The sequence below is a fragment of the Pleurodeles waltl genome, chromosome 11, assembly GCF_031143425.1.
Source record: "Pleurodeles waltl isolate 20211129_DDA chromosome 11, aPleWal1.hap1.20221129, whole genome shotgun sequence".
NCBI classification, from domain to species: domain Eukaryota; kingdom Metazoa; phylum Chordata; class Amphibia; order Caudata; family Salamandridae; genus Pleurodeles; species Pleurodeles waltl.
Genome location: NC_090450.1, coordinates 678,899,873 through 678,971,961, shown reverse-complemented (window position 1 = coordinate 678,971,961; position 72,089 = coordinate 678,899,873). Strand labels below are relative to the sequence as shown.

General features: G+C 44.7%; 1 protein-coding gene across 1 annotated transcript; it reads right to left on the bottom strand.

The window, feature by feature from the left end:
* Positions 1-27,412: 27,412 nt before the first annotated feature.
* On the bottom strand, positions 27,413-36,969 carry LOC138266658 (gastrokine-1-like). Its single transcript, XM_069215466.1, has 5 exons — positions 36,838-36,969; positions 34,090-34,227; positions 31,843-31,953; positions 28,778-28,916; positions 27,413-27,690 (listed from the first exon to the last, which is right to left on the bottom strand). The coding sequence occupies exons 1-5, from the start codon at positions 36,856-36,858 to the stop codon at positions 27,611-27,613; spliced, it is 489 nt and encodes a 162-aa protein (XP_069071567.1). The 5' UTR covers positions 36,859-36,969; the 3' UTR covers positions 27,413-27,610.
* Between the last annotated feature and the right edge of the window lie 35,120 nt (positions 36,970-72,089).

Sequence of the window (72,089 nt, the reverse complement as noted above, 5' to 3'; positions counted from 1 at the left end):
GGTCGATTGTTCTGACTGAGGGCGCCAAAGAGAGATTCACATTTTTAACACCAGAGGTCCACTTACAGTTTCGGTGTTGCAGTTTGGATTGAAAAATGCCCCTCCTACCTTCCAGAGGTTGGTTAACAGGGTCCCAGATGGTAAGGAGGCCTTTTGTGCTGCCTACCTAGATAGCATTGCTGTCTATAGCTCCAGCTGGAAGGGACACCTGCATCTTTTTCAGGAGGTGCTCCCGGCCCGGCAACAGGCAGGCCTCACCGTCACGGCCAGTAAGTGCCATATCGGACAGAGTTCCATGGTGTACCTGGAACACTTGGCAGGTGGGGACAAGGTGCAGTCCCTCCAGGTGAAGATTGAAACTATCATGGCCTGGCAAACTCCCAAAACCCCCAGACAGAAGTGGGAGCCTTTCTAGGCCTCACTGTCTAATACAGACGAATTGTTAATGGCTATGGCACCATTGTTGCCCCTTAAAGGAACTGATTTCTAAGAAGCAGCCCAGATTGGTGAGCTGGACAGAGGCTTGTCAGAAAGCATTTAACACCCTCAAAGAAGCCACGTACTCAAGGCACCTGACAACTTTAAGCAGTTCATTGTACAAACAGATGCTTCAGAGCATGGTGTGGGGGCAGGCTTAGCACATCTAAATGAAGAGGGCCTAGAACAACCAGTAACTTTCATTAGCAGGAGGCTGCTTCCACAGGAACATAGGTGGAGTGACATTGAATGACAAGCTTCTGATGTGGTCTGGGCACTGAAGAAGTTGAGACCCTGCCTGTTAAGGATTTACTTCCTGGTTGAGACCAACCACAAGCTCCTAAGATGGCTCATGTAGATGAGGGGTGAGAATAGAATCCCAAACTGTTGAGGTGGTCCATCTCCTTACAGAGAATGGACGGCACAGTGGAACACTGTTCGGGGTCCGGTCATCACCAATTCTGATGGTCTCTCCAAGTTATTCCTCCTTAGTGAAGTTACCACTGCTAACCAGTGCTAAAATGCTTGCGCTTTCACCCCTAAACATGGTAACATTGGTGTATCAACAATTAGCATATTTAAATCACTTATAGGTCCCTAGTAAAAGGCACTACATGTGCCCAGGGCTTATAAATTAAATGCTACTAGTGGGCCTGAAGCACTCTTTGTTCCACCCACTTAAGTAGCCATTTAACCATAGCTCAGGCCTGCCATGGGAAGGCCTGTGTGTGCAGTTTACACTGCCATTTCGACCTGGCAAGGCAAACCTTTTGCCAAGCCTAAATCATCTGCTTTTATACAGATAAGTCACCCCCAAGGTAGGCCCTACACACCCCAGAGGGCATGGTGCAATGTACTTAAAAGGTAGGAGATGTACTTTTAAGCTTAACATGTCTTGGTAGTGAAAACTCTCTGGTTCATTTTTCACTACTGCAAGACCTATTCCTCCGACAGGTTAGCATTGGAATTACCTTATTACAGTTTATAAGTGTAATTTCCAATTGGGAGTAAATAGATATTTCGAGTTTGGTGTCCCTTGTCTCGCAATTTAAAATCACAACTTATGGTGAGGATTTTAATTTGCATGTCTAATAATGACACTTTTAGAAAGTGTGTATTTTCCTTACCTAAACTATTCTGTGGCGTCTCCCTATCTACAATACACATCTGGGGTGGGTGACAGCTGTGCTTTGTGCATTCCCTCCAGACAGCCACACACAAAGGGAGCTTAGATGTGCCTGATGGGCCATTCACTTCCTTATGGCCCATCATCAGGCCGATGGGTCTTCCTAGGCTAGATGGGAGGGAGGAATTGACACTTGCCCCTGAAGTGCTGGGCCTCTCTCCACACAAAGAGCTTCATACCCTCCTGTAGTGAGTCTGGAACCAGGGCAGGAAGGGCAGGGACCTTGTGCACTTCAAGGCTTTCCTTTGACGTCTCCCCTACTTCAAAGGCACAACTGAGTGTAATTACTGGACCCCTGACAGCACCAATTCAGTACATTTCTGGACCTGTGACTAACCTGGCAGAAATAAGAACTGCTGTAGTGAAAGGACTGCTACTCTGCTGGACTACTGCTTTGCTGAACTCTGCCTTGCTGTGCTCTTGCCATGCTAAGCTGCAATGCTACCTGCTGCATCTCTGCTTGGGTGAGGACTGGACCTGCATCGCTTGACCCCCAGAGTGTCTCCAAGGGCTTGCTGGCTTGCCTCCTGTTGCGTAAGTCTCAGGGACACATAAGATGTAGGCCCATTTGTATGGGCTTTGTGGCACAGGGCAGCACAGCAAGTCACCTCACTGCTGTGCCTGGTATCACAGGAAAAAGGCAGGAATGCACCGTATTTATCCAATATGGCACATTCTTGTTCTTTCCACCTGTGCTGGTGCCCTTCTGGCAGCGTAGTACCAATGCAGGCATCCTTCCACCATGATGCAAGGGTGTCTGCATTGTAGACAGTATTATTTTTGAGCAGGAAGGGGCACCCTCCTGCACAAAAACAATCCCAAGAGGTATTTTCCTCTTTCTATGTGTGCTGCAGAATGCCTCTTAAGTTAAGCCTGAGAGGTCGGTGCAAAGCTATCAGAGGGTGAGCACAAGATAATTTAGGGTGTTGTGACTTACCCTGACTAGGATTGCGGTCTCTGCTTGGACAGCATGCATACCTCTGCCAACTATATACCCAGTTATTAACAATGTGGTAAAATAATTCCATTATGTATGTTTTCTCATTACATTCTTTTATATGTGAAGCTTTATGCATTCCATTTCAATATGACCACAAAGTTTTCACAACCTTCTCCAAGGCGAACATTGAGACAGTAAAAACAAAAATCACAGAAAGTAGGGCAATGAAGAACAAATACTCAGAAAAAGTTTTCGTATTGAAGTAGAGATAAAGGTATACTCAATACATAAGAAGAACTAGAGACCCTCATCTTAGAGTTTGGACGAGAGTGAGCCCGATGGAGGAGTTTTAGCCCTTCCCAAACCTGCAAATCATCGGCCTCAGTTGAGACCAGAAAACAGCACTGTCTCAAATGGCAGAGCATCAGCTGGCATCATAATTGGAAGCCTGTTACTTGGTTCCTGTTCTCCATTTGAGCCACTAGGTCAAAGTGATGTGGGACAACCAGTAATGATTTCCCGCAATATTTACAGTACCAGTTTTCCCTGCCAGGCTCTGCCATACAAGGCATTATGGTCCTGAGGTGTGGTACCAGAATATCAACAGAGTATTTTTTTTTACAAAATGTATTGTTTCATAGGAGTTAATAGAAAATATCACATTTCAACAGATCTGATGAAGGTAAAAAGTTAAAGCAGGGGTCCAAAATGCGTAGTACAGATTGGTTTTAAGGCCTGGCGTGTAGTCTGGCCGGCTACCTAATTTGTGGATCGATTTCCTGATTTCTGTTTATTTTACTGTGTGAAGGTCCCATAATCCCTAAACATATGAGAATGGACACCTCCAAGGTCCTACCCACCATTTGTTAAATTGAGTAGCCCCCTTGAGCCCTCTTAATCTAGCTATTTCTGGTGGCAGTCTGCTTCTGCCTACCCTGGCTTAAATGAAGTTCAGAGACTTGGGCACTGGGGACCCAATAGTGCAATATAAACTATTTTAATAAATATGCTGCTCACAAACACTAGAGTGCTGTTAGCACTGGTTTCACCCTTTGCTTACAATACTTTATTTAAGTTATGGAAAAGGATTGAAAACATTGGTGACCTGATTTTATACAGAGAGTTCTCTACCCTAACTGCAGAACCTCCTCAGTCATAAAATTATTATTAAATCAGAGTTTGAGTATTTCAAAACAAATGTAATCTTACACAAAAGTCCAGGTTTACCTTTGTGAATCAAGCCCTACGAGTGTGCATTGATTATCGCTACCCTAGGATGTTTCTGAGCAAGAATGGAGTTTTCATGTTGAATAAGTACTGCTCACACAGGTCAACCAAATACCCTACTTCTACTTGCTCTGTAAACATTCGGGAAGGAATCCACATAGCTTCCGTGAACTGGTGCCTTGATGGGCTGAACCTGAGTCCCTATATGTAGCCAAGATTAGAAACATTACTTTTAGCCGATGGGCAGGCACCGCTGAAATGAAAATTGAATTGGGGATTTATTGAAAGTTGCTCCTTTCCAATTGTCAACTTTTATGAATATAACATGCAGGTCACCCACTGCTCACTATACCTTTACTCGGATGGGACCTTCTTGTTGAGAGCTCTATACGGGGTGAAGAGCTTGGGTGCTGCCAGTTTCATTGCGTCTGGGACTAAGATCAGTCCCTGCTGAAGCTTTGCTTGCCTGCCCTGCTGTATTTTCCCAGCTTGGCAGCCCCGAAGATTCCCGTTTTACTGTTGGTGGGTTTCGGTTTTGTTCCTGCTGGCTCGGCCAGCTGTGTTTCCTGCCTCAGCACTTCGGCACTTTAAAAGTACAATGCAAACAAATGCTTTTAAAGCATTCCCAGTCAGATCACCCTTGCTTCAAAACCTTTTAATTTGCATTTGGTTTGTTCCTGTTTCGTACAGGGCACCACAAATAGCACTGACCTTCAGGGATTTAAGAAGGGAGGGGAGGTGCCTGCTGTCTTTGGCTCAAGAGTTCAGTACAAATCTGATAAAGACTTTAAAATTCAAAACAGTTTATTTATTTATATGCGACAGCTGCAACTCATGTCCGTTTACCTTATTGAATTGTACCTTGCATTGAGTGGCAATAGTTTGAAGTGATAGAATCTAATCATGAACTTAGAAGCACTCATGCCTCTACCGCCACTGCCTATGCTCCTAGTGAACCAAGAGAAAAGTCAGTTGACTGTTGCCTAGGGTTGCCTGCTATACGTTATCTAGTGTGTTACTGTGAATGGAGTAACATTAAAGTTTTTTGCTTTAGTCTACAGCAGTGGTTCCTAACTTGAGGTCCGGGGACCCTGGGGGTCCGCAAGGCCTCCTCAGGGGGTCCGCAACTGCTTAAAAAATGTAATAATTTTAACAGATTAGGTTCTCAGCTTTGAGTAATGACTCAGTGGGGGGTCCCAACATTTTAATAATGATTCAGTGGGGGTCCCCAGGTGCCATTATTGATAAAATGAGGGTCCACAAAAGTCAAAAGGTTGGGAACCAATGGTCTAGAGCACACCCTGAACTGATGGCTTTCTAGACGATCTTATGTGACAAGGAAGGAAAATGAGGCACTGACAAAAAATTTCATTGCACAAGATCACACAAAATGGTCAAGCTGTAATTGATGCAAAGTTTCCTGGTTTCAAAGTGTTCAATTCAACTACTACTATATGTTCATCTCTTCCTTTGTCCATTTTAGATGTAAGCTTAATGCTCTTTGTTTAATTCTTTAAGGAACTAAATCAGTGTACCGTGTTAAATAAACCCAGGCAGTGCATGTTTCACAAGGACTGGGGTTGTGTTTGGAGAAGGGGATGTTTTAATAGAGAAGCTAAAAATAAAACCAGACCAACCACACTTGGTCAGTGCATTGAGACCATTTGCTCCACATAACTGAAAGTCTTTACGCATTGTCATAAATTCAATTCATGAATTAATTTATCCAAACACTATCACCCATCCAACTATTGATTTAGCCTTGCAGCCCTCTCTTCTGTCTCTATCCATCCGTTCAATGTTTGTGTAAGGTTCAGTAACGAAAAATGTGTTGTAAAATGCATCTTATTTGTAATTTATTGCAAACATTTTCTTGAAGAGCCAAAGCCCCAAATCAACCTTGCAGTTGACTTTCCTACTTACTGCACTCACTCGCTATATGCAGTATGAGAGCAGGTCTAACAAGATTTCCAAGAACTGCTTTTGGTTCCCTGTCCGGCCTGATAAACAGGTGGTCTGTCAAGCACGTGATTTCATTGGGCCCCAATGTTTGTGAACGTTTTTTGAGCCCCTCAACCACTCCACCAACTAAGGAGATAGGTTCCCAGACAGATCAACCCTGCATGTGCCGGTCATATGGTGGTGACTGGAGAGCAGCCCCTACTATGCACCAACTGTAATTGTTTTTCAGGTTTATCATTATTCCCTTGACCTTGTCAAGCATGGTGATCCAGCATCTGGATAGCTAGACTCATGTGCTCCTAAACAGTTGCCCCCAATGTCTATGTCATTAAAAGGGAACACATCATTGGTTACAATGGGCCCCTATGTACTGTTCAGCGCTAGCGCTAAAATGTTGGTGCTAACCCTGAACAGTACATCAATAGCATAAAAAATGTTGATGTTATTGCCCATACCCTGTGCCATGGTGCACCGTATTTTAAATACGCGCACACACAGTGGTGGTAGGGGGGAGAAAGAAAATTGGCTCTGCACTGTGTGCAGCTGCACTTTTCTTAAATCTGCCCCTATGTCTTAGGTGAACAGTCTGCTCGGCATTGCTTTGCAAGGCTTTGCGTCATCTGGCATCGGTTCCAAGGAGCTGCGAGGACTGCAATGCGAGGTCCTGTGGCAAGTTACATTGTGCAGCATCAGTTCCATTGAAGCTCTGTGGCAACGTGTTGAGAGGTTTCACAGCGACTTTCGTCAGTTTGGGTGGGTCCCACAAAGGCAACCAGCTGTTTCTTGGTTCATTTGGGGAGATAAGTGTCCTCTAGCACTGACAAAGGGTTCAGAGGTTCTGGGTTGCCACTTGGGGGCTAGGGCTCAATTTCCTACAGTGCACAGTCCAGGACAAGACTAGGCCTGGGCAGAGTGGGTGGAGCCGCACTATGCGGAGTTCTGCTAGCAGATGGAGTTTGTTTCGCCCGTTTGCATTGCTTTTGATGACAACTGCAATGCGATGTACGTAGTTTGCATGGGCATGGCCATCTTGTTTTTCACTCTGCTTATGGTGCTGGGAGTTCTACTTCTATCTGCTCTTAATCTTTGAAATCCTCCACCCCGTACTTGATTTACCCCTATTTTTTTATTTATTGTATTAGTGTTTCTTTTTGTGTCTCATTTGTTCTACAATGTTTTCATTTTTGTTGTGTTTTTTGTGACTTTTTGTTTTTTTTTGTTTATTTTTCCCTTATTTCCTTCCTTTTCCTCCTGTCCCTTGTTCTACCTTACCCACCCACCACCATGACAGAACAGCGGGGCAGCAGTGGCCACCTGCCCTGTGGGCAGTGTCGTAGTCAAGGGGTGCAGCCTCGTCCGATCTTCGGCAAGGAGGAGGTGGCAGCACTGTTTTTTTATGTGCAGCACCACCTCCCCTTGATGCTGGCAGCAGGATTGGAAGCGGTTATTCCCTATGGCTAGCGTGTGGCAATCGGTCATGGCTGCAACCAGGTCAAGAAACAAAAGATCATTGATTGCAATGCATTAGTTCTAAATGTAGATTTTCGTAAGAAAATTTGAAATGGGGATTTTAGGTGTATAGCCAACTCAACAATAGTTGATCATACTAGAATGGTACTATAGGCGATCTGATTTAAGTACTAGTTATTGCATTTGTCTGTTATATAATAATTTTCTGGAGATTAACGGTACCCCTAATGTATTTTTAAAATCTTCTTTCTAATCTTACATCAGCACCCAAGGGCAAGAAGTAAGGCACTTCACCGGCGGGTTCGTCAGGAGCTGGGAAGGCACTGGCCACCAGCGCCGATGCTGATGGCTCCGCTCATTCCAGTAAGTCCTATTATTTATTATTATTATTCTTTCCCTAACTTTTACCTCTCATCACTTTTATACTACTTTTAATTTTGCCTTGTTTTCTTTTTTTATACTGTCGCCCTTTTTTTCCCACTCGCCTATCCAAGTTTTGTTTAATTCCTGTTATCCCTGCATTATCTTTTTCTGTTTTTCAGTTTTCTGTTTTTCTGTTTGGACCATTTTGTATTCCACCCCTTTGTTGCTCTTCAATGATTCTGAGTAATTGTCAATCATAGTCTATAGCTCTGCCCCTCTAGTATGAAATGTTTTTGCTTGGCCTGTCTACCTGGCTTTAGTGTTCTAACATTCCAACAAAATGCCCAAAGTGATATTTTTGGCAGAAGATTCTGCAGTGCTACCCAAACAGCTAACTGTTACGATTGCTGTTTTTTTGTTTAAAAAAATTAAGAATGGAGTCTGGCGTCTTAAAACTGTATACTATTTTCTATAGCCACACCAACCACCAGTGGAGGAGCCTGCTCAAGCTCGACTGCTGCAGGAGCAGATGGAGCAGGGGGAGAAGCGGCGGCAGGGACAGGCGCTGGTGAGTCACATTGCTCGCTTATTGAAAATTATTCTTACTCACTAGCTACGAGGGTGTTTTTGTGATCAGATTCATGAACCCACTGCATTACAGCTACAGCAGTGGTTGGGTTACTTATGCTCTCTTCTATCTGCAACTCAGCAAAAGCACACATAATGTATGCTTAAAATGATGACTAGATGAAATGGGAACGAACTGAAGGTTAAAAGAAAGGATAGATGAAAGAGTGAAAGGAAAGGATGCATGGGTGGATGAAAAAGGATGCAATGGTGAGTATTGGTATTGGATAAAGCTCTACCTACGAAAGCTCTACCTACAAAAGCTCTACCTAATCCATCTGCCTTACTCTGCAGTACAGTAAGTCAATTTTCTTTACTTTCCTTATTGGCCAGCGAATCAATTTGTTGGAAAGAATTTGTGATGGTGGGTGAGACCAGTGTGTAAAGTGGGACGAGGATGTGCCCAATTTGATTTAATGTTAGGCATAGGGGATACTCTATGACAAAGGTGCCAAATACAATCAATATAGTCCATTCCTTTCCCTGTAGTGCAATGCACCATTCCCCCCTATCTGCTTATGGAAAGATAGAAGGTTACACTCAGCCCGGGCTGGTGCTCATTATTCATTCTACTCTAACAAGGTTCGACACAGCCCACATCTGCCACCACCGCACCCTTCAATCCCTGTCATTCCCAGCCTGCGTGTAATCAGTACTGTTGTGAAGGAGTCTGGACACCAGCTTAGATGTTAAAAGACAGGTACAAAGTGGTCCCCCCTCACCCCTCTATCCTTTTCTTGGGTTCACTCCTTGAACACACTCCCTTCGGCAGATGTCTTTCAATCAAGGATCTTATACCAGGCCAGAGTAAGAACCTGCATTTGCAAAAATCTCCTGCCCGATGACCACCAACAGCTAGGCAGGAGCTAATGGCCTGTCAGTGGCAGCAGAGGCTGAGTAACATTCCAGTGGAATACCAGCACCTGGTGATCCTGGAGCTGGAAGAGGCCTCAGACCCAGAACCCAGCAGAACAGCATGCTAGCCCCGAGCCTCCTGGCCGCACATAGACAGTGCCGCTGCAAGCAGTCAGGCTCCCTGACTGCACCTGCTGCTGCACTCTATCACTCCACCAGGACATTGCTCCAACGCATCCTACAGCGGATGGACTGGATGGAGAGATGGATCCCCACCATAGAGAAGAGCATCCACCAGCTCCAGACCCATATAGACAGTACCCTTGTTTACGCCCTATTTAAAAATAAAACAATTTAGTAGGAGGGACTTGTTGTTGGCAGAGAGGGTGGGGGGAATTTGGGCTGGACTTTACTTTTGACTTTTCATTTGACTTTTTGGGAACTGAGTTATATTTGTTCAGGGAGAGGGGTGGGACTGTTGTGGGTGGAGAGGGTTGTTATTTATGTTTGTAAATAAAAAAAGGGATTTTTTTAGCTTCATTTGTGTCTTAAATCTTTATTTTGGTGTTTTAGACTTTTAGTTTGCATTGCTGTCTTTTAGTGTAGCCTGTTATTTTTAATCTGCAGCTATTATTGCCCACTGGGGATTATTGCCCTTGCCTATTGTGCCTACAAAAGTACTACACACAGACAACATTTTCTTCAGTAGGAGAACTAAACAAGTTCACTTCAATTCATAGTTCTTCTCCTACCTGAATAGATGAAACGACGGAGTCCTCTTCTTACTGCAGGGTTTTCCCAAGATGGCATTAAGGTGGTGGTAGGTAGGTAACAGTAGTAGTAGGCTAGCATGGAAGACAGGGAACACAGGGAAGACAGAACAGGGAAGACAGAACTTGAGGGAAGGTGCTACTCATGCCTATGTAAACTCCAACATCAGGATTAATCAAAGGGTTATTCATCACTGTCAACTCAATTGAAAGAAAACAGAGACTTAGGGGGTTATTCTAACTTTGGAGGAGTGTTAATCCATCCCAAAAGTGACGGATATACCACCAGCCGTATTACGAGTTCCATAGGATATAATGGACTCGTAATACGGCTGGTGGTAAATCCGTCACTTTTCCGTCACTTTTGGGACGGATTAACACCTCCTCCAAAGTTAGAATAACCCCCTTAGTGTGTCATGATCATATTTCATAACTTTAGGAAGACTGAGACCAGACTACCACAATGACATTATTGGCACACGGCAAAGAAGGCCTGATATGATAGTAAAATATAGCACTATCAATTGTTTCTGAGCAATGGTGGGGAGCTATAGTATAAAACAAAACTTAAGAAATTAGATCATGGAGCCAGACGTGGTCTCAGACTCAAGAGTGCTTGGGCCTGGTTAAGCATTTATGGAACACACACACAAGGCATGAATGAAGATGTTGATGGGGACGGTGTGGAATATTGCTCAGGTAATAGAAGGTAGAAAGTCATGCAGTGAGTTTGTGTTGCTTTCACCACATTCACCCTAGCAAGTGAGTGATTCATTTATGGTGCAAAATTAGGTCAGACCTCAATAAATCACACAGCACAGGGGAAGAGGGTTAGGGTCTCAATGAATAGATCGGAAAGGGAATTTGGGGGAACGTATGACAAAGACAAACACAAAAGAAACCACAACAATATTTGTTGGAGTGCTGAACAGCACACCATCATCAATCTATGGATATGTAAGAAAGTATGACACAATTCAGTAAATTCATTGTAAACAGTCCTTCTGCCCCAGAGATTCCCCAGATAGTATATCCTATGTGTTATGTCATCTAGTTTTGAAATATGGACTATTGAATATAACCCATCCAATTCTACAAATTATGATTGTTAAAATGAAACTGCTACTGTATTGCCAAATTGGGTGATGCATTTCCATTCTTCTTGGAATGTCCATCACTCTGATGCCTGTCTGAACCTGTCCGGTAGGTAAGCTGGAGTCTTGAGCTTTCAAGGTTTTGCTTGTGCAGGAGAGGACTAGGAAAATGCCTGTGTATTGAACAAAACAGTAGCTATATCACAGAGTAAAGGAAAAGGACAAAAGAAAGCAAGGTAAGCTTCATGAGGAGTCAGGAGTGAACCAAAAAGAATATGCGGCAGAGCAAGAACATAAGAAGAGTTTCACGTTTGAGCTAGCAATGCAGCAATCACATACTCAGCAGCATTTCCAAATCAACACACCTCTCTCCAGTTCACAGAGCTGAGTGAATACTAGGGATCAGAATCTTTGCCATAATCATGGGCTCTCTTTGAAGTTGAAAGTTTTCTCCTTTCTAGCTGTTGAGGTAGTCCCGCCCTGAGTCCTGAGTCCTTCCATCTTCCTCCTCGAGATTCAGAGTAACTCTATCCCAGTCCCAAATCAAGCAAGGTAGACTTGTGAAGTGCACTACTGTTGAAGAACAAGTAGAGAAACAAAATTGGAGTATATTTTTGTGTAGATATGTGTTTGGTAACTAGAGTGGTTGGTTTGTTACGGGTAACCAGAAAAAACGAGTAGACCCTGCAAGTAAATTTCACTACTTTTGAAAGGCCATTCACTTTCAGGAAACAATGATTACCCATCATCTCCAAACAATACAAATCATCGGAAACAAGTTTACAATTTTGTTGAAGTCCCTCCCTCTCTGTCAGCCACCACATACATCAGTCACCACTCCCAAATTCACAATCACTCAATGTATCACCACTCACTGGTGCAATAGTTACTTAGTTACCCCTTCCAATCCAAGCACAGTGGTTGAACAAAATACCTCCTTTTTGATGGTATCCACACATTGTAATTACATTGGCACTGGCAATCTTTTAATTAATTATCTTCTAGGGCAGCCCTGCTAGGTGATGTAAAAATAAAATAGGGTATGGCATGTGATGGAGTCAGGCAGCATCTTTAACATACTGAAGGGTATGCAGGGGCTTCTTCACTGCACACAGGTCCAACTCCAGACCGGGATTGTATGTGACTATAAAATCAATGGTGGGGCAGCATAAATTTGACACAAACATAATGTTGCACTACCATTGTTTTTGCAAAGAAAGAAAGAAAAAGAAGTTGAACGAAAAAAAATGAAAAGGTTCTGTGGTGGCACTGGCATACTCAATCCAGGAAGTAGAGTTCGTCCTCAAACTCTGGTGGTTTGCCCAGATGTTGGTCAGCTAACAGGCTTGATTCTGACCAATCATCCCCTCCTCCTCCTGTGGTGTTTCAGGAATGGTGTAATCAGGTGGTGTAAAATGCTGGTTCATTTTGATCATGATCAATCCCTCTGCGTTTTGAGGAGAGAGACTGGTCCTTCTCATTGTAACAACTGCACTAGTTGCACTGAACAGAAATTCAGCAGACCCACTGGCTACAGGACAAGCCAGAAACTTTATTGCCAGCCTCCGGAGCTCTGGCCATTGGCGTATTTTCCCATGCCAATAAACCAATAGGTTTTGATCCAAATACACCTCTTTTGGGTCATGCAGATACTCATGGAACATCCTCTGAATGGTCATTGGTGCTGCCACCTGCTTAACCACTTTTTCCTTGACCTCTCCACTGGACTTAAGACCTGCCACTTGAAACCAAGTCAGTGCAAAGGTTGGGTCTGATTCTTCTGTTGTCACCAGTTTTCTTGTTGCTGGGGTGGACGGATGTGAGACAAGACTGCCCTCTCTAGAAGTTGAAGGTGCTACCACAGAACTTCAGAGGGGGACTCTAAGTTCCAGCAGTTATTCTTCAGGTTCACCTGCTTGCTCAACAATCTACCGCTTATATTGTGAAACATTCCCTTCAGAAAAAGGAATGATACCGGGAAGAAGTTATTTGTAGCGTGGATCAAGTAGGCTGGCACAGGTGTACTCTTTAGAAGAGATTACTTCAGTTTGCAGCCTTGCATTACAAGTCAAGCGATAGCTGAGGCTAGTAACCAAGGCATGCACTTGTAACGTGGATCAAGTAGGCTGGCACAGGTGTACTCTTTGGAAGAGATGACTTCATTTTGCAGCCTTGCATTACAAGTCAAACAATAGCTTAGGCTAGTAACCAAGGCATGTACTTCTGGAGTTTCGTTCGCACCCCCGAAAGCGAACCTTTCAGACACCTTCTTAAGCTGCTCCTGTAGCAGATGCAATAACAGGATAGCCCTTTGTACTGTCCTCCTTGCTAACTTACCGCGTGGAAAACTCAAAAGGGAGCAGCATCTGTGTGAGGCATTTGTCTAGGCCCCATTTGTCCACATCTATGATCATAGCTTTCCCAATTGCATCAGCTCCTCTTTGAATGACAGTCATTGATCTATCTGTACTGTTCAGACAGACATTGCAACATATAATAGTATGAGTTCCACTGTGTTGGCACCTTCTGTATCAGGGCTTTAACTGGTATTCTGTGATCATGCTGAATAATCTACAACTGTTTCCTGCTTTAAAAGAATGGCTGAAAGGAGTTCAGATGCATCTGTAGGTGGTCAGTATGTTGCTGACTATGTCTTCTTTTTAAGATACTCTTGCACAGCCAGGTCAATACAGTGCGCCAAACCCAGGACCCTGAAATAGCCACAGTCTGCCATGGCCTTGAATATGTCACTTCCATTGTGCGTGGCAACAAATCCAAATCAAAAACCTCTGGGTCACAGCCGTTCAGACACCTTGCTATTAAATTCCTCCAAGATGTTTGCAGCTGTGAGTGACTTTTCCATGGGGAACATGGTGTTATGCTATTAATTGTGTTTGACCAATGACTTTGTGTTTCACCACTGCGCATATTAGTTGTACAATGTTCACCAGTAGCACATTACATTTGGTATTCAGTTTAGCTGCCCATTGGCTTTAACATGGCATTAGACATTACATTTGGTATTTAGGTTAGCTGCCTATTGGCTTTAACGTGGAGTTAGACATTGCAGTTGAGACATTGCAGATGAGCTGTGTTTTTCCAAGCTGTGTTTTTCCACATGATAGACCAAGCTGTGTTTTTCAAATTGAATTCACACCAAACCCTAGCTGATAAGAGAGCGTCCATTTGGTGTTTTCCTTTCTGCTCAGCCTTGGGAAGAGATGGGGTCTAGGAGATCTCGCCAGTCTCCAATGGCTTGTTTCATTTCCAGAGTCTGAGAGGAAGGGGCACGTTTTTGTAACGGTGGCCCTGGGCAGCAGGGAGGAGAGATCTTTCAGGACTTCAGACAGGAGCGGACATCAGCTGCCTGTCTCCCGTTTGGGTGGAAAGTCTCTTTCTCACAGTTGAACCGGAGTTATCAACTTGAAAATAGGAGAAGGATGACAAGCAGTGATAGGCCCTACGGTGATGCAATTTTGACTTTTATTCTTTGCTTTGAAGTTATGCTATAATATAATCACATGTATTTGCTGTGTACATTGCAACTGAGAAGTACTTTGATATATTTTGCTTTCATTGCTGCGACTACTTTTAAACGTGTTCTTCCAACCTACTAATCTCATCTTTCAGGAACCTCGTGGTGAAGCAATAATAACAATAAATATCTTCTTTAAACTAGGGAGTGCATTCCAGAGAAGTGTTCTCAGCTCGGTCATAAGATAAGAGAAGGAAAGCAAAACATTTTGGCGTTAGTCAGCAGTCTGGGAGTCAAATTAGGGCTTGGAAGTGCACTATTTAAAAGTGTAATTGTTTTTGTTGTTTAGAGAATTAAAGAAGCACGGCAGACCATGTTTAAAAATGCACGTGAAGTTAAACTGCCTTATGGTGCTGTGAGAAACATGTTTTCTTGTTTATCAGGACTTGGTGAGTCTTGGGATGAGTGCTTTCATAAAGCAAAAGTGTTTTAATATTTAGAAAATGTGCCTTTTGAAAGAAATGATGTTCCTTTTGTTCTTGACAGAAGGGTTTGGATACTTTTGTCTGCTTACAGAAAAATGCAGGAGAGATGTAGGCAGTTAGAACATGAAAGTAAGAATTTACGTGAGCAAATTAGCCAGAACACATTATTGCAAGATAATGCTGAAATCTATAAAGCTGTTTTAGAAGAATCTGGCTTTTCCCATTCCACTAATGAGAAGGTTAAAAAGGGTGGGGGCCAGTCTGAGCCTCTTGAGAAGAGTGTAGGTGTGCAGAACAGCCCACGGTTGTTGGCAGTTGAAGTACATTCCTTAACAGATTACACTGAGAACACCGTTGGGAATGTTATTTTCATACCGCTTTTGCAAAGTACGATGTTTAAAATTAATTCAGACAAGGCAGCAGTACTGTCGCAAAATGTGCAGTTTCTGGGAATTCAGTGGAATCCAGAAAATAGACAGATGTTGTCACAGGTAAAATAAAAGATTTTAGAGTTTCTTACTATTTGCACTAAGCAAGAGACACCGAGTTTCATGAGCTTGTTTGATTTTTGGAAACAGTATACCCTTCATCTGAGTGGAATCTTAACACTTTGGTACAAAGTAACTAGGAATAAACATGAGCAGCTGCGCGCTTTTGATTTGGCAAATGAAACAATTCAGACTTTAGATTTGTGCGCAGTGCAAGAGTGAAACACTGATTTACATGTAAATCAGGAACAGGGGAGGACAAGAGTGCCCCTGGAACTTTGGATTAAGCTTTTGACTTGTTATTGGGCTCAAGTGAATACTGGGCAAATGACATTAAATGATAATGTAATTCTGAAACTTGAAATATCAAGCATGCAGTGGGTGATGAGTTCACCTAAATCTCACAGTATAGGACAGGCACAGGAGGCTAGTATCATACACTGGATCTGGTACATGCAAGACAGGGCTAGAGTCACTGCAGCCCTACATGAACATGTGTCACAAGCCCTTGTACAGGATGAGGAGAGGGTGCAGGGAGTACCACAGGTAAAAGAGTCAGCAGTGAAATTGAGCGCACCATTTGAATTCGTGTCCCCTGAAGATAAAAAGCATGTTTGTTTGACTAATGATTCATTGAAATGCATGAGTACTAACAGACAATGGAAAGCAGTGTCATACAATTCAGTTATTGAAAAGTTGTTGTCTACCACAGGAGAAGGAAAAAGTAACCAATATGCAGAGTTGTACAAAGTGTGTCAGACTTTAAAGCAAGAGCTGCTTGAGACATGTCATTTTTACACTGATTCTTGGTTCACTGCCAACGGATTAGCCATTTGGTTTTCCACATGGCTTGTACATAACTGGTTCAATTCCCTTGCAGATGTTAAAGAGAAAAATTCTGAGACAGAAGTGTCCACCCAGAATTCTGACTTAGTGGGGGTGGCTAAGTGGGTGCACCAGAAATGTGGACATCTGGGAGAAAAAGCCACTTACAGGTGGGCAGAGATTAGAGAGATGCACATTCCCCTACATTTGATAAAAACTGTGATTTTGCAGTGTCCTATTTGTCAGGACGCACAACAGCGATCTGTTCCACAAACAGTCAAAGATAAGTTGGGGAGAGGAAAGTTACCAGGAAAGATATGGCAAACTGATCAGGTTTTAGGGGGAGTGATTGCTGCAGATTACCAAGTTGAAATCAAAGTGATGCTGATAACTAGAAGAGAATCTGATTCATTCATACAGATTGGAGACAGAATTGTCCAACTTGTCATAAGTGCAGTGAATGGAGGTTTGGTAAAGAAGGAGTCTGCCCCAGCCCTTCTGACAGTGCAAGGAAAGGGAAGCTGTGGTGCAGCAGATAAAAATCTCAGTGCTAAGGTGTGGGTTGAATCCCCAAATGACCCTCCAGAACCTGCAGAAATCATAACAAAGGGCCCCAATAATGTCCTGCTGATTATAAAACAAGGAAAGGAAGAAAAAGGGCACATTTCAGATGACAAATGTTATTTGCAAGAAAAGTCATACTTTTTTCTTTTGCAGATCCTACCACGACTCGCCACTGACCATGAGTGTGCTGTGTGGTTTCCCTTCGGGTGTGTGCGTGTGGGTTCGGGGGAGGGACCGCCCCCCAACCTGAACCTGATTGAGTAAAGTAAAAACCCCATGGATCCATTTTGCGCAACTGGCGCCTACAGTTCAAGTTCTACATGAGATCAATATAAAGTTTGTCAACTTGTTTGATTACATTCTTCCACTGGAACTAAGCCACCTTGCCAGTTAACTGTCTGTGTTTTTTTTGTGGAACTCTGACTTTCGCTTTCATTCCAGCAAACCTTTTTAGGTGGACCGTGTATCTTTACATGAGTACAACTCATGCTACATCCACTTGCTGTTTTAGAGACACTGTTCAATCAATTATTATCCCAATCAGAGTATATAAGCGTCAGTATTTTTATTGTAGATGTATCTGATTTGAAAAGTTATGAGATCAATATGTTAATCCACTTCCATTGCTTTACAGTGATTGCTTTTATCATTCAAATCTGATTTGCTTATAATGTTTTTTTGTTGTTGTTTTTGTTTTTTGTTTTTGTTTGAACTAAGAGGTATGTAAACAAAGTTCATTGGTCATAGGGTGGAGTGTTATGCTATTAATTGTGTTTGACCAATGACTTTGTATTTCACCACTGCGCATATTAATTGTTCAATGTTCACCAGTAGCACATTACATTTGGTATTCAGTTTAGCTGCCCATTGGCTTTAACATGGCATTAGACATTACATTTGGCATTTAGGTTAGCTGCCTATTGGCTTTAACGTGGAGTTAGACATTGCAGTTGAGACATTGCAGATGAGCTGTGTTTTTCCAATCTGTGTTTTTCCACATGATAGACCAAGCTGTGTTTTTCAAATTGAATTCACACCAAATCCTAGCTGATAAGAGAGCGTACATTTGGTGTTTTCCTTTCTGCTCAGCCTTGGGAAGAGGAGGGGTCTAGGATATCTGGCCAGTCTCCAATGGCTTGTTTCATTTCCCGAGTCTGAGAGGAAGGGGCACGTGTTTGTAACGATGGCCCTGGGCAGCAGGGAGGAGAGATCTTTGAGGACTTCAGCCTCTGAACCTCAAGACAGCCCTGGGCAACAGGTTCATCCTGGTCTTGGTGGACCATGCCACCCAGTACCCAGAATCTATTCCTCTGAGGACAGTGACAGTGCCCATTGTGGCCCGGGCACTGATGGGGATCTTTACCCGAGTGGGTTTCCCCAAGGAGGTGGTATCTGACTGGGGTACCAACTTTATGTCCATGTACATAAAGGCCATGTGGAAGGTGTGTGGTGTGAACTAAAACTTCAACACTTCTTACCAACCTCAAAGCAACAGGTTGGTTAAGAGATTCAACCGAACCCTGAAAGGCACAAATTGGGGTCTGTCAGACTCCATGAGGCGTAAGTGAGACGTCCTCTTACCATGCCTTCTGTTTGCCTATCGGGAAGTACCACAGAAGGGGGTTGACTTTAGCCCCTTTGTGCTGTTGTATGGGCACCAGGTCAGAGGACCTCTGAGTCTGGTGAAGGAAGGCTGGGAGCAAGCTTCCAGAAAGCCACCCCAGGATGTATTTAGCTAGATACTGACCTTTAGAAACAAGACCACCCACTTCAGGAAGCTCGCTCAAGAGAAACTAGATGCAAGCCAGGAGATCATGAAATGCTGGTACAACCAGAATACCACTCTGGTTGAATTTCAACCTGGCCAGAAAGTGTGGGTCATGGCCTCAGTAGAGCCTTGTGCTCTGCAGAACAGGTGAACAGGGCCATTTGAGGTGAAGGAGCGCAAGACTGACGTCAACTACTTGGTGGACTTGCAGACTCCAAGTATCCCTTAAGGGTCCTACATGTGAACCGCCTTAAACCCCACTTTGAGAGGTCTTAGTTAACCATGCTTCTGGCTACAGATCATGGGGTGGAAGAGAAGAGTGGACCTTTCCCTGACCTCCTGTCTGCCCAGGAGAAGAATGGTTCAGTAGAAGGTATGTCCTCTCCCCTTCTCTGACTCTAGAGCAGCAGAGTGTATGTCGTCAGTTACTGGGACAATTTTCAACTCTGTTCTCACTCACTCCAGGTGTCACCCATCTATGCACACATGATGTGGACACTGGGGACAGTCTGCCTGTGGAACACAAGATTTACAGGTTAGCTGACAGAGTGAAGGTCAGCATCAAGGACGAGGTGTCCAAGATGTTGGCTTTAGGGGTGATTGAGCGCTCTAGCAGCCCATGGCCAGCCCAGTGGTTTTGGTACCCAAGGCTGCTGCACCTGGTGCAGCACCAGAACTCCGGTTCTGTGTGGACTACCGGGGGCTCAATGCAGTCACCAAGACTGGCGCCCACCCCTTCCCCACAGCTGATTAGCTCGTTGAATGGTTGGGAGCTGCCAAGTTCCTCAGCATGTTTGAATTTAAATCTGGGAACTGGCAGATTGCCTTAACTGATGGGGCCAAAGAGAGGTTGGCATTTTCACCTCAGAGGGGCACTCCCAGTTCCGGGTCATGCCCTTCGGGTTGAAGAATGCCTTTGCCACCTTCTAAAAGATGGTCAATCAGGTCCTGGCTGGGCTTGAAAACTTCAGTGCCACCTACCTTGAAACATTCCTGTTTTCAGCTCCAGTTAGGAGGACCAGTTGCATCACCTCTGGGAAGTGTTGAAGGTGCTGGAAGCCGCAGGTCTCACTATCAAGGCAGTAAGTGCCAGATAGGGCAGGGGTCAGTGGTGTATTTGGAACACCAGGTAGGGAGCGGCCGGGTGGGTGCCCCTACAACCCAAGATCAATGGGGCTTGAGCACCCCCCAAGGCCCAGATAGAGGTTTCTTAGGCCTGACTGGGTACTACAGGAGATTTGTCAAAGTGTATGGCACCATTGTTGCCCCCTTGACAGAGGTTACTTCTAAGAAGCAGCATAGACAGGTGACCTGAACAATGGCGTGGCAAACTGCGTTTGACACCTTGAAGGACGCCATGTGCATGGCATCTGTGCTGCCGGACCCTGAATTCTCCAGTCAGATGCTTCAGAGCATAGTGTGGGAGTAGTACTTCCACAGCTGAATGAAGAGGACCTATACTAGCCTGTAGTCTTCCTTAGCAGGAGACTACTCCCCAGGGAACAGAGGTGGAGTGCAATTGCAAGGGAAGCTTTCGCTGTGGTCTGGGCGCCTGAAGAAGCTAAGACCCTACTTGTTGGGGTCTCACTTCCAGGTTTAGGCTGACCACAAGCCCCTCAGATGGTTAATGCAGATGAGGAGTGAGAACTTAAAACTGTTGAGGTGGTCCATTTCCCTACAGGGGATGGATGTAATGGTGGAACACCATCCTGGCACAGAACGCACCAGCATTGATGGTCTCTCCAGGTTCTTCCACCTTAGTGAGGAGAACTCCCCAGGGGTTGGGTAGCTCCCCCTACTCTCAGCTGGAAGGGACATGTGTTATGCCTGGCAGCTTTTGGCGTCCCTCCCCTGTCTTTTTGCCTTCTGACCTCCTGTTTTTTATGGTATACTGGACTCTGTTTTTGCTGGTTTACTGTCTTTGCGCACTTTACCACTGTTAATCAGTGCTAAAGTGCAAGTGCTCTCAATATAAATTGCACTGTTGGTTGGTTTATCCATGATTGGCATATTTGATTTACTGGTACATCTCTAGTAAAGTACACTAAAGGTGCCCAGGGCCTGTAAATCAAATGCTAATAGTGGGCCTGCAGCACTGATTGTGCCATCCACATGAGTAGCCCTGTAAACATCTCAGACCTGCCACTGCAGTGTCTGTGTGTGCAGTTTTAAACTGCCAATTCGACCTGGCAAATGTACCCACTTGCCAGGCCCAAACCTTCCCTTTTTATATATGTAAGACACCCCTAAGGTAGGCCCTAGGTAGCCCCATGGGCAGGGTGCGGTGTATGTTAAAGGTGGGGCATGTACCGGTGTGTTTTACATGTCCTAACAGTGAAATACTGCCAAATTCAGTTTTCAGTGTTGCAAGGTCTTTCTCTCTCATAGGTTAACATGGGTCTGCCTTTTATTATCCTTAAAGTGACGTTTCTCTTTGAGAGCAGATGAAGATTTGGAGTTTGGGGTCTCTGTACTGCAAGGGCTTGGAATAGAGCTTGTCTCTGGTTGGAAGTCTCAGGGATATCAAAGACGTCAGTTCATGTGCCTACAGCTCTGGGAACTGTGTGTTTTGTGCTGCAACAGAAGAACAACTACTGTGACACCGTCAATGATGCTGCTGGCTGCACCGTGACCTGCTGACGCCGCAAGGAGCCGCACTGCCCCACTTCGCACTGCAACCCTGGTCTCACCGACACCACCACCAAGCCGCTGCTTGCACTGTGGGCCCCGCACTCTGGAATCGTCTTGCTCACACTGCAGCCTGGGCATCCCGACAACACCGCTCCTGCTGACACCGGTGCCGCTGCCTGCACCGTGGCCTGTGGACACCACTCATGAGGTACACGAAGCACCGACCTGTCCCGCACTGCAGCCCTGGCCAACGGATGCCAGCATCATCGACTCGAGTGTCGTCAACAGACATCCCTGTCTGCACCCTGCCACTGACTTGTGCATACCGACAACAGCGCTTCAGCAATGACAATGCCGCAGCCGTTACCATGACCTGGTGACATCACTTGTCGGACCCCCCCACTTCACGCCACAGCCCTGATCTCACTGATGCCAGTGGACACTGTCACCGAGCCGCTGCCAGCACCGCAGTCCCTATGCCATCCACGCCAGCACTCCTGACTTCATAGTCCGGATTTTGATCTGCAACGCGTGTGACTTCAAGGGCCCGATGACTCCTACACCGACCTCCAGAACCAACACCGTGGAACCAGTGACGCCGCTCTCTGGACCTAACCGCAAGGATCAAGATGCCCTGCATTTCCAAGGTTCTGTTTGCAGGTCTTCCCAACACCATCGCTGGCCCGCGACGCTGCAGCCGGCCTGAACGGTAGGATTTGTTATTCATGATGCTGAGATAGTCCCAGACAGAGCTATTGAATTCAAGGAACTGTCTTTTCAAGTACTTCTTGCTAAATTTGTATCTTAATTATTGTATGTTGGATTTTTATCGTATTTGGTCTTATTTTTCTAAAACTGGTGTGGGGACCTTTTGAAGTGTTTTCACTGTATTACTGTGTGTTTTGTGCAAATGCTTTACACATTGCTTCTGAGATAAGCCTGACTGCTCGCGCCAAGCTACCAAGGGGGTGAGCAGGGGTTATCTGTGCAGGTATCTCCATTATCCTTTTTAGAGTGAGGTTTCCTACTTGGACGGGGTGCAAATGGACTGCCAGCTTGAGTTGCCATTTCTAACACCTCCACTCAGGGCTCACAGGGGGAGTTCAGCCTAACTAGTAGTGGTAAACCTACCTCCCTCTGCTATGACCACTTTCTGTGAATTGTCGCATATTTCTGGCCCAAAATCAAAACAGAGAAAATCTCTTCTTATGTATGTGCCTGTGTAATCCAACCCAAAGGAGTGGCTAGCATCTGACTACAGTCCACTTCTAGCCCCTCTCCTTATCTAATTTGAGTAGCTCCCATTAAACTAGAGATCAAGGAAGTGTGGATACTCTGGATCTTGTGACATCTGTTTTCTGCAGAGGTCCTAGTTTTGAAGTCCAGCGTATCTATCCAGCCCCCTTTCTCCCCCTAGCTTCTCCGGGAAGAAGATCTCCTCTCCCCAAATAGCTGTACTGTGCGCAGCCCCAGGCCTCTTCAGACCTACTCAGAAAACCGCTTGGCTCCGGCTGTCAAAGGCTAACCAATCAGAAGCGGCTGCTACAGGGCAGCCTTAGGTAACTTCAGGATAGTAAGTTCTAAAACTACTTTCCCGGTATAGTTATATTAAATCAGACCTTGGCAAGTTGTTGGGTTTAAGGTAACTATATGTTTCATACTTTGAATGATATGATAGCTCCAATCAAAAGTTAGACTTTATTAGGTTAATGAAGCCTCCCATGTTAGTCTATGGGGCTAGCAGCACTACAATAGGGAAAAATAACTTTTAGATTTTTTTCCATACCAGGGCATATAAAACATCTTTCATATTGTCCCAGCTTTTTATAACTATGCACCCTACCCTTGGGTCACCTAGGGCAGACCTTAGGGGTGACTTATAAGGACTACAAATGTAGGGCATGATTTTGACTGATGGGTAACTCCATCACAACGGTGATGGATATCCCATGCGTCTAAATATAAATTCCATTATTTCCTATGTGATTTATATTTCGACAGACAGAATATTCATCACCATTGTGACAGAGGAACCCATCCATCAATATCTAAATCAGGCCTATAGTTTTGGACTTTGGAAGTGCTTTTAGTTCCAAAGTCTAATTTGGACACAGTTTTATTTTAAAGCCAGCCTGCAAGGCAGGCCTTGCGTTAGATGACATCAGACAGCACAGCAGTGCACAATTGAGGGCAATAAGTTCACTGGGGTCTCTGAACCTACATGCCCTACCATTTGCTAGGTTCTTATAGCTAGGTTCTATTTGCCAGTTAAAATTATGCAAATAATGTACCTTTTTTATACTAGAGCACTGGCCCTGGGTCTGGTTTCCAGAGCCCTGGGCAACTTCAAAGTCATTAACAACCGGCATCAGTCCTAAAATGGGGGTGATCAGGGCAAAAAGGATGGCTTTACTACAAGAATGCAGAAACGGAAGCACTCAGAAAGGGAAAGCACAGAATGGGAGAGATGTCTTGTGTAGAACAGAACAAGATGGACAATGGCAAGATGGATATTTTATGGAGTTGAAGAGCACTGGATGGGAAAGTGCAAAAGTTGGTGTTCAACGAATGGAAGAACACAAAACAGAAGACAGCACAAGTTAGTGAAGACTTGAAGAGCGAGTACAGGAGGAGTGCACAAGTGGGGTAGGGAATATCGCATGTTAGACTATCTCACAGCCACTCATGTGAAGATTGGTATATGTGGTGGCCCTTGGATGTTTGCAGCCTCTGCGGAATGCAACCTTGCAGGGAGAATGTGGCTTAAAAGTGCAATGCTATCTCCCAAGGGGAGATTTTGGAGACCTCATATAAAGGAAGGGATATAAGAAATTGGGTTACTGGTTACAGAGGCTGAAACCCTACTCAAGCAGCAACTACAGCACTTGTCGGGGTATAGTCACAAGCAAACTCCAAAAGGCACAAAGCAGTCAGGCTTAAACTCAGCAATGCGGCGATCAGCAGCATTTGGTCAGAACTCTGTTATATGCATAATGCGGAATGGCCAAAACTCTGCCTACTTTGCCAGCAGAGCGGAATTTATTGCCCACTCTTAGAGGTCAGCCGACTGCCCTTGAGATCTTGGAGTACTGGGATTTACAGACAGGGTGGTTTCAGCAGAGCAGCTCACAGCAGAAGAGTCCTGGTGAAACAACAGCAGTCCTTGGGCAGCAGAGCAGTCCTTGGGCAGCAAAACAGGTCAGTAGGGCAGACTTCACAGCTGGACAGTCCTTCTTCCTTAGAGAGTCCACAGATCCAGTAGTGATCTAGAGTGTTGGTGTCTGAGTTCCATTATTTAGACCTGGTGCCCATTTTGTGGAAGAGAAAGCTTCTAGAGGTTTACACCCCCCAGGCATCAGTCATTCCCTTCCTCCCTGCCCTGACCCCAACTTGTCTGGGATCACAAAAGGCTAGTGACAAAACCCTTTCTGAGGGTGCTCAGACAGAGACTTTGTGATGTATAAGAGAGATGGATGACAGCTCCTGCCCCTCATTAACTCAGAATGGCCCATCCTGCCAACACCTATCTTCCCTTTGTCTCAATGTCTGGGAGCAATACACAAACCCCAACTGCCAGCTATGAGTCATATGACCCAAAATCATGCTACATGCGCCAAATGGTTAGGACAAGAAAATGGCACATTTCTAAAATTGGCTTATTCAGAATTGTGATTAAAAATTCAACTTTACCATTAAAGAGGTCTTTCAATTACCAATTTGTTTTTACCAGACTCGTTGTGCCTACCTGCTCCCAACTGAAAGTGAACACTTCTTAAATATAATAATGTAACCTAATGTTATCCTATGAGAGAGGTAGACCATGCAGCAGTGTAAAACTCATTTAAGAGTTTTTCACTACCAGGACATTTCAAACTTAAAAGTGCATGCCCCACTTTCTAAATTCACTGCACCCTGCCCTATGGGCTGTTTAGGGTCTATCGTAGGGGTGAATTACAGGTATTAAAAAGGAAGGAATAGGCCAAGCAAATGGTTTATTTTGCTAACTGCCCACACAGGCTGAAATGGTAGCCCTGAGATATGTTAAAAGGGCTACTTAAGGGGGCGGCAGAATCAGTGATGCAGGCCCACTAGTAGCATTCAATTTACAGGTCCTGGGCAGATGTAGTTCCATTTTACTTGGGACTTACAAGTAAAGTAAATATGCCAATCGGATGTAAGTCAATCCTACAATCATTAAAGAAGAGAGCACAAGCACTTCTGCACTGCTTAGTTGTGGTAAGGTGCATAGAGCCCTAAGGGCAACAAAAAAAGATTCAGAAAACAGGAAGGTGAAGACCCAAGATATGAGGTTGAACATGCAGAGAGGGCAAAGTCCAATCGGGGTGGAGGAGGAAAAGACAGCTCTTACCATATGTTTTAATCTGTTTTCCAATTTTACATAAAGTTGCTCAGAAATGGTCTGAAGGAGTTAAGCACTGACCTCCTGACAGAGAGATGTGCCGAAATGTCAAAGACTAAGAAAGTGAGGGCTTACCATATTCATGAAAGCAGAGCAGTGACAGTTCCACTAAGGTAGACAATAAAGGAAGTGGGAAGATTCTGGCAGCACTGCCAGTCTTGTATCCTTAACTATGATATGTGAAATCCACCCTTAACCTAGAGTGCAGAGGCAATACAATAGAAACGGCATTGCCATGAATGTGTGTGACTATAACCTGATCAGCAAAATCAACTAATAAACTTATTGCATCCACTACATCACCTACCACTAGATTGCATGATAACTATATAGTTAGGCCCAGATTTATACTTTTTGACACAGAACTGCACAAACGCAGTTTTACGTCAAAAAGTACAGTGCCGGCTTGTGCCATTCCAGGACACCAGCCAGGCACCAAATTTATGGAATGGCGCAAAGGGTGGGCTAACGTCAAGGAAAATGATGATAGCCGGGTAGGGTTGGCGGTATGGGAGATGGGTGTTTTGCACCAAAAAATGACGTTAGGCTGATTAGAGTAAAAAAAGACGACTCTAACCAGCCTAGCGGAAGGATGCACAGCTGTGGAAGCTCTCTTTTGCAGACTGGAAGAAGCAAATAAAGGATATACTGTGATCTGTGTCACACATTTTCATATAATACGTCCGATGTCCCAGTCTCTGAAACACCATCGTGAGCAGCATTAAAGAGTAACAGGGAGGTGTCAAAGTTTTACAGAGAAATGCTTATTTAGTATCAAGAGAAAGGTCAAAAGACGTGATTCAGTGAAAGACTTCAGGGCATCAAATGGGATAGAGAGAATGGCAGGGTATGCAAAAGAGAAGATCGTGCTGTGGAGCCTCAGCAAACAAAAGAAAAAATGATTTTTACTGATGCTGAACAACACCAGTAGAAAAAACAGAGAGTGATGATGTATATGTGCACATATATCTCCATGCCTGTGCATGCATGCATCATGATACTACAGCAATCAGAGCATGACATATATGTGCACCTACATCACGAGGCAGTGACCATATTGATTTTATTTTAAGTTACTGTTTGAAGATGGGCGACACCCATCTTGAAGCCGGAAATTTAAAAATATAAATGATGTGTAAAGTGCATTTAGGAAAATTAGCAACTTAGTATAACATTTTAGCTTCTATGCTTTCCTAAAAAGCTAAAAAAAAAAGTCAATGGTGCCAAAATGCAACACTGAATAGCAAGGGATGATAGAACAACAGAGGAGCTGCAAGAATACTAAAAAGCTCAGCAGGACAGGGAAGGTTGAGGGAGGCAATAGGCGAGCAGCGCTTGGGTCAGCAACATAGGCATGAGAGGTGGGTGTAGAAACAGGAAACTAGCAGATAGGGAAGAGAGCAAGAAAGTTCATGCACTTTGATGGAGTGCTGAAAGCAAACATTCCTTGAATGTCAGCAGTGAAAGGATATGGAAGGATACAGGTCATACAAATGAAAGGATAGTAAAGAGGCTATGCTCCAGAGTAGGGACAAATAAAAGAAGAGAAAGGAAAGCCATTGAATAAGAAGAAAGCAAATGAAATTGACAGAAAACCAACCAAGTATAAGCAACGAGCTGAGTGAAAGCCTGCTGTAAGTACTGATGCTGCGCAATAGTTCTTCAACAACACACAGCTAGAGCTATCTGTAGAAAAAAAAAGACACTTGGACAAAGTCTTTGCTATTTAACATGACATTGCTCTACAATTTACTTTAAGAAAAATGGAAAGTATAGTTCATGAAATCTACTTTATTAAATATATCAAGATCCACTGATACAGATTTCAATACAGAAGATGTGTCAGGTGGTAGAAGTTGAGAGGACGGGTAACTCTGGCTGGAGGCAACAACTTCATGCTTCAACAGTGATCAAGAAGGACTGACGTGGTGTGAAAGCTGGTTGAGACGTGGATTGATGCAGGCTGTATTCATTTGCTGTTGTTTACCAGCACATGGTGATGCCCAGAATAGTGATAATGCTGGAGCTTGAGCAGTCACCGTAACCTGAAAAAAGCTCAGACCCTGAAAAGACACAAGCAACGACCTTTAGGCACAGGGAGAAACAACCAATCACATGCAGGTAGCGCCTTCAAATAGCATTAGTGAATTTGACGCATTGAAGCCCATAACAGCAATACAGAAGCATGCAGGTAAAGTCGCAGGTGAGATGCTGACTGGATGAGATATCAGACTTGTATCAGTCATGCTGTTAGATCACAACGGCTGTGGGTGCATTTGATGCATACAGCAGCATGACAGATGATTGGTGATTGTGACTATAGACCACACATGAGCGCAAGATGGTCAGTTCAGAGGGCCTGACAAGGCACACTGAAGCCAGCAGACTGAATGAAGGCTGCTGTGGATCCAGGGATGGCAGCCGGTGCTTAAAGCTGCCTTCAGTGCTTTTGAAAGTTCCTGAAAGAAACCTATTGCAAGTATTTCTTCCAGGACAACTCCAAACCAGGGCCCTCAGAACTTCAACGAGAATGTTGAATGGGGGACACGTTTTCTCCTTGTGAGCGTGAAAATTTGTTTACGTCTTCGAGAAAACCATTTCAGATCGAAGTAAGAGCAATTCCCCTTACTCCTTCATTTGTAATATCAGAGGCTCTGTAGTATTACCAAAAGGAGCACAATTTGCTTACTGGGGATCCAAAGAATTAACTAATTTGGAAATCGAATAAAAGTGCAGCCTCCAAAATTAACAGTATTTATCGAAAGAAAGCTGGAAGGGCGCAAAAGACATGCAATGCAGCAAGAGTATTTTGGGGGAAATGAAAAGTTGTTAAGTTCTAAAATCAATGCACAAAAACACACTGTTGCCATTGTTGATGCATGGGGTGACCTTGTTGACCCAAATGATGTATTCTTATCAGTTGAACATCAAGCGGGTGGAATAGCCCGGATGGATAACACTAATCATTGCTACTCTTCTACTCCCCATTGGAGAACCCGGGCTTTCCTACAACCGCAGAGAGCGTCCTTCATTACAGGGATACAAAATGCAACCTTCTTTAGAAAAACTTGTTCATCATTCCAAGAAAGTTGGGAATTTGAAATATTCCTAAGTGCCTAGAGGCTTTGACAGTTGTTGACAGTACTTTACCTTGAGTCTCAGCGGCGCTGTAGGTTGGAAGTCCTCTACACAGTGACTCAATATGGCTGCCAAAGTCATTGACGTCTTTGACTGGAGTGTGGATGACAGCGTAGGTCACCTGACGTGGAGGCGGAGCATCGCCAGAGGCCTTTGGATTGAAGCGAGATGAAAAAAACATTGACTGTGGATTGTGGCAGCAGATAAACCAATATCACCTTTCACTTTCCTTTGAGACTCTACCACAGTAGACCAAGTTACATACATGCCAACATTTCAGACCAGGAAAGTGGGAGATTTTGACAAAAGGAAACTGGAGATTGCATTTTCCCCTTTGACTTCTATTGCGGCAGAGGCAATTTCAAGTTTGAGACAGCTAAAAAAGCCAGTTTTGGCACCAAAAATCGGGGCTCCAGCCTGAATTGGGTTACCTTGCACGTCTAAAGTTAGACCCCCAGCTCTGTCTTTGGTCTTCCACTGTCATAATTATTTAAGTGTATTCTGGGGTTTGCTTCTATAACTAATTCAGCTGAGCCATTAGATCTAAAACATTTCCGGCCCATCTCGCTGCTACCCTGCCCCGCCAAAGTACTGGAGAAAGCAATCAAAGTACAACTATGGAATTTCATTGAGGCCAACAACTACCTGGACAGCTCCCAGTCCGGCTTCCGCAGCAATCACAGCACTGAGGCAGCCCTCTTGGCAGCCACCGATAATATCCGATTACTCCTAGAAGGCGGCCACACCGCATCCCTCATACTCCTCGACTTCTCAGCAGCTTTCGACATGGTCTCCCACAGCACCCTGCACACCAGACTCCACGACATAGGAATCAGCAGAAGAGCCCTAGAATGCATCCATTCCTTCCTCTCTGGGAGGATGCAGAGGGTCATACTCCTTCCCTCCACATCCAGATCCACAGGAGTCAACTCCGGACTCCCACACGGATCCTCGCTGAGCCCCACACTGTTCAATGTATACATGACCCCTCTTGCAGCCATCGTCAGAAGCCACGGTATGAACATTGTGTCATATGCCGATGACACATAACTCATCATTTCCCTCATCAAAGACCTGGACACTGCCAAAAGGAACTTCCACTCAGGAATGGAAGCCGTCACCACCTGGATGAGAGAAAACTGCCCAAGCTCAATTCCAACATACTAAGATCATCATAATCGGAAATGCCACCTCAGCTTGGGACGACTCCTGGTGGCCCAGCGCCCCCCCTGCACTGACTGAGCACACCCGCAACCTAGGCATCAACCTCGACTCCTCCCTATCCATGACCCGCCGGGTAAACTCAGTCACCTCCTCCTGCTGGCACACACTCCGCAAACTTCGGAAGATCTTCAAATGGATCCCACCAGACTGTCACAGGACAGTCACCCACGCCTTAGTCACAAGCAAGTTCGACTACGGCAACGCCCTCTACTCCGACACCTCAACTAGAAACATCAAAAAACTACACTCATCCAGGACCTTCCACACCGAGAACACATCTACGAACACCTGAGGACCCTCCAATGGCTATTGGTCGAGAAGCAAATCACCTTCAAGCTACTCACCCACATATACAAAGCAATACACAATGCACTGCAGAGTAACAGGCACTTCTCAGTAGCAATCATATACCGTTTGATAATAGGTACCTGCACTTTTGTTTTTGTTTTTTCATTTAAAACATGACTATGAGCATAGGACAAGAGAGAATGACATAGCCTCATTCCAAAAATGACCTTTATCAACAGCCCTGCTTTTATATTTTAATTTTGCCACGCGAAATCGTGCGTTCATGACGAGAAAAGCAACACTAGTAATCCATTTCTTCAGATAGCATAATTAGCAATACTCAGAACTGGGTAAGGAAAAAGGGAAACACGTCATTAAATAACTAACCGCAAAGAAGAGCAGACAACACTCTTACAAGGAGCTAGGTTCAGTGTGAGCTTGGCAATCATACAATAAAATGGTGTAGAAGGGTGCCAGGGCTCTAGTGCAAGCAATGAATATGGGACCCTAACTGTTGGTTGAGCCTAAGATACAATAATAATCACGTTTCGGGGTGGGGAGCTTCAGACTTGACAGCTAAGCCTCTAATATAGTGTTAAATAGCTCGTTACAGCAGGATAGCGCGCACCCCTACATAAAATGTGTATTAATGGGCTGCGTAAAGTCATTATCCTTGTTGTGTGTGTAGTGTTGAGCTGAACAGCCCACGAGAAAAACAGTTACCAACAAACGGTACAGCAGCACCTCGAAGGAAAACGACAATGGCGTACAAAGTACATTTTGGGGCCTGGCGAAAGCAAGGAAAACGCCCTTCTTCACGCTGAATGTGGGCCTAAAAGAGAGACACAGCTGAGGTGAATGAGGGATCTCACACCACGGGGGACCCGGTGCCACTGTACTGGCTGCACTAATACACTGCACACCCTGTTCGTCAACAAAAATAAATAAACTGAGCATTCGTGCTTCCATCCTCAGTTGGCAGTGTAATACCTCTAGTGGTACGCTACACCAAAGTTGAGGTTAATTGAAGGTCACCTTCGACCGTCAAGACCCTTCTTTCTTGAACCTGCCTGGTTCACTGTGCCTTAATCTTCCTTTCCCAATGAACAAAAGAGAATATCTGTCATTAGATGTTTGTTGCTCTTGCATCAAAATCTATAATGTGCGTTTGGAGAAATGAAGACGGTGCTGGCAGTGGCGGAACTCAGAATGAATGTTGTAAAGAAAACTTGTTTAAAAAATAGGCCCAAACAAACTGGTTTTCTGCACAGTGTCCAAACGTGTCTATCATGAAATAGGCTTTAATGGCAGCTCTAATAAGAAGGGCATGACTCATAATATAGCATAAGAGACCACCGCATCACCAAGGAGCTTTATTTTCTTCAGCAGTAAATCTTTTATGTGCCATTAAGAAAACTGACTGTTGCTCACTTTCAGATACTTTAAGGGCCTGAAGGATCCCTAGGCACATCTAGGACTGTAGAGAGCCCCCATCTTTCTGCTTACTGGGATATTTCCCTGGGCCCAGTACGGCCAGTCCACTCTTGATTCATCGGTTCCCTTACCTTCTTCTCCTGCACAGCCTTGCTGAGCTGGGCGAGAGTGGGGAACACGGCCTTGTTCATCCTTGTTACAACGCAGGCTTTCTTCGAGAAGAGACGGGTGGCAAACAGTCCCTGGGTAGCAAAACAGAAGTGAGAAGTGCATTCAATTCAAGTCCATTATTAGATTTTCCTTCAAGCGTGTTTTGTTATTTTCAATTGCCTGTACAGCATCCTGTCAGATTGAGTGATTGATTGATTTGTGTATTTCTTTATTTATGTGTTTATTTATTGTTGTTTGTATTTATTTATTTGTCTAATGTACGTCAAACTTCACCCAAAACAGTTTCTGAGTGCTGTACAAACAGAGAAGAAGCAACAGACCTGCAGTATGCTTGGAAAGAACAATCAGAGGCTAATAGTGGAAGATGTTATAAAACAAAATCACAGTAAATTAAATCACCAATGAGAAGAGAGGGTAACAGAGTACTGTACAATGAGGAGCAAAACACAAATACAAGAACATACGTAGAAACAGTGGCATTATAGAATCACAGTTACTCACAAATTAGCTGAGAGTGCTGCAGATTTAGAAGACAAAGAATACTGTGTGCAAGTAATTTGAATTATTGTGATTCTGAGAAGTTGGTGAAAATGTAGCACATAAGCTGTGCGATGCATTAGACAAAAGAAACAAGAGCAAAGTAACATTGGATGTGTTCCTAAGTGTGATGGAATGAACTCCCAGAATAGACCGAATTGGCATGGTAAAGGTTTGGAGGAACAGGATAAGGCATACTAATGAATTTTGACCTGATTAAACACATTTTCCACAAACTTTCCTGCCTAATTGTGTTGATTTTATCAGAGAACGATGATAATTGATTAGCGTTTTGAGGGTCTAGGGTAGGACAGGAGTTACTGGCGCTACTGGTTTGAGAGTTGATCACTTCAAACATTTTCCTTGGCTTGTTCTTAGAGAGGAGTATTTGGGAGTTCAGACATCCTTCTTTCACTGTGAGAATGAAGGGCTTGCAGGTTTATGTTTCATTTTAGTTTGAGCAGGTGATGAGATAAAGGGGGTTATTGATTCTCCTTATCTTTTCCGCTCTTCTAATGGACCATCTCTTGAGATCTGGACTAAATGAGAACCAGTTAGAGGCTGTTTCTGGTTTTAAGATTTTCTTGTAGAGAAGACTGAGATGATTAATGGTGGTTTTGAGAGAGGGGTTGTGTTTTCAACGAGGGGATTTGTTTCATAGGAGGCAGGTCATTCGACGAATGGAAAAGAGATGAAGGAGCTTAGATTGTCTCTATCTAGGTACCTGCATGCAGTGCTAACACAGATTGCCAAGGAATGTCCTGAAGGGACAGCTCTCCCGCAGCACCAAGGGAGGTGTCCGCCACCCATTACCTGCTGCCCTCTACCACATTTGTGCTACACGCTGATGGTACCAGGCTCAGCCTCCACCTCTTGGACCTTATCTCACTTCTCTCTGCTACTCCCACATGTAATGACATTTAAGCAATCGTATGTACAAATTATGTCATGCATTAAAAATGCACTGCATAAAGACCGTCTTGTGTTCTAGACTTTGGTATATAAAACTGCAAGTGTGAGGATGCAGAGCCATGACGGATGTGTTTACAATGTGAACTGAGGGTAATACGAGTGCATGAATATAGAAGGGATTACAAGTAGGACATTGCATTGTACTGAAGAAAGGGGAAAGGGATACCGTCTAGGATGGGAGGAAGGTTGTGAAGAGGTGGGCTTTGTGGCCTTTCCCAAACTACATCAATGAAGAAGGAAGTTTCAGGAGCAAAGGGAGGTTGTTCTGGAGTGTCTTCCCATGTGTAGAGCCTCTTGGCATGTGCATGCTTTGTTCGTCTCCTGGATTTCCAATCTAGCCAGGAATGTGGCCGTAGTGGTACAGGTGCCACCAGATAGAAGATAGTCAGGTCCCCTCAAGTTTAGTGTCTTTTAGGCTTGACATCCCTGTCGTAGGCATAGACAGATCTCTCAACTAGCTGCCTAGAAATAAGTCGTATCTAATTGTAGGTGTAACTGTGGATATCCTGAATGACCGGACGTTTACTACTTTAAAGGAAGCAACAAATTGTAGTAACATACCTAAGAATTAGCAAGGAAAATCCAAGATGTTGGAAAATCCTTAACCTGAAAAGTATATATACACTTAAGGGCTGGGAGACAGTGAGAGATAGGGAGAGACATTGTATTGCACATCGTTAATAGCTCTGTCACTTTACCCTTTTGTAGTCGCAGATGGAATCCCAGGAGTCCCAGCCGTTGAAGTCATTGATGTTGGCGATGTTGTCCTGGTTGTTGATGTTCACTGTCTGGTGAACATCTCCACCAATGTTCCCCTGGTTGGAGACGTTGATATCCTTGTGGGAGACACAAAAGATGTCAACTGCTTCATATTTCTACCTCAGTTTTTTTTTTTTTTTACCTTTTTTTTTGGTGTTATGAAAGCCTCAGTGAAGTTGACAGTAAACTTTCAACCGTATTTTTTTCTCACTGTCACATTAAGTTAAACCAAAGGCGTTTCCTGAAAATATTCAATCATGTGCATGAATAAGCCCCAGTCATTGAGATGTAAAACACAGGACCAGTTAGTAGAGGCCCTTATTTCATCACATTTGAAATGATGACCTTTGAGCATGTAAGACATTTTGCATGAAGTATTAAGGGGCACATTTACAAGAAGGTGACACATCGGTCCTAATGCGCCACTTTTCTTGTGTCGCCCCTGCCCCACCTAATGACACCACGGTTGTGCCGTATTTACAATATGGCGCCCCATGGCAGTCATTAGGACAATAACGTCAACATTTTGACGCTATTGTGGCACTTTGCTGCACTAACGTCAAAAATTTGGCGCTAGGGCAGCAAAGGACAGGGAGGCCCATTGATTAAAATGGGTGCGTTATTTTAATGTCTGGTCTGAGCAGGCATTAAAAATGATTTTTAAAAAGGGCACAGCGAAATGTTATAAATTTCACTGCACCATTTTTTAGGGCCTCCCTGTGTCGGAACGCCCCCCTTGCATATATTATGCCTGGCAGAGTCACAATGTTGCACAAGGGTTTACAAAGTGGTGCAATGCAAGCATTGAGCCACTTTGTAAACAGAGCGCAGGAAAAAGGCCTCCTTCAAGGTGGCGATAGGGACTTGTAAATATGCCCCAAAATGTGTAAAAGGCGCTCATTTCTTGGTGCTCTGACCAAAACGAAACACATCTGTGACTGCTGAAAACCTGTTAACAAGTTTTTGGCTGATAAAAATCACACCAACCTTATTCTGATCTTTTGCTTGGAAATATTACAGCAGCAAAAGTCGGAACGCCCCTGGCAATAACTTGCATGCACACAATTTCTTTCTGTGCTTGATTATGGGGTAAAACCTCTAACAATAGCTTCAGCTAGCGTGTGTAAATGATCAAGGGGGGTTATGACTTTTCGACTGCAAGTTAGAGTTGTAGGTCCCGCCTAATTTATTTTTTACCATATTATTCGGGTGACTGGCTGTTGTCCTAAGAAAGCTTTAAGGATAAAATAAACCTTAAGCAGGGATCGAACCTAGAACCTTCAGAATCACTAGTTCACAATGATATAAGGGGTGGAGCACTCCACCTTATTACTGAATGCACCATTGAATATCATGACATCCGCATTTCCTGAGAGGTGCTGAAGAAGAAAAGGTGTAAATGGGCATTTCTGAAGGTATTTTAGATGGCCTCAGGTGAACTCTTTTCTGAATTTGGAGGTGGTGGAACAGAAATTCAATGTTGGCCAATGAAATGAAGACAACATTTGACTATAAAATAATAATTACCTCCGCATTTATTCCTCGTCCCATTCCTGACTACAAGCACTTTGTGAGGCAAGGCCTCACCCCTACCACGCCTACCAAGCATACTCTAGTGAAAAATACCTGTTCTGCTCCTCCCCCTTCACTATTAAAGGGAGACAAGGGCAGAGCGCACCCTGACATACCAAGCTTTCACAGCCACACTTTAAAAATAGAAGGAGGGAGGGAACGTAAGTAATGGGACGAGAAATTAGGAATCGGAGTAATGAAGATTACCGGAAAGTCATCCAAACATCACAGACGTTTTATATGGCACGTACAACACACCCAAGTCATGTAACTGAACATATCGGAATTATGAATTTTGCTACATACTGGCTACACTAAAACCACAGCCTTCGTTAAATTTCGGATGAGTAATCCTGCTGAAATTTAAGCGGAGAAGCGTACCCTATATCAACCTTGGCATGTGACGTGTATTTTGGTAAGCACCAACATGTGCATGTTATTCCTCAAAACATGTAACCGGCATTAATTGTTGCAACTAATAAATACCAAACATCGTGGTGTCGGGTTGTATTCGTTCGATAATTAGGGAATCAGATAACTGGGCCATTCGTAACGAGGTCCTTGTTATGTTACAAAGGTATCCTACAGGTAAAAGAGAACACATGGCAGTTCTAGCATCTGGCGCCATCTAGTGGCATTGGCTCACTTAGCTGCCTCTTCATTTACATACAGAAAAACCTGCTGTAAAGCTGCAATTAATTAGAAGTGTATTTTTGCAGCAGGGATGCAGGGCCTTCTTATAGTGCCCTCCCCCACCTCTCTCTCACATGCACACACACACCATTTCCTTTCACTGTGAAATGTTGGCAATATGCCCCTGCACAGGCAGCACCCACGGTGAACGTTATCAGAAGCTATTATTGCTTTTGTATAGTAGGAATAATACCAAAAGTATTCCGTTTTCAAATGAGTAATAGGGAATCAAAAGGTGACGGGACTCTCCTAACATCTCACAATGTGCCAAGGAAAAGCTCGAAGCTTCCTTTCCAAATCATAACTACAAAGCACAGCCTGGCCTAAAAAACAGATGAAACTACAACACGTGAAACCACACATTTTGAATTTGATGATTTAAAAACAAAAAGTAAGCTTGTGTAAAACTCTAAAGTACTTACGTCATTGGCGCCTGTTTGCATCAACAAGACTCCGAGCAGAGCCGCGGTGATAATCTGGAATGAGAGAGAGGATTTATACAGTGTGCGAGGACATCCACTTATCACAAGGCACCCTTCACAGGACAGCCTGTACTCCGGAGATAACCCCAACCTATAATGGACTACGCCATTGCGTAATTTGAAGATCTGCCACGTATGCAGACAGCTTTATCATTTATTGGTGGGATCGCAGCAACGTAATACTAACTACTCTGAAAGATGCCTTTCGTGGACAGAGGGTAGCTTGACCGATTGGTGCCGATATCCAATTCAAAAGACCCGCAAATCACCGTACTCCCCGAAGTTCTAAGTGCTTAATTTGAGCTGGTGGCTGCCACCAGGGCCAGCATTTATTTTTCTGCATTAGGCAACTATTGCGAATAAAAGACACATATGGGAAAGATGGAGCAAAGAAAAACGGAAAAGCACCACAAACGAGAAAGTAGAAAGCTGCGAGAGTGGCTGAAGGGGCAGGGAGTGCCTGTAAATGATTTCAAGAGGCCCAAGATGACTTTAGGATTCCGCTGCCTCAGTGTTCTGAGCTCGCACATTTAAATGCAGCAGCCGCGTGTTTCAGAGGAGAGCTTTGGGCACTGCACGTTTTATTTACAAATGAACCACTGACAATACATAAACCACGGACCCCTAATGTATTCATTTTGTACAGCACCAACTAACTAGTGTCAGATACGGAAGCAGCCTTCCTTTGCATGGACAGCAGAGAACAATGCTTCAAACTAAGAGGGGTGCTAATTATCCTACTCCGTGTGCAATACTGTCAGTTCAGCACAGGGCGAGATATCACAACCTTATTTACATTGAACACGAATAGAAAACTTTATTTGATAAATAGTACATCTGCATGTAAAGTCTTCATAATATGGAATATACCCGCCAACCTTCATATCAATCTTCTTTTGTGTCTGTCACAAAAAAAGCAGCAGTGACTGACAAAGCAATGCCTCGTACTCAATTAAAACTATAGGGATTAATGTATTGTTATATTGTGCCCGCCACATAATTAAATACACATGAAGGAATTAAAATATTGCTTTAGCAAGCTATGCACTTTTATACACTATTTATCTGATTGGAATCAGGATCCTTGAAGACCTACCACGCCAAATGCTTGTGTTTGTGATATATAAATGTGTGTGTGCCACCGACTGGGTCCTCCTGGGTTGCAGTTTGAAATATCGAGCAGGGAGTATGGTGATAAATTCATATTGTAGACAAAATATCGAGGACAAGAAATTTGAAGTATAGATGTACTATTCTTAACTCCACATCTTCGTATCTTGAATATATACGTTTCTTGAAATTCTACTAGTGTGGAGTTATGTATAGAAAATCTATAGAAACGTATCTGTCAATATTGTTGTCCTTGCTATTTTGGTGATGATTTTAAGGTATGACAATATTTCTTTCTTGATATTCCGCACACTGCCCCCATAGGAATTAGAACGTGTTTTTATAATGTTCTGTTACTGTACAAACAAATAGATTATTTATCAGCAGAGACAGACATCTGAAAAGGACATAAAAAATATGTTTACCTATTTTAAATGTAAATTTATCTTTTGAGTGAGTTAAGGGGAAGTTAAAACTTGTAAATACACCAACGAAAACTAGGAGTTAGATTGGTTTGTCAATTTTAAAATGGTTATGTGGATAAACAAAGCACGTTTTGAACCTATTTAATTAATGTGATGCTAAAGCTCTTGTAATTGAGTCCTACTCTCGTATTTTCTCCGGTTCTGCCCCGAAACTCTTGAACTTAATCCCACCTGGGCTTCGTACAAACTCCCCCAACATAGCCTTTAAAAAAGAAGTTAAAATAAGGTGAATCAACAGATTACTTCCCTAACCCCCGAGTTCAAGGATGATACCAGGCCCTCTTGACTTCCTTTCATTATAGGAGTCCGTGCCTCTCACAAAGGGCCAAAAAACGTTAAGAAAGTCACTATTTGTATATGTACTTTGTCCAGGGATTTAATTCGCTCTGTAATGAGATGGTTTGCTCTTTGTACAGGACTCTCGTACCCTTGGGTTACGCGGCGCTCCATAAAACTCTTCGAATAAAACAAAATAAATGACATCTATATATGTGTTTCTCCTTCAGTAATGTTGTCACGCCAAATCATCTAGCGCCTTCCAAGCGCTTTAATGATGGCCGGAGGAGACCAGCAATCTGAACCAGATCCCAAAGGTGAAAAGGTTTTCTTTTGTCTGTGTGAGCTGCAAGGTCCCTTGATTCTTCCTCTTTGGCTCACACTACAGATCGCGTTCCCCTTCAGCCAATGGCAGGTCGGGTTACAGCTTACATTCCTGATACAATACTTTTTGGTGGAGCGTGGGCCCCATTGGCCAGCATGACCTGGTGCCTGTGTTTAGTGAGAGATAACTGACAAAACATCAGCCCTCCCAGCCTTTTGGAATCGGCCGTGTTTTTAGGAAATGTACTGACGTCGCGACAGACCAGTCCTATTCTAGACCTATTTCCCGCAGAAACCTTGTATTGTAAATCAGTTGCTGTTTGGATTCTATTCTGACCTCGAGAGATGTCGAAGACGCAAATAGCCTTCTACGGTCTTATATCTCCTCCTCGTACCATCAATTTGTGAATGAGATGGAACGGTAACACTGTGGCTTTAATTACGGAGAAATTGAACATGCACTAACCGCAGTAAGTGTGGGGAGGTCGCCTTCATGGGCCCTATGGATTGCACAGACCTTGTATTAAACATCTCTACAGTCTCAGCGAGGCCTGACTTTAAAACATGTGAACGGTGCACACTACACGCCATACCATATTTTCATGTAAAATGATCCTACCAATCATTAGACCTACATTTTTTTCAAATAAACAAAAACAAGTATGAAGTAAAAACAATAATTTGCAGTAACAAATTAGTATTGACAGCCAGGCTTGCAAATCCCCTTCAATACAGAAAACTCTGTAATCTTGTGTGTAGGGGCGTGTGGAGGGTGCAGCGTAATGACGTCACCCACTGTATGCCACACAAGGACCTGTTCACTTGCAGGTCTAACTGAGCTGAACATGTTCCATTCTTCAGGAACACTGATTCCACACCCAGAAGGATTGAAGTCCAAAGGCAGTGTTGTGAATGGAGAAGTACTGCAGGTTCTGATTGCCTGCACTTTCAGATTACCTGCACTAACTTTCTTTGATAGGACGCATTACTATGAATGAGACAGCACCAGCACCTCTCAGTAAGACAAGTGTACTCTAAGATAGTAAACATCTACTCATCTCCCCCGTCATTTCAAGCACTAGTCAAAGCCAGGGCAGCTGGAAATATTAAATTCTGATGCAGAAGCGCTTTCTGCATAATTAACTTATTCAAAATGTACCATTTGTTGCATATTTTCACCGAAAAATAATTCTTTCAAGCTCAAAAGATTTAGAAGTGACTAAAACAGTGTCGCATAGGCTGCCTTGCAGTTCAAGACACTTTGCAGAGGTAAATTTGTCATCTTTCTTTTGCTGTATGTTTATTCACATTCCACAGTTGTATGTCCTATTATCTTGTACACAAATGTCACCCGACATAAATATTGTGTCCCAAATATCTGGTATAACACAGGTAAACTGCTACTAATGAACTACTAAGGTGTAGAAATAGCAAAATAACACAGCCACAGAATGTTTCTGCATAATGCATAATTTGCCTTTTCTGACCACTTAATTTAATCAACCCGGCCACACAATTTTGTCTCCCTCGCCTTACAATTCTAGTGGCCTCGGTCAAGGGCATTATGCCTCCAAAGATTCTGTCTTCTGTCATGCCACCGATAAAGACCATCTTTAGAGTCGCAGCGATACCTGACTTTGAAACATATGAACTGTGCACACTACACGCCATGCCATATTTCCATGTAAAATGATCTTGCCAATCACTGGAACTACTTTTTTTTTTTAATTAAAAAAATATAAAAGCAATAATTTGCAATTACATATTTTTAAATAGAAGACATGCACACACACACAAATACACACTCACACAAATACACGCAACCACACCGACCACAACATACATGTATCTCTTCCAAAAATCCCGTTCCTTCACACAATGTTGTTATATCCGGGAGAAAATTATGTTTTAAATTTCCCAAAATTAATTCAAATAATTTTGCAGTTATTATTAATATGCCCCCTCTGCCTGTAATACTGGCCAGATTACAAAATGATGTACAGACCATATTAATTAGGGGAAAGAAACTGGTTCTAAAATAATGGCAAGGTGGTCTTGAAAATTTCTTTGTAATAAGGGTCAAACCTGGATTTGTGTATTATTTCTCTATTTTATGCCTTTAGAAGGCAAGAGTAAGATGCGTCAAGCATGTCACACCCATAGTGCAGACTTACCAGAGTCTTCATCTTCGTTATGTTAGTCTGGACTGAGCACCAGGAGATGTCGATTACCCTGAGGCGCCCTTTTTATATAGACCAGATTTAAATCAGAGCAAACATCAAAAGCTAGTGTAGGTGCACTCGTGGAGCAGCTCCATATCAGAGTGACTCAAGAAGGCGTGAGCGAAGAGGCTATCTCACTTCAATTTTGAGCCAATTTGATTATTTCATGCCAGGATCTGGGTTGACTCATCCTGGCCATGGGTGGCGACAGTCCACACCTTCAGTGAGTAAGTGTGTGATATTAGATGAAAATGGCAAAACGCCATGATCGGATCAAGAAGCATCAGTTTGCAGCCCAAAGCTACAGGGGCAGTTTTGTCATTTAATCACCAGGAGAAAAACACTAATGGTCAAATTGACCAGGGTGGGAGAGCTGGCAAAATACAGAAAAGGGCCATGTCTCAATCAGGAGAACCAGAGAGGTACAGATAAAGAGAGGCTTAAACGGAAAACCATGCAGAGTTTGTCTGTATTCCTGATCATTTAAATGCCCTGTGCTCTTCAGCAGAATCACATGACAACATACCTCTGAAGATCACAAACCCAAAGTGTGAGGTAGGATTATGGTCTGTACAGTAAACCGCAACTAGCTTGACTTGTGACACCGGTGCCCAGTCCTTGCTGTGAAGGTGGAGCCACATCCTTGGCTGCATCTGGACACCAGTCCTTGGTGTGAAACTGAAGGCTGGTTCTCAGTTTGAGACCAGAAGCCGGTGCATAGAGAGGGATGAAGTTGAGTATTTGGTTTGCTGATGGATTCCAGTCATTGGTGTGAGGCTGCAGATTGAGCCGTAGTATGAGACTTGTGCTCAGTTTTTGGTCTGAGATCCAACCCACAGTGTGAGTATGGATCCCAGCACTAAATATGTGAATGAAACCCAGTCAGCCCATTCCATCTGAGATTGGGAGTCAGGACTCCTGGTCACATCCATGTCCTTGCATCGCTGTTGCAAAAAGCAAGGTGACATAGGCAACAGAAGGACTTAAGAGAAATTTTCTAAGCCATGCAAAACCACCTTGCATTGCTCTGCATGACTTAGTATGTCCAGAGTGAAGGAAGGTATTTCAAATTGCTGCCATACGTTACTCTGCACTGGAAAGATGTTCATTGGGTGGAGTATGGGCATTCCCATAAATCGCCCCATTGGATTCTGATGCAATCCCAGATTTACTAAGGGTGGTAAAACTGAGAGTGCGTCAAAATGGTATGCCTTTCCAAAAGAGGCATAGTGAGGAGAAATATCCTAATTTCTCCATGTTTGTTATTCTTTCTGTGTGCTGAATTCTGCAGCACTCGTAGAAAGAGGGAAATGCATCTAAGGATTGATTCTGTGCAGAAAGGCACCCCTTTCTCCACAAAAACAATCCGGTCTGTAATGCAGGCAGCCTTGCACCATGGTGCAAAGGTGCCTCCATTGCCGCTAGGTGACACTCACTGCACCAGTGTAGGGAGAGAGCAAGAATATGTCATGATATGGCACAATCCTGCTATCTCTCTGTCATGCAGTGCAGTACAGCTCATCAAGTTGACTTGCTGCATTGCATGACATTTTGGTAAATCTGGCCCTCAGTTGGGAGGTTGCAGTCCAGTATACAGTTTGAGCTCAAGCCTAAGAATCAAGCCCTACACTTGTGAAACTTGTGCTTGCTACCCCACACATAAATGTGACCCATTCCTCAGTGAGAAATTGAAGCCCTGACCACAAGGGTAAGTTGGAGCTCAGTCCTAAGTGTGAGAGTAGAACCAGTCACTGTTGGGCCTGTTGTGAAATGGAGTCACAGTGTTCACTGTTAGACTGAAGTCCAGACACAGGGGTGAGACTAGCGTCTACCTCGCTACTCAGACTGGACTTTAGTGCTCAGGAAGAGATGCATAAATGTTAGAGGTGGAGGTGAGGGGTGCTGCAGCACCATCAACATAAACATGCTGGAGTTCAGAAGGGGAATGACCAATAAAGCTGCCTTTAGTTTTGTGTTTATTTTGTCACATTTTCTATACATTCAAGGACAGAGGTCAAATGTCAGGCTACGTTTTCTGACAAAATGCTGCTTATTCTCTTAGCATGGAGATTGGTCTTTTACTTTTTTTCTCTCACCACAAAGTTAAAGGATTATGTAATGTGAAGTATGTAGCAATCTTTCTAGAAGACACACAGGTGTTCATTACGAGTCTGGCGGTCTCTTTACAGCCAGACTTGTGGTGGAGATCAGACCGCCACCAATGCAGTGGTCCGAACGCCACATTATGACCACAGCATTTATTCCACGGTCAGAATGCCAACACCCCCAGGATTAGTTGTCCCGGCAGTCTGGCAGTCTGGCAGTCGTGGCGGTCCTAATCCACCAGTGCAGCGCTGCAAGCAGCACTGTCGTGGGGATCACAAATGTATTCTCTGCCAGCAATTTCATGGCGGTAACACCGCCATGAGAAGGCTTGCAGAGATCGGGTGCAGGGGGCTGTAGGATGGGGCCTTGCACTGCTGATGCACTTGGCATGGACAGTGCAGGGCCTCCACTGGCCAGCACAGTTGCAGAACATTGCGAGGGTGCCTGTGCACCCTGCATCCTGCAGTATTTCTGCCGGCTCATTTACGAGCCGGAGACAATGCTGTAGAGTGCTTCCCGCTAGGCCGGCGGGTGGAAACTCAGGTTCCCACCTGCCGACCTAGTGGGAAACTCATAATGGGTCCGGTGGAGAGGTAGCCATCTTGGTGGCAACCTCCCCATCGGAAGTTCGTCGGACAGGCAAAACCGTCGGCCAAACTCGTAATCAGGCCCACAGTGTGAAGGGAAAAGCTGTAAGATGTTTTTGAACACATAGTAACATTTAAATACCTGTAAGTGAATTGTACAAATATTTCAAATCATATCAGTTAGGAAAGCACAAATGAAGCAAATTTTTTAGTAATTCTGGAGTGTGATGGAAACAAAGATTTTAATAGGTTCAAAACAAATAGACACTTTGCTTGATGATGTGCCAGTGATAAATATTTGCTGAAACACATTTTCCACACATTATCATTTCTGCTCTATATAGGTTTATCAGTAAAACTGCATGTCAGTGTGAATTGATGTCTACAAATGACACTACAAACCATGCCATACTTCAGAAATATATTTGAAATAATGTGCTTAAAAATGCAGCACCGGCAATAAACCACACCGTTACCACTCTTATACTGAATGGGAATGGCTTGATTGAAATATCAAATAAAAATAACAAGACTTATAAATTAAATAAGAACTCACAGCAGGCTTAACACATTTCATCATCTACCTATTCTCCCTTGCCATTCTAGTAAACTCTTTCTTAGCCCAACAAACCACACCTTTGGGCAAAGTAAGTGTGGAAGAAAACAAGTCTGGCCTACCCAACCTGTCCACGACATTCTTAACTTAGCACAACCAGGTAATTTTATATCTATAGTTGCAGGACAAGTAATCCAGGAATACCTCCCTGTTAAAATTTATAGGCTTATTACCCCAAAAAGATAGCCACAATCTAAAGGGAGCAAACCTAATAAAATCTTCAACATAACCAAAGCCTTGTTCTTTATGGAGGAAAAAATGTGTGGTTCCCGGACCTACTCTCAGTAGACCCTTGTAAAATCTATCTTCGTCACGCTGGAGGCTACTACAATACCGAATTCCCCAAATCAATGCTCCAACAGTTGAAATAGGAAGACACATGAGTTTATACATCTCCAATGTGGGTGACACTGGTTTATTACTAACTACAGCAGCCAGCTCAAACACAATCCCTACCAAAGAGTTAAAGCGGGAGCATCTTTTAAGCAAACTTGGGGGGGGACTCCCTCTAGAGTCAAAAGTAACCCCCAAATAAGAAAAGTCATTCACTTGGCTCATGGCCTGCCCCTTGATGGTCAGTGCAGGAGTCACGTTTCAGCCTTGCCACAGACCATACAATTGGTTTTGATAAAATTTACATCCGGATCTAAATCATCCATATACTTTACAAAAGTATTAATAAGACGCCTCAACCCATTCCCTGTCCGGGCCAGGACATCTGCGTCATCAGCATAGAAAAGGCATGGGACCTGCTTGCCATTGACAGACAGAAATCGATATCCTGAGATGCTAAAAATGACTGCAGGCCATCTATATATAGGAGGAATAATATCGGGGCCAAAACACACCCCTGCCTCACACCACTGTGGAGTGGGAAAGAATTGATAAATTCACCTCCATGCCAAATCTAACTGACTCCTTAACCCCCTCATGATGGACCCTTAAAAAATCAATAATCAACTTAGAAAGACCCCTTTCCACCAAGATACTCCAGCATTTACTAAGATTCACCCTGATGAAGGTGCTACTAAGGTTTCCTTACTTAGCAATCGTGTACTTCCCAATGATTAAATCTAAATTTAAACACTGCTCAAGAATGCCCCATCCTAGCCGGAACCCACATTGCACAGGGCTAAGTATATTATTATCTGCAGCCCTCGTTTCAATTCGATGCAAAATAACCCACCCCAAGAGCTTAACCACAGAGTCCAACAAGGAAATGGGCCTATAACACCTCAGATCATTCTTGGGTATGGCTCTTTTACTACACTTGTTCTGTGTGTGACACTTGGATTTTTCACACTCCCTATAGCTTCAGGGATGTAGGATTTATGGCAGCAACCCCACTCAAGAAATTGTTCCAGCACCAATTGTGAGATGAGTGGCATGCGCTAGTGAAACAAGTGGTTTAAAGAAAACAAATCTGGCTTATTTTAGGTGTAGCTGTTTCTTATTTTATTTAGTTGTGATGGATTTACATTATTCTTTCTAATGTGTGAGTTCAAAAACAGATAGACAGGCACATATAAACACACATAAGACACAAAGAGAAGCACATATGCACACATAGACTACATATACACTAGCACACAAATGGGAGCTTGTAGATAAGTGGACATTGGATGAATGGAATGGTGGCCATATGGTTATATATACCTGGAGTATACACAGATGGATTTTTGTGGTGCATACAACAGTGAACAGGTGGGCAGATTGATGGGTGTTTGTGAAGAGCTGGATGGATGAAAGTATATTTTTGAATGAATAGATGAATGTTAGTATTTAATGGATGAATGTTTGGGTGATGGCAGATGAGTTAATGATTAAGTGTGAGTGGATGGATGTATGGGATGACTATGTGTGTCAGTGGTTGTATATCAGTGGGTGTATGGGTGGCTGAATTGGTGCCTGTGGATTAAGTGATCCGTTTATGAAAGAACACAAAGCGTGATCGCAAAAAGCTCTGATAAAGCACTGATAAACACGGGTGTTTTAGGTTATGTCTTTTACATCATACCAGTATTCGCATTTTTTATGGTGAATTATTAATGCTGTTGAATCATTCATTAACTTCGTGTCTGTTTCTATGTTCCCTTGTTTCGGTACACCCCTTCGCATTGCAATAGCTCTCCAACAATGAAGGAGGACACTCCATGTTGCTCAGTCACACAGCACAAAAATGGGCAGGCTGCTGTGGTGCTTTCCCCCTGTAAGAGGATTCAATGGTCTGTTGCATGTGCAAATACTGGTGGCGCTATGGGCATGCTCTTAGAACCACAGGAGTTCACTATGCCACAGAAGTGGTGCTGCCTTTCAATCAATCAATCAATCAAAAAATTTATAGAGCATGCTACTCACCCGTGAGGGTCTCAAGGTGCTGGGGAGGCGGAGGAGGGGTACTGTTCGAACAGCCATGTCTTGAGGTTTTTTCTGAAGAGCAGGAGGTCCTGGGTCTTGCGGTGGTTGGTGGGGGAGGGAGTTCCAGGCCTTGGGGGCAAGGTAGGAGAAGGATCTTCCTCCTATGGTGGCGCGTTGGATGCAGGAGACTGTGGCGAGTGCGAGGTCGGCGGAGCGGAGGTGGTGAGTGGGAGTGTGGAAGTTCACTCTTTCGTTGAGGTAGGTTGGGCAGGTGTTGTGGAGGGATTTGTGTGCTTCGGTGAGGATTTTGAAGGTGATCCTCTTGTCGATGGGGAGCCAGTGAAGGGATTTGAGGTCAGACGAGATGTGTTCATGGTGAGATAGGTCCAGGATGAGGCGGGCAGCTGTGTTCTGGATTCTCTGGAGTTTGCGTTTGAGTTTGAGTGTGGTGCCTGCGTAGAGGGCGTTTCCATAGTCCAGCCTGCTGCTGATGAGTGCGTGGGTGACGGTCTTTCTGGTCTCTATGGGAATCCATTTAAAGGTTTTTCGCAGCATGCGGCGAGGAGGTGACGGCATTGATTTGCTGGGTCATGGACAGGGAGGGGTCCAGGATGATGCTGAGGTTGCGTGCGTGGTTTGCGGGGATAGGTGCGGGGCCCAGGGAGGAGGGCCACAAAGAGTCGTCCCATATGGTTTTGTTGGGGCCGAAAATTATTATTTCAGTTTTGTTGGAGTTGAGCTTGAGGTGGTTTGTTGTCATCCATGTGGCAGTGTCAAGGAGAGCGGCGTGGAGGTTGGTTTTGGCCGTGGTAGGGTTACGGGTGAGGGAGTTGATGAGTTGGGTGTCGTCTGCGTAGGATATGATGGTGATTCCGTGTGTTTGGAGGATGTTGGCGAGCGGGGTCATGTAAATGTTGAAAAGGGTAGGGCTGAGGGAGGACCCTTGGGGGACTCCGCAGATGATTTTGGTGGCTGTGGAGTGGAAGGGAGGGAGGCGGACTTTTTGGGCTCTATCGGTGAGGAAGGAGACGAGCCAGTCTGGGGCTTTGTGTCGAATCCCTGCGTTGTGGAGGCTTGTGCGGAGTGTATGATGGCAGACAGTGTCAAAGGCAGCGGAGAGGTCCAGGAGGATGAGTGCGACAGTCTCACCCTTGTCAACTCTGGTTCTGATGTCGTCAGTACATGCGATGAGGGTGGTCTCAGTGCTGTGGTTCTTGCGGAACCCAGACTGGGAGGGGTCGAGTGCGCTGTTTTCCTCAAGGAAGTGGGACAGGCGGGTGTTCACTAGTTTCTCAGCGACTTTGGTGGGGAAGGCGAGGAGATAGATAGGGCATTAGTTGGTGAGGTCGTCAGGGTCCGCTTTGGGCTTTTTTAGGAGTGTGGTGACTTCTGCGTGCTTCCATGGGTCTGGGAAGGTGGCGATGGCGAAAGAGCTGTTGATTATGTCGTGAAGCTAGGGGCAATGGTTGGGCTGGCTTTGTTGTAAATGCAATGGGGGCAGGGGTCGGAGGGGGAGCCTGTGTGGATGGAATTCATTGTGTTTTCAGTTTCTTCGTCGGTGGTCGGGCCCAGGTGCTTAGTAGGTTGGGGGGGTGGAGGGTCTATGTTGGATGAGTAGGAGGTGTGTGTGGCGGGTGCATGTGGTTTGAAACTGTTGTGTATGTCTAAGATTCTGCAGTGGAAATGGTTAGAGAGGGAGTCGCAGAGGAGTTGTGTGTGCATGGGGTCTATGTTGCTGGCTTTGGGTTTGGGGAGCTCTTTGATGATGGTAAAGAGTTCTTTGCTGTTGTGAGAGTTACTGTCTATGCGTTCCTTGTAGTATGCTCTTTTGGTGGTGCGTATGAGTTGGTGGTGATTGCGATTGGAGGTTTTGAGGGTGGAGAAGTTGGTGGTTGAGGGTTCCTGTCGCCAAGCTTTCTCTGCTTTGCGGCATTTACGCTTGGAGTCTTGGAGTTAGGTGGTGTGCCAGGGGGCATTCTTAATGTTGGGGGTGTTGCAGTTTCTTCTGAGGGGGCGAGTGAGTCTGCGCAGGTTGTGATCCATTGTGCGAGGTTGAGAACAGCAATGTTGGGGTCATTGGTGTGGGGGGGCTCTGCGCAAGTTGGGAGTCCAGGTGTTCTGTGGGGATCTTGTCCCACATGCGGGTGGTGTGTTGGAGGTGTTGTGTGGGAGGTTTGGAGAAGGAGAAGTGGACGCAGTGGTGGTCAGTCCAGTGGAGTTCGGTGGTGTGAGTGTAGGTTATGTGGTTGCTTGAGGTGAAGATTGCGTCTAGTGTGTGTCCTGCTGAGTGGGTGGGTGCTGTGACCAGTTGTTTGAGTCTGAGGTTGGTGAGGTTATCTAGAAGGGATGAGGAGTTGTGGTCGTGCGTGTTCTCCAGGTGAAAGTTAAAGTCACCGAGGAGGATGTAGTCTGTGAGGGTGAGGGCGTGAGGGCTGATGGTGTCAGCGATGGCGTCACAGAAGGGGGAGCGAGGCCCTGGTGGTCTGTATATGAGTGTTCCTCTGAGGGTGGTGTTGTTGTTTATGTGGATTAGGAAGTGCATGTGTTCTGCGCTGTCTAGAGTGTCATGTGTGTTGGTGGTGACCTTAATGGTGTCTTTGTGCAGAATGGCGATGCCACCTCCTGATTTTTTTAGGCGGTCTCTGCGATGGAGTTTGTACCCATCGGGGGTGGCGGTGGCTATGTCTGGCTCGGATGAGTGGTTCATCCAGGTTTCAGTGAGGAAGACGATGCCAGGTAAGTGTGAAGTGATGAGGTCCTAGAGTTCTATGGCATGCTTGTGTAAGGAGCGGGTGTTTAGGAGTAAGCAGTTGAGGTGGTTGTGGGGGCTGTTGTTGTTGTGGTGCGCGATGGTGTTGGTGTGGGGTTTTTTGGTGTTGCTGTGGGTTGTGATGGTATTGTCGTTTAGTGTGTTCGGATTGTGGGGCTTGTTGGGGTGGGGTCTGTTGGGGTGGGCGCGGCTGTGTGGGTGTCTGCTGTGTTGAGATTGTGGTGTTTGATGTGGGGAGCGTTGGGGTTGGTGTTGGGTGTGGGGGTGTTTCTGGTGTTCAAGGTGGAGCAGGAGAATCGGCAGGCGTAGCAGATGAAAGGTCCCTGTGTGTGTGTGTGTGGTTGGATTGGGTGCAGACGGGGCATGGTCCTGGGTTGAGGGAGTGGAGTGTGGTTGTAGAGTAGTGCTGTCTGGGGGGATCTGGGTTAGAGGGGTGAGGGGGACCGGCGCTAGATGCGGTTCAGGCGCGGACGGGTGCAGACGGGCTTGCCTCTGGCGCGCCAATGGCGCGGCCGGACTGCGGCCGCCATTAAGAGGGTGGGGTGGGATGGGATGGTGGAGCAGCTGGGAGGAGGGAGGGAGGGCCAATGGGTGTGCGCAGGGGTGGGGCCGCAGTGGAGGCAGCGGCAGGGGAACAGAAACCAGCCGGTGCTGAGAAAAACAGGCACTAATCGAGCAAACGAGAGCTAAAACGGGGGGCAGACACGCACTGAGCAACATGGCAAACAAACTAACAGCAAGAGCTAAGGCAAAAAACTAACAGAAATATAAAAACACAGAAACACAATGTAAAACACTGAACACGGCAGCAAAACTAGCGGCAATCTAAAGCACAGAAGCAGATTTAAGGCAAACACAAAAGGAATTACTCACACGAGGGCAGCAGGAAAGTCTACCACTAGGCACCAGGGATGAGGTGCAGGCGGGTGCCTGCGGGTGGAGGAGGGCCTCGAACTGCTGTCCAGGTGGCAGTCAACAGTGTCAGGGGCACGGGGGCTGGCTGGTGGAGCCAAGCGAAACTCCTGGCCAAAGACAGTCAGGGAGTTTACACGGGACTCCGCGCAGCGGCCGCCATTAAGAGGGTGGGGTGGGAGGGTGGACCAGCTGGGAGGAGGGAGGGAGGGCCAATGGGTGTGCATGGGGGTGGGGCCACAGGGGGGGCAGCGGCAGGGGAACAGAGACCGTCCAGAGCCGGTGCAGAAAAAAATGGGCAGTAATCGAGCAATCAAGAACTAAAACAGGGCGGGTCAGGGGGGCAGAGACACGCTGAGCAACACGGCAAACAAACTAACGGCAATATAGAAACACAGGAGCACAATGTAAAACACCGAACACGGCAGGAAAACTAGCGGCAATCTAAAGCGCAGAAGCAGATTTAAGGCAAACACAAAAGGAATTACTCATGCGAGGGCAGCAGGAAAGCCTACCACTAGGCACCAGGGATGAGGCGCAGGCAGGTGCCTGCAGGTGAAGGAGGGCCTCGAACTGCTGTCCAGGCGGCAGTCGACAGTGTCAGGGTTACGGGGGCAGGCTGGTGGAGGCAAGTGAAACTCCTGACCAAAGACGGTCAGGGAGTTTACCTTTGAGCCTCAGTTGAGGGCCTACTCGAGCCAAAGGCTGCCCTCAAGAGTGAGACCTCACATGTTCAGGCACTGCTACCTTGTAAATTTGCCCAAGAAAGACTCAATTTAAAAAAAGAATTATTTGTGCAACAGGGAGGTTTTTCATCCACTTTGTCAGTGCTCGAGTATAAACCAGGGCATGTAATGGCTGTTCTGGTAGTTTTTCTTTTTGACATATTCTTACCCCTGATTCCAAGATGGCCATCTCGATCTTACAAGGCTTTCCTGCCATCTTCCCCCCAGGCATCTCAAATGTTTAAAAAAGAAAAGCCAGCGTCATTCCTCTCACTTTACAATGTGTGCTAATCTTGCTGCCTGCACCTCCTTTTGTTCCTTTTTACTCCAGGCCCTACGTCTTTCCCCTCTATGCTGTTTCTCATTAGTCCAACCCCTACCACCTACTCATCCCTCCTCACTGCCTCCTACTCTTTCTCCTTTATGTTACTCCTCGTTCTTCCCAACCCTCACTCCTGGCGGCTGTCATCAGTTGAGGACAAGGAACGCTGGACTATGATGAATCCTCCATTGCATTTAATACAGTTCTGGTTTTCTTCTATAGAAGTAGAACTATAGCAGTAAAAACAAGACGCTAACAACTCCTTTATTTTAGCCCTTTGTTCCTTTCTATGGAACAGAAACAATAGAAGGTCTAAAATTGTATTTCCTTCGTTATTGACTTTCATTTCAAATATAAACACAAAGATTACTGTATTGAAGCAAGGGAACCTTCAGCACAGTCTGGTTTTCATTTCTTAGATGTGTCTGTCTTTAATGTGTAAATACTGTTTAACTGCAAATTATTGTTTTTCATTAAGGACTGTATGAATCAGTACAGACCCCTGCCTCGTGAGGTTTTTGTGATATAATGTTAGCTTCATAAGCAATAGCCATGGGCTTCAATGATATTCTCCCAATATTTTTGTATTATATCTATGTAAGCCTCTATGTAAGCCTCCTATCACAGCTAATGTCTGATAGTACCAGCTGTCACGAAGGTCAATCCCAGATATTAATTTCACGCCCAACTTGTACAAAAAACTTTGCCAAAACAAATAGCTTTGTTATAGTAAGACTCTTTGTTACTTCATTAGCACAACTTTAGTTCTGGGGGCTGTTCATTTTCCTCAATGGCCCAATACTGGTTACATCAAACAGAAGGGTGTTTGTATGTTTAAACCCAGCCCCATTTCTTGGGGCATCCTTTTCACTGTAATTTAATTTTTCAGAACAGAATGCCATAATCCTAGTTACAAAGATCTCCCCCCCCTACTTATTGTAGTTTACAAAAACTACATTAATTGATTTCCTTTTTTGAGTGATGGCAAAAATCAGGCTGTGCTGCGACCTCGGTCTTCAGGGAAGCTCTAGCACAGTAGTTCCCAACATTTGACTTTTGTGGACCCTCACTTACCATTACTGGAACCTGGGGACCCCCACTGAATCAATATTGGAATCTGGGGACCCACTACTAAAAGCTGGGGACATAACCTGTTAAAATGATTCAAATTTCTAGGCTGTCAAAGACCCCCCCGAGAAGGCTTCGTGGACCACCAGGGGCCCCCGGACCACAGGTTGGGAACCACTGCTCTAGCACAGTCCATGGCCTTCTGCAGATAGCACTGCCTTCTTTACCCAGTAACCAAGAGCAGCAGTTGTATTCAAGTACAATGTAACATTCAATGTAAATTAAAAAGGAGCTGGAGCAGCTTTCATTCATCAGAATGGTAGCTGTGTACATTTAGGGCATATTTAATAAAGAGTTGAATCACTTTTGTGCCACATAACGGGGAACAAAAGTGACACAACTCTTGAATTAGATTTATCAAGTCACACAAGCCCACCTGCTTTCATAAATTTTGAATAACACAATGCAGCACAAATCACTGTGTTGCATTACTCTGCCCTGGGAAGGCTTTGGCACATTCCCACATTCACCAATACTGGTAGACCTGGAAATGAGTCAAATTCGTACACCCCCCCCCCAGGTGAAGCGTAACAAGGAGAAATACCTTCATTGCCCCTTCCTGCAAAAAACACAATCCTCTCTGCAACAAGGGCACGCTTATACCATGGTGCAAGGATGCCTGCGTTGACGCAAGGCAGGACATTGTGTGCCAGTGTGCAGATAGAAATGCACTGTACAATGTTAAGTGCATTTCTACCCTTTCCATATTACGCAGCACAGAAAGGTGATTTGCTGCGCTGTGTGATTTTTTGTTAACTATGCCCCTAAATGTGACAGAAGGCAAGGCCCATTGTCTGACTAATGGGGCACTAAAGTAATTTCTGCTATACATTCCTTGAACAGTGTATGGGATGTTCAGAGTGGGTGATATGCATTCACAGGGGCAATAGAAATTCTAATCCCTTTCTGGATTGTACAGGTAAGAGTACAGAACAGTGCAACACATTCAGAGTGACTGTAGGGCCATTTTGTGCAGAGGTACAATGTATGTAACACTTAGGGTGACCACCCATCCGTAAATTTCACGGACTGCCCGTAATTTCACCCTGCCGTCCGTTGTCCGTGATGGAAGGCTTAACGGACATCATTTGTCCGTAATTTTAGCCTTTCACCAAAAGGGCAAAGGAGGGCAGGGCGAAATTAAGGGCAGATTAGTTTTCCCCAGCTGGAGTGGAAGGCAGGGAGTCCCCTGTGCTGGGAGGGAGGGAGGGGCAGACAGAACAGAAACAGACCTTCTTGCCAGGGTGTCTCCTTCGACTAAAGAAATGAACATGTGTGCAACTGGTAAATCTGCAAGTGTAAAGGGGCTTGAAAACCTGCATCCACTTTAACAAAACAAGGTGTCACTTGAAGCTTTCTGATGGCAAAGATATTTTCTTTTAGAGAGGTAGTGCAATGGTGTTCCAAGGTGATCTGTGGAGTGTGTGGTTTTAATGGAGTGTTATAATTTTTTTTAGTACTAGGTATAAACTGTATATTATTCAAATCTGTATTTGAGAAGCACTTTTTTTATTTAACCAAAATGTATTTGCACATTTTGTAGCAGCCTATATATGATGTAATTGTAGTTACATAGCGCTTACTATCCCTGACTAGGCATCGAATGCATGTTTAAAATAAGGACTTACACATTCACAGTTCTTTCAGGGGCCTCAGTACCTCATAGTACTAACAAACATTGGCAAAGCCAATAGGTCTAGTCTACTCAAGAGTTATTGGCTTTGCCAATGTGTTTTAGCCATGTTATACACCAGAGTGGCTGCTGTTCATGGCTAAAACTTAGTGGCATAGTGGTGTGGAGTGGAGTAGAGCAGCATAGGAGCAGTGGCGTAGAGGCCAGTGGTGCAGGGTACATTGCAGTTGTTTAGAGTGCATTGGCGTAGAGTGCAGTGGTTTAGAGAGCAGTGGCATGGAGTGGCGTGGGACAGAGTAGAGTGGCAGAGTGCAGTGGAGTAGAGTGGCATGCAATAGAGTGGCAGAGAGTGCAGAAGTGTAGAGTGGTACAGTGGCATAGAGTGTAGAGTAGACTTGTGTGGCAGAGAGTGCAGTGGCGTAGTGTAGAGTGGTGCAGTGCAGAGTAGAGAATAGTGCTGTAGAGTGCAGTCACGTGGAGCGGAGTGATGCAGAGTAGAGTGGTATAGAGTGCAGTGGCTAGAATGCAGTAGTACATAGTAGATTGGTGTACAGTACAGTGGCGGACAGTGAAATGTTGCAGAGTAGAGTGTCAGTGCGGTGATGTAGAGTGGAGCAGAGTGGCACAGAGAGCAGTGACATAGAGTACAGTGGTGCAGAGTAGAGGGCAGTGGCATACAGTGCAGTTGTTTAGAGTGAATTGGTGCAGAGTGCAGTGGCATAGAGTGGCATGGGGTAGAGTAGCATAGAGTGCAGTGGAGTAGAGTGGCATACAATAGAGTGCAGAGTCATAGAGTGCAGCGTAGACTCAGACATGCACTCTAGTGCTGTGAGACTACAGGCAAATTGTGGGTACCTCACATCCTGACATTAGGTGTTAGATTGTCGCCCACACCTTCTGCCCTGCCTCTTTAATTTGTTTTTAGGTTGAAAGTCAATGGGCGGTTAAGGTAAGCCAGATGTTTTTGTTTAATTTGTTTAAACTAGCATAAGGTTAATTACCTTAATGTTTCCCAAACTGTTTGCTAGGGGTTTTAAAATGTTCAGAAACATAGTAAAAAATGTACTGTTACTTTCTCTTCAAGAAAGATTGGGTAGATTTGGGTAGGGGTGATGGCCTTGCCGCAGTACTGAAGGGCATTAATTTAGTACAGAGCAAGGATGTAATGTGACACCTGAATGTAGCATACCAGGAGGCAATCACAAAAAGACCACAGTGAATAAATAGTGCTATGTTAAAAAAGAGTAAGTAAATGCACTGACAACATAGTGAGGCATGGCCTCTCTTGCGTGTGTCTGTAAAACTGACGTTTGTTCTTGAATTTTTGTCCTGAATTTTGACCCTTTGTCCCGAATTTTTGTCCTGAATTTTGACCCTTTGTCTTGAATTTTTTACAGTACTGTCCAGAATTTGCATCAATGGCAGGTGGTCACCCTAGTAACACTAAAGGTACCAGTGTACAGGGTCACTGCACATTTGAGTAAAGTTGGTGTTCAACAGGATTACTGTGCATTCAGTGAGACGTGATGCAAAAGTGTGTTACATTTTACTGGGCAGAACAAGCACTTTGAGGACTGCAATATATTTATGGGGTATTTCTAGCACTTTTCAAGCAGGCATGTATTCGGTCCATGGGGCTGTAGGGATGCTACTGGGCTAGTGTGATGTGCAATGGACCCTAGTACCCTAGTGTAGTGCGACAATATTGGAGACTTGAGTCTTTTGTGAAGCTGAATAGTGGCAAACAACGATGATTCCCTGCAAGCAGAGCTTAAATTGTGCTTGTTGTTTCCGGTGCGGAGCACTGCCACTTATTGTTGAGGGCCAGTGCTTATTTTTCTTCCTCAAGCATTTACTGCGAGCAAAAGACACACATGGGAAAGACGGAGGGAGAGAAAAAAAAAAAAAGCGTCACGATGGGAGAAAGCAGAAAGCCGCAAGAGTGAGCTGAAGAGGCAGGGAGTGGCTTTAAAAGTATTGAAGAGGCCTGGGATAGCTTCAGGAATACAATGCCTCAGTATTCCCTGTTCACACATTTAATTGCAGCAGCTGCATGTTTAAGAGGAGGGCTTTGGACACCGGCACCTTTTTATTTTCAAATTAAGCACTGCCTGCAAGGATATAGTGTACCTCTGCAAAAATATTTTGTTTACCACATTTTATATTGCGGAAACCAAAAGCAACTGTGTAACTAAAATGCAAATGAAGCTCTGTTATTAACGTGAAACTGGGTGTTTACTCAGCAGGTGAGGAATTCATTTCGAAGTTTCGAGTATTGCATAGGTATGCAACGAAGGTTGTGATTTTGGACCTTTTAATTTTTTAGGCACGTTAGAGCTCTCTGGAACATCTGCTGCTCGTACCTGCCATAAGCGGTACACGGTCTATTTTTTTCATGCCTTTATGCGCTTTCGTGAATAAAGTATTGTAAAGGTTAATCAGTTGTAAGGTAGCATGAATTTTATCGATCAGCGAGGTCTTTTTTTTTTTACTGCAAGGACGATGTGACTGTGGACAGGTAAAAGTAGTATATCAAAATTCATTGTTTAGCTCCAGCAGCCCTTGACATGCTTTATCCATATCCCAGTTTCTTGTTTTACTGATTTTTACAGATAAATAAAGACAGATTTTTTTTTTAATTTGCTGTCTGTTATGGAGTTGTCTTTGAGTCACTTTCAATGCTGTTATCTATAGCCCAAAGGCTGCGTGGACTGAGAGGAGAGGCAAAAATATGTCATTTGAGGTTTAAGCAACTGTACATCTGCACATGGTTGGACAATATAAGGTGTATGTTTTAATCTAAGTTTATTCATTTACCATTTGTAGGTGTTCATATCATTGAAACCTGTCAGGTGAATTGTACATTTATCAGTTAATAATAGTGTCAACCTCTTTCTGTCACAACATTCAAAATAAATTTGGAGAAACGAAGGGGCATATTTACATGCTCTTTGCACCGCCTTAGTGCCGCCATAGCGCTGCCACAGCGTCATTTTGTTTTTAATGCTAACATGGCATTTCCCCACCACCAGATTTACAAAGTGGCACATGCATTTATTGCGCCACTTTGCACCACAATAAGCCTGCACCAGGCATAATGAATGCAAGGGGGTATTTCCACGCAGGGAGGCCCAAAAACATGACGCAGCAAAATTTACTAGATTTCACGGCAAAAATATTTTTGTCATTTTTAACGCCTGCTCAAGACAAGTGTTAAAATGACACACCCAGTAAAATCAATGGGCCTTCCTGTGCTTTCCTGCACTGGAGTCAAAATATTTAGGCTAGTTCAGCAAAGCGTCACAACAGCGTCAAAGATTCTGATGCTGTTGTGGTAACAACTGCATTGGTGTCGCTAGGTAGGACAAGGCTGATGCAAGTGAAGTGGCCCATCGGGACCGTAGCACCACTTTCTCATAAATACGCCCCTAAGTATATCAAAACTGAAGTCCTAAATATGCTAATTGTCCCAGGGCTCTTGGAAACAGACAGTGTCCAGGCTGAGCTCAAAAGATTTTGCTTCTCAATTGTGAATATGTTTTGGCCACGTTAAAGTAATAAAAGTAAAACCTGAGCATTCAGTTACAATTTTAGAATAGCTACAAGCTATTTAGTTAGGAAACCTGTTAGAAACCTGCAGGAGTTAAAGCACCTGCTACCCAGCATCTGTCTTCAGTTATCACTGAAACATGCAGATTGTCACTGAAAGACTGTTCACACTTCTGGTGCATAACAAATAATATTTGTGTTTTTAGGGTGCTACCTCATCCCTTATAACTGGCCTTTGGGCTTTTTTTATTAGACCTTGGAGAAATGTAATTGATAACAGTGTATTCAAACTTGGGCCTAATTTCCAAAAATCTGACGCATCGGCTCCGATGCGTCATATTTCTTGCGCTGCCCCATGACCCCCTAACATTGGCATCAATGGACTTTATTTACAATACAGAGCTTCATGGCACATGTTTTCACATATGCGTCAGAAATTCTGATGCAAATGTGGCGCTAAACTCAATCATTGCTGGACTAGTGTAAAAAAAATGACACTACTCTTGCAGTGCCAGGAGGCCCCCATTGAGAAAAGACCTGTGTCAGTTTTATTAAATTTTGTTCGACAGAATAACAGATGAAGATAAAAACAGTGCAGTGCATATCAGTGCAAGACAGCATATTATGTACACAACCACAGAGTCGAAGAAGAGGCGTGAAATATACACAAACTGAGCAAAGCCAAGTAGTACAACATTTGATACCCCCAACCTCCCTTACCAAGAATTCGCTGAGTAACCAATTCGACATAAAACAATGGACATAACAGCATAATTAAACCACAGCTGGTTGTCACATCTTCTGAACCACACAACAACGTAAGCGTCAGCCCTCATCTTCAGTGTTGCGATCAGAACTGGACTCCTCCGACCCCAAGAAGTGTTCCAGTAATGCCCCCACGCCATTATATCTCTTAGGGCACCCTCCTCCCTATGTGTCATTCCCAAATTCTTCTCTTCAGCAGCACCCCACTCCAGTACATCTCGGGTCCAAAAAGGAATAGTAGGGCACCGAACACTCATCCAGCCTATATCCACTTTACGTCTAGCCAATACCAATGCAAGCTGTGCAAGTCTGTGAGGGATTCACTTGCCTTTTGATCTGCGCATCACAACTAAAAGACAGGTCAATGGTGTCACCTCGAGCCCCAATCCCGTGACCCTATCTGTTATTTGGATCACCTGCTGCCAGAAGTGCTGCACCTCCCTACAGGACCAAGCGATGTAGAGAAAGGTCGCACCTATCTCCCCACATCTAGGACACCCAAACACCTTTGTCTGGTCAATGTTATTAAGAAGAGAGGCATGAGATACACACAGTGAACAAAGTTAAAATGTAAGAGCTTAAATCTGTTATTACAGGAGACCGCGTGCACCAACGATAGAGCCATATCCCCACTCCTCATCCTCCAAGGGGTCTTCCAGTTCTCAATCCCATGCCCTATGCGCCACACACACCAAACCTGGCTGAATCCCCCAGAGCGTTTTATAAAACCGGGTGATCAAGTGAGATTTCTCCCCCCAGTTTATCAATCCGTTCAACACCTGCGATGCTGGAGGAGCCATCGGGATTCCAGACCAAATCTCTCGAGCCACGCTCTCCATCTTAGCGTACTGCAGAAACTGCCCAGGGCTCAGTCCAAGCGTATCTCGTGCATCCTGAAAGGAAATAAACTCCCCATTGGGATATAAATCACCTGCTAATAAGCAACCTCCCGCTCTCCAGGCATCCATTGACATTACAGTATCCATATTCCTAAAAGGGGCTAAATCCCAGACCTTAAATTCCCTGTCAAATGGGGCACATCAAATGACTTTCATGACTACCTGTTCCCAAATCCATGCAGTGGTTTTATCCAAGTGAGGAACAGCAGCCTCCGAATGACCTACCATCATCAAGGCCTGCACCAATTCCTCTCCTCCCATTATACCTGACAAAAGTTGCTTCTCCCAGTTATCAGACGGAGTCATCCACTTTGCAGCATGTTGCAGGTGTGCTGCTTAATAATAGATCAGAGATCTCCCCGCCCACCCGGACACGCGCAGTAGGTGCAGTATACAGCAAACGAACCCAATAGCAGAAATGAGGGCCAAATCCCATTCCTCGCAGCACCGCCAATAAGTAGCCCCACTCAACCATATCAAACGCCTTCTCTACATCCAACGACACCAGCGCTTAGTCTTCCCCAACACCCATAGTTTCATGCATGACGTGTTAAATGACGTAAATTATAAGTCGTAGTACGTCTAGGTATGAAACCACATTGATCTTCGTGCACCATGCCCTGAATTACTCCACGTAGCCAGTATTTTACATAGAATCTTTATATCGCTATTCAGCTTGGTAAGTGGGTGATAAGATGAAGGGTCGCCAGGGTCCCCCCAAGGCTTACGCATTAGACAGACTACACCTTTGTGCCTACTTTCTGAGAGTATACCCCACACCGAGCCTCCTCAAGCACCTCCAACAACTTCTCCCCCAGCTGAGAGGGAAACGTTAGGTACAGCTCAATCGGGAATCCATCCCACCCGGAGATTTAGCCTTTGAGAGCGCCTCCGCTGCCACCGTCACTTTACCACTGCTGTCTCAGCATCTAGACTCTCCATACGTTCCAATGCTAGCTGCGGCAAACACATCCAGCGCAGAAACCCTTCTAAATCAGAGTCCTATACCGGTACATCAGCACAGGACACGCCTCGCAAGTGCTCCACTAAAACTCTAAAGATATCCCTCCAATTGGTGATCTTCACACCATCAGCGTCCCTGATGCACAAAATGGGAGGAGATTCAACCTCCCACTTGAGGATCCACGCTAGTAATTTACCAGACTCACCACCCTCCCTATGAAGGCGCTGCCTATATGATTTGAGTGTAACCTCATCTAATGTCTCCCAGCAGCTACTAACCTTCTTATACAATCTGAGCTGCTCTGGGTCTTCCTTCCCAGTTAATTCTATACGATGTTGCATTGCCTCCAGCTCCTCCTCAGAAATGGAAAACTCCTGCTCCATCTGTTTGCGCACACCACAGACCGTGCCTATACAGCCCCCTCTCAACACAGCCTTCAGGTCCTCCCATTCCACTCCTCGGGAGTCTCTCACCCCCCAATTATGATCCACATAATCTTCTAGGGCCACAGCTATTTTCTCACAACATCCATCAGAAAATTCATAGGCATGTGCCAACTGAGCCTCACCTCCGTATCAGATCTATACTGCATTTGTAGCAACACTGGTGTATGATCAGATAAAAACCTCCCCAGATGCCTGACGTCCCCCACCTGTGAATGAGTTAAACCACCCAAGAGGAAATGGTCCAGAAGACTATGGGCCTCATTATGACCCTGGCCGGCCCCTTAACTTGACCGCCAGGCTTCTGCCTTGTGCTGCCCTGGGAATTATGAGTCCCCAACTGCCAGCCTGTCCATGGTGGTAAACACCGCCATGGAAAGGCTGGCGGTCAGGGGGATTCGGGGTGCCCCTGGGGGCCCCTGCATTGCCCATGCATTTGGCATGGGCAGTGCAGGGGCCCCCAGGACAGCCCCATCGCGCATTTCACTGCCCGAATTTCAGGCAGTGAAATGCGCGACGGGTGCTGCTTCACCCGCTGCACATCAACATTGCCGCTGGCTCTATTATGAGCCAGCTGCAATGTTGATGTGACTTTTTGGCTGAGCCAGCGGACTAAAGCGCTGTTTCTGTCTGCTGGCCCAGCGCAAATGTCATAGTAGGGAGCCGCCAATACCGCCAGCACTGGCGGTATAGAGGCGCCCGCGGCTTCGGCGGTCTTTTTGAAAGGCCGCTGAAGTCGTAGTGAGGGCCTATATGTATTACGCGTCTTGGAGTGACAAGTGTACTCCATGCTTGCTGGATGCAGTTCCCTCCATCCATCCCAGAGCCCCAAATTGTGCATGACCTCTGTGAGAGACCTCACCATCAAAGGTTTGGTACCCAAATTAGACGGATAGCGGTCCCTTTCACCATCCAAAATACAATTATAATCTCCTGCCCATATTAGGGGGTCACCAACACCCTCCCCAGGACCTCAGGAATACCAAGAAACCTTGTTCATCCACATTAGGCGCATAGGTATTGAGAATAGTAAGAGGTAACCCATCCAGCGTGCCCTGCTCAAGTATATATCTCCCATCCACATCCGCTTCACTGTAGGTATGCATAAATGGGACACCTGGCGCAATCCTGACCATCACACCCCTGGCATAGAAGGAGTAGGACGAGGAAAACACCTGCCCCGCCACTTCTTAGCCAATTTCTGCGACTCCCCCTCCGTCAAATGCATCTCCTGGAGACAGGCTATATGAATCTTATGCCGCTTTAGAAAAGAGTGCACCCTGTTACGCATAGTATATGCTTTCAACCCCCTGACATTCCATGTCAGTGTGTTAAACTGTCTCCCCATGTAAATGGTGCAAAAACCCCATCCCTTGTACTTCTCCTCCCCCCTCCTCCCTCCAGATTAGAGAAATCAGTGTAAATCCATACACCATGTCTCACACTCATCCATGCACTGCTGATACAACCCACAACCAAATGCAAAAATGCACTAACTAACAAACCTCAACCCCCAGAACCCACCCCGGACGAACAGTAAAACAGAAACCTCAAAACATACTGTAGATCCATATATACGTATGCTGCCAGGACAACAGCCTAATCGCCAACAACCCACTCCCTACCACAACATTGGAAGTGACCACCCCGATCCCGGAAACAGAATTCAATGTGCCCAGGAATCTTATCAGTTATAAGCAAGGAAAAGAACATCCCCCAGCTCATCTTATTGATCAGTTCCATGCAATGCCCCCTGATATCCATGTACCTCACAGTGCCCAGGACACCAGACCACCCATAGCATGCCCCTCAGATACAAACCCAAACCACCCAGGGCTCCTAATTAAACAGCACCAACCAGGAACAAACAGTATCAAGTATCAACAGAAACCAATGCCATTCGTGCCTCCGATGGCTCAGTGCTCTCATCAGTTATCTCAGGAACCACAACAGCCATGGTACCGTCCTGTTGATTTTCAACTCTGCCGTTGGAAGCGACAGCTCCCTGAGCAGAGATCTGAGTCTGGCTCTCCCCACGCTTCCTCCAGTCCATATCGTCCACACCAGAAGCACAAGCAGCCCCCTGGTAGACCTCACAGAGTGACCTGTGCCAGCCTTGTCCCATTTCTCCAACCAGCTCCAGACCTCCTCAGGATGTTCAAAGAAGTGCGACTTGCCCCAAGAAAGCACCTTCAGACGCGCTGGGTATAGTAACATATATCTGATGTTCATGGCACGCAGTTTAGCCTTCACCTCCAAAAATCCCTTCCTGGAGGTCTGGACTTTGTTTGTGTAGTCCGGATAGATAGAGATCTAGCTATTTTCGAATTCAGCCCTGTCAGTCTCTCGGGCAGCCCACAGGATACTGTCCCTATCTTTATAATTCAAGAGACGCGCAATGATGGCCCTCGGAGGTGCCCCTGGCCTAGGAGGGGCGGCCAAAGCCCTGTGCATTCACTCCACCACAAACACCCTAGACAGACCCTTAGATTTCAGAACATCCGTGATCCATCATTCCACAAAGCCCTCTGCCGAGGAGCCCTCCGCCCGCTCCGGGAACCCCAGGAGGTGCACGTTGTTCCTACGGGATTTGCCCTCCGAGTCCTCCAGCCAAGCCTCCAACATCCCGACCGTGGCAGTGACCTGTGCCATCTGCTTGCATAGAGTGCTTACCTCCATTTGTAAGTCCACAATAGACCCCTCCGCCACCTTGACCTTATCAGAAACCTTATGAAGGTCCATCCGAAGAAGGTTCACCTTCACAGCCTCGATCTTCCCCTCGAGTACCACACGGGAGCCCTATATTGCAGCTAGTAGTTCATCTTAAGAAGGCTCCTCTGCCGGGGCAGGCATTTCCCGAAGTCCCTCAGGGCCCCCCATACGAGTCTGGCGCTGCGGCACCTGGGTGGGAGTAGTATATTGCTCCATGGTATTCCCTTGTGAGGTAGTGGACTGCCAGTGCCTCCCCATCTCACCGACCACTTAATAACAGTAAATACAGATCCACTGTACCATATTCTGAGGATGGCAATAGCATACAGTCCAGCTCCACACTCCCAAACAGGGCAGCACAGGTGTCAGATCCACAAGGGCCCAGAGCGAATGTCAATATAGCCACGGCGCACAGGGCATCCCAGGTCCAGAGGTTCCGAGCACCCAGCAGAGGCCCCACAAAGCAGGGCGGTCACCTCATACTCCAAAGGGTTACAGAAACAGGGCAGAAAATGCACCCCTCCAGGTCAGCTCACCAGCAGGGCACCCCAGCCCTGCTCACCAGAGCTGCAGTTCAATCCACCAGAGAGCGCCCAGGCCGCGCTCTGAAACTGCTAAGCAGGCACCCCCTCAGCGCCCCAACCTGCGCCCATCCAGCGCAGATCCAGGCCCCAACAGGATCACAGCCCCAAGCTGCAGGATCCTCCCCTGCTCTGCATGAGGCCCACACACGCCAGGCCACCACCCCAGTCAAGGGGCAAAAATGGCTTCCGCTCGGGAGGACACAAACAAATTCAGCTCCCCTTTCAACATCCAGGGGGGCCCGTAGAACAGCCGTCGTCCCCAGAAATGGGGCAGAAAGTCTGCCAATGGAGGGGCCCTCCCATTCCCCACCCAGGCAAAATCCTCGCGGCCCAGTACGGGCCCACCACAAGGGCAGAATCCGGGAACGGGGAGCCCCGAAATGCCACCCGAAGGAGCTGCTACCCCCAAGGCACCGAACCTCGCCAACGGGGTAGATCCAAATCCCCTGAGCACCACAGGATCACTTGATGGATCAGCCGGGATAGCGGAGCTCACTTGGAGCACGTCCCGTCGGCCATCTTCCCAGGCCCCGCCCCCCTGTGTCAGTTTTATGCTTGCTCTGAGCAGGCGGTAAAATTCTGATGAACTGAAGTTGCATAATGACACAATGAAATGTTGTAAATTTCACTTCTGCATTGCTTTTCCCGTATGAAAGCCTACCTTGCATACATTATACCTGATGCAGGTATAATGAGACGCAAGGCTTTACAAACTAACGCAAAGGGCCTAATGCATCAGTTTGTAAATGTGGAAAAGTGTAGAGCACTGCTGGTGCCATCATTGCATTAAAAAATGACACAACAGTGGCACAAAGGCCTTGTAAATGAGGCCCTTAATTCTGCTCTCTGATTGTTACGTTACATCTTTATGCCACGTTTCATCAGTGAGACATAATTTGGGCAAAATTCCTACCACAACACCATGGGAAGAATGCAAACAAACAAATATGAGCAGCTGTTGTTCATACCACATGTGATTTCGAGTTATTTTTTGCCAGCAAATGTGTCCTTGGTACATACATTAATGAGAGAGCACATTCAGTGTTAAAAAAAAAAAAAAATGTCGAAAATGGCTTTTGGTGTAATAACATATAATGTTGTGTTATTTTGGGGCATTTCCTTTGTAGAAATTGCTCACATTTCACCTATGCCTTCTTTACTGGTGTGCACTGTCTCCCTCCATCGCTAGACTTCTGGAGATAGTCACTCTCCTTTATATAAAAACCTTTGGTGCTAAGACACCTGGGTATAGTTGAGGATTGGTTTTCAAAATGCCAATCTCTCATCTAGAGAAGATAATTATCTTTTTGAAGGTATACTTAGTAAAAGCGGATTAACATACAGGTGCCAGCTGAGTTTATGGAAGGACCCTACTTTAAAGGGCTACTCCATCTAGCTGTAAAATCATGATCAGGATCATTTGACTTCAATGCAGCCCTAATGTTTTGGTTTCTCAACCCCAAAGACCTACAAAGGTCTGTACGTTCCTGAGTCATGGTTATCACTATTACCAGTTTGGGCTCATCTACCTTCATCAGGCGAAAGATCAGTGAGTTTGGCTGGCAATGACCTGCTGCACTTGTCTGCGTTTGGTGTGGCCATAAACCACACTTTTACTCAATGAAGGTATTATGTGAAATCCTGCAGAAAGGGGAAAAGTCCATCTCTAAGGCCAACTCATTGATCAGATGAAAATAACAGCTATTTGTTTACTCTTTGCTGTTCTTGAAGCGTCAAACGGGGTATGTGAAATAATATTTATGTAAAATTCTCAGTATGTTTTTGTGGTATGACAACTACCTCTCTATTCGATTTAAAAATACCTCTGAAATTATTGGAACAGTTCTCAAAAACTTTATGAGTTCTTCATCTGTTTGCTCTTTTAGGTTCATATTTCAGAAGGGAAAAATGCAAAATTTCGTTGCTTTTCCCACCTTTTTTACTGGCATAAGTATAAAAATACAAATCAGGCTGATAAAATAATGGGCAGGTGGCAAAACTAGCCATTACCATTTTTACAATAAATGTCCCAAGGCCTGCAGTGAACAGACTCTGGAGATGTGCCTATTACAGAAATATTGGTAGAGTAAAATTTAAATAGGAATATCCTTGTGGGTTTTGTGTACCATTTCTGGTGGACCCCATTATATTCCTCGAACAGGGGAGTTCTTCCTTCTTTGACATTAACAGACTGAGGAAGAACCTCAGTGCTGTCCCTTGCAGTCTTTAATGCCCGTGCTGTGAAAAAGTAGATAACTTTTACAAATGCTAGTACAGCACTCATTATTACGCGCAGCCAAGATTGCTTGCTTTGTTCACTTTCTATCTGTGTTCTATCTGTGTTCACTTTGTTGACTAGTTTTGGTATTTTGTGGATTACAAAAATTCAAAAGGGACCATTTGACCATCTTAAGTGTCCACCAACTTTATGAACTGCAATTCCTTCTTTAATATTGTCTATTACTAATAGCAGCATGTCTGGTAGGGAACTTCATTTGTCTAGTATTGGAGAGCTTCACTTCTTTTTTTGTGGCTGGAAGTTCACCCCACTTAAATTGCCACCTTAGTGTCTTTTGAGGCTACATAGGAGACTAGGGTCTGCAGCAGGTCAAGGTGCATTTCAAGCTTGTGAGATTTCCCATTAAAGGCATCATTTACTGCATCCAATGTGGAGCACCTGCTTTGGATAACTGAAGCAAAAAAAATGGATTTTGCTTTCCTCTCAATAGTGTCACAAATGGCTGCCCTGAATTAACCAACTGTAAGAAGCCTGGAGTGGCCTCAAGCAGGGGAACATCTGAACTCTCTAGCCAAGATGTACTTGAGGTTTAATACACCAAGTTATTTTAGTCTAATTCCATTTTAGTATTGATGGTCTAGAACAGGGGTACTCAAAGTATGTCCTGTGGGCACTTGCAACCATCCTGACCTTTATATACAGTCCCCGGAGCTTCTATTTAATCCCTGCATAAACTGTTCGTGCAGAGATTGTGATTTACCAGGTCACTTATATTCAGGCCCTTAGTTGTCACACAGAGATTTGAGCAGTTGAAAGAAGGCAACCTCTGGGTGAAATTCTGGAGGAAAAAAGTTCCACCACTGGAATAACTGAGACTCCAAGCATTGAAGAAATAACAGAGATTTGAACGGGTCACTTGTAATGAGGACCTACATTTTATAACACTGGTGCACATTAAGCATACAAACAGAGTAATGAGACCTGTTCTAGTAATAATGTTGGATTACAAACTTCATTCTTTTATGAAGAAATCGTCATTTTATTCTTTGGAATAACAGATAAGCTTTAAGAAAAAAGTCTCACATGCCGAAAGTGACCCTTACCTGGCAGCATTTGCTGCTGTCTGTCTCTCTGGCTAGACAGTGCAACAAAGAGGCCAACACATCACTCTGGTGTTCTCTACACTATTGAATTTGAGCCTTCAATCACCACAAGGTGGTGTCTTCAGGTTTCTGCCACCAAACAAAGATCTTCACCGTTCTACATTGCAAACAGGAGCAGAATCACACTTACAGAAGCAGATCAGGGTTATTCAAAGGGGTATTGTGATCAGGTAAAATATCCAAAAAGAAAGTACTGTAGTGCTAGTACATTTTCCTACCTTCTTGTGGTGTTGGGCGGCCTTTTGACCTTGTGGCCACTGATGGAAGCTCAATGTGGGAATATCAATACAGTCTCATAATTTAAGGATTTTTGACGTCCTTATGTTAACTTTGTAGCGCCCAAAATTTTTTGCAGTTATGTTGTTTCAAATATACTCTGAAAGTGTGCCAAAAGACTTGTTGATTTGTTCTTAGATTACTATGAATCGTAACTTTGTCAATATTACACATATCCGCACCTCGAATGAACTCATAATAATACTAAAACTGTACTCATATTTCCCTATACTCATCCACCACTAATTCCTTTTGGGTTCCGGAGTAGCGTGCTACTCGCTGAAAAGCAGTTAAATGCCTCGTCAGGGGTAGTAAGAGCTATATAAATACTATTACAATTACAATTACGGTGATAGATGTTATATTGTGCTAATATCCTTCATATGCTTCAAAGTGTTTCCAAATGAGCCCTAGGTTGGCGGGGGTTCATACAGATAGACAGACAGACAATACAAAGAGAAGCACATGTACACACACAGACTACACAGGCACACCTGCAGCTAGACAACCCATGGTTCTGAACTGGAAGTGGCAGAAAAGTGGACATTGGGTGAACAGAAAGATGATTGTGTAGGTGTGTACAGCTGGAGAATATATCACTTGTTGGGTGTGGTGCATATGAGTTGGTGGGTAGATTGATGGGTGAATGAATGCATATAACTGGATGGATACAAGTATATTTTTGGGTGAATGAATACTGGGTGTTAATGAATGGATGAATCATTGGGTGTTGTTAGAACAACTAAAGGTTATGTGTGAGCGGGTAGATGTATGAACTGAGTATGTGTGTGGTGGATGCATATCAGTGGGTATAAGCCTGCTCGCGAAACGAACTGATAAAGCTCTGATAAACATTGGTGTCTTAGGTTTTGTTTTCTATACCGTACCAGTACGAGCTTTTGCAATTGTGAATTAAGGCTGCTGAATGGTTCAAACGCTTCCATTAACCCCTTCCATTTCCCTCCAGAATGTATTCCCAATATCCATCAAAACAATTAATTCTGGAATCTTTGTTCTGGAAATTTCTGCAAATATATACATTCATTGAATTTGCCCGGAAGTTCCGGAATCAAAGATCAGAAATACGTCGATGATTCTAGCCATTAATGAGGTTGGTAGTTTTTGATAATGGTCGATAGCTGTTTATTTCTGCCATTTATTTAGATCATTTACCTGGGGCATGTCTTTCATTTTCTTTGAGATTGCCACCCTTATAAATGTAAACTTTTCTTGGATGTTTATGGTTAAAATCTGTGATGTAATGAGAGCCGAGATACAAACTGAGGGGTTTGCCCATGTAACCCCACCAAGTTTGGCTTTAAACTACCTAATATAAATATGGCGTGAAAATGAGGATTAATTCAAAATAATCAAATGAAATACATTAATGCATTCAATCCTTATAGAGGCCTGAGTTAGTCAAGCCAATTAATTCAATGCACACATATAGGGCCTATTTTACAAGGAAATGTCAGAGCGCAGAACTGCGCCAAATTTGGAAGCGCAGCACTCTGACATTTAAACAACACAGGTATGCACCATATTTTCAATACGTCGCACCCCTGTGAGTTCCCTAGCACTGGCGATAAAATTAGCTTCCTTGCGCCCATGCAGGCACCCTTGCACCATAGCGCAAGGGTGCCTGCATTGCTGAGAATGATGGTTCCCTGTGTGTCCCTTCCTGCACATAAACAATTAATAATGGTGATTTGTTACTTCTATATATGCTGAATTCTGCAGCACACATAGAAAAAGCTAAAATGGGGAGAAATTAAAGTATTTCTCCTCCTTGCTCCACTCTAAGGCCACCTCTGTGGTAGCGTTAGTTTTTGGCGCTGCCTCAGGTTTACAATTTGTCGTAAATCTAGGGCAGTGTCAAAAGCAATGGGTGTTGCATGGAAACGCCCATTTTAACACTCATTGCATGCCCCTCTGCCGCAGAAAACTGCATTAGGGGGCCCATATTTACAAGGCGGCATTAAGCCACACAAAGTGGCTTAGCGCCGCCTCATAAATATGGAAAAGGGCACAGCGCCACCACAGTGTTGCTGAAAGTGACGCTCTGGTGGTGCAAGGGGCTTAGTGTGGCCAACATTTCTTATATCCAGAAAGACAACACCCATGCCACGCCCATCACCTTCGTTGGTTCGTGGTCTTGCATTTTAAAATTCGCTTGGTTTCATTAGTGAAAGGCATGCATACGTCAGACCTTTTCCGGTGTTTAGCCCTCCTCGGGCGCAACGGCCAACTACTTAAAACAAACAAGGCTCCTTATTTTCCTTATGGTTCCTGGACTTCTTATTCTTTTTATTTCGTAGGCAGTGCGATCTCGCTGGGCAGTATTGAGCACTTTCCATGACTACCATTTTACTTCTATTGTTTATCCAAGTGCTCTTTGACGAATTCAAGGTGTTACACAGCGCAATTGTGCTCATTTTTAAAAATTATTTGTAATTTTCCCCTGTCCCTATCCCCACTCCCATTGCCCCCTCCCCTTGTTTAAAGGTACTGAAGTCATGCAGGTAAAGGGGCCTTAATAGATTACAACGCTAATAGCTCTAACTGGGGCAAAAGAGAGACTCACTGCATTGCAAATGCTTGTTTGTTGAGTGTTCATGATATCCCTGCAGGCCAATAGAGGGATAATCTCGAGCATACATTCTGATATATTGAGGGGCTAATTATTTTTTCATGGCTGAAACATGTGTGTTGTTACCCCCTTGGCAGAGGGATGTTGCTAGCTCCCAGCTTGATAGGCTCCATTTAAAGCGGGAAGAGGGCAGGTCGTGGCACTTGTGTAAACTGCAGTAGGTGTGAAGAGGAGCCGGGTGTGAAGTGCTGGTCACACGTCACAGAGTTACGGCTGTGCTTGGTAAGAAGCGTCAGACATGGCGAATAACTAACAGGGAAAATGTGCTGTACTGACTTTATAATAGCAATATCATATGTACCCACGTGAAACCCAAGACACGTGCCCATTAAAATAAACACCTAATCACTGCTTCCAGAAACCGTTTCTTACGACCGGAAGTCATTCTCCACACATGAGTGTCATCGGCACCAGCTGACTGCCAGGGTCTAGGATCGGAAAGCTGCGCAGTAAGGCAAAGTAACGATTCACCCCCAGGCATCTTACAATCGGGCCTGTCGACTGCCTCAGATATACAAAGGTCCTGGGAAGGGTGGGTGGGTGGGTCGGGGAGAGGGATGGAGGTTCACTGGGTCCTTAAGGTCATATGATTTCTATTTACAGAATAATATAGGGTGACAAGGTTTTCATCACTCTCAAAACTGGCATTCGTCACTTATTTTAGGATTAAAGAAAGTTGCTACACCACAAAAACACAATGCAGTGGGGTGATTCCTGTGTTTTTGATTACCGAGTTTTTGAGGCAGTAATTAAAAATATGCTTCTGTCGAATGCACGTTCATGCAATTTGTTAGAGTGGAGTGTGCACAAGCGCTTTGGACTGTTGTAATCTCTCTGTGGGCTCTTGCTATTCATTCTTTGTTGTGCTTGTTTTAAATGTTTCATTTTTATTGGTGTATTTTGTGAAATATCCCTTCTTTGTGTGCTGAGTTCTCTCCCAAGCGATTACACTGAGTGAACATTTCTGTTGGCCATCACACTACGTCACGCTTCCTCCTGTTACAGCGTGTGATGGCCCCTCTTCCTGTTACAGTGTATGATGGCCTCTCCTCCTGCTAGAGCATGTGATGGCCGCTCCTCCGGTTACAGCGTGTGATGGCCGCTCCCCCGGTTTCGGTTTGCCTTTCATCCCAGCACCAATCCTTCCTAGACATTCACGCAGGGAGCCATTAACTTTTGCAATGTCTCTCCTGGCAGCCATGTTGAATGGTCTTGCTTCTGTCAACTGTTTTACTTTTCATTTTCAATTTATGGGGCTAGAAAAGTCCATTTAGGAATTTATAGTGACCCATTGGATTACAAATGCTTAGTTTTCCATGGTGGTGCAGAGCCAGATAGTAATATTCCTGACAGAGTGCATGAAGCAGCTCTAAT

What these genes read in the sequence shown, in the direction of transcription:
- LOC138266658 (XM_069215466.1), bottom strand. Translation starts at nt 36,858, where the DNA reads ATGCAAACAGGCGCCAATGAC. An exon ending in CCATCTGCGACTACAAAAGG is followed by an intron (nt 31,954 to 34,089) that starts GTAAAGTGACAG and finishes TTTGCTACCCAG; the next exon opens with GGACTGTTTGCCACCCGTCT. An exon ending in AGGCTGTGCAGGAGAAGAAG is followed by an intron (nt 28,917 to 31,842) that starts GTAAGGGAACCG and finishes TTCAATCCAAAG; the next exon opens with GCCTCTGGCGATGCTCCGCC.